Genomic DNA, 72089 nt, shown 5'->3' with positions numbered 1-72089 from the left:
TCTCATCTTGGTAAGATAAACATAGCCATTTCATACTACTCATTGGTTTGTGAATTTGAGCCTGTGACTGGTGAAATGAAGCATTTGTGCCAAGGCATGACATAACCTTACTCTTTTATCTTATTGTTTTCTAACTATCATTCGTTCTTTCAAATCTAGGTATGTGGTCCGCCTGGTATGATGCAACACATATCCGGTGGCAAGGCTAAAGACTATTCACAAGGAGAGGTATGAAACACGCTTACATTACTAAATTGTTTCTAGATTTGCATTACCTAAAGTACATTCATACTTTAGTTTTCTTCTCCTGTCCCTACTGTCTAAATACCAGGGCACATTGTTATTTTAATACACAAGTTTAATTACTTAACTTTCTATCTCTGTCTTCACACAACGCCAATGCAGTCTTTCACAAATTCTTAGTCAATGGCATCATTTACGGTATATGGGAAGTATTATTTTGGGACGACCTGAATTAAATTTATGGCTTAAGTATTATCTTGGAGGCGAGGGAGTATCTGCTTGCGCCTCCTAAGGGCCTTCTTTTAAATGCATGAGCTTGTTTGATTGTCGATCATAACCTACGTTAGTAATGTTCTACTGTTTTGCAGCTAAGTGGAGTACTCAAGGAACTTGGATATACTGAAGAAATGGTCTACAAATTTTGAGGGATCTAACCAATTTACAGAACTTGAAAAAGAATTTGGATAATACAATAGCATCTTGTAGCTTGAAGAGCACATCTGTGCTGTTCAGTTAGAAATAATTTGCTCAGTGGATACTTGGTGCTGTACTTTTATGGGTTTCAATCCCTTGGAGAAGTCGACACCAGTTGTTTCTGTGCATTTGGCTCACTGGAGAAACATTTTTAGGGCATTTTTGAAGCTCTATTGTTCGAATATTGAAATGAGATGAGTATAAGCTCATTTTATAATTTTTTTACTAAGTGCATGATTAAAGATAATGATGTTCGTTGAGTATTTTACCCTTTAATTTATCTTTTTCTGATCCATATGAGCCACGAAGGCAGTATAAAGAAGGATATAAGGGAGGGATTTAAACTTGTTACAGCACTTCAATCTTAATCACTAGGTCAAGACATTCTTGGTTGAATTTTAATGACCATATAGTTATAATATTTTTTTACCTTTGACAACGATAATAATGTTACCTGCTATACAAAAATATTAATATCTTTTTTGAAAGGATTTAATATCCAGATATTAATAGCAATATAGTTCTCCATTGTCTATAAGACTTTTGGATCGCATTGTAAACTTTTTTTTAAGGTGGTAACAATGGCCGTGACTTACATTTTGCAACAATCATACCGTACGTTATGAAAACAGAAGTTGGCGTAAGTTGGCTTGTTCACGTTTTTGGGCTTAATCACACGATTAAATGTCTAAAAATACTGAGGAGGTTTGTAGGAATGACAATTGTCTTACAAATTTAACTCTAATCTAAAGAAAAAAAAAATTGACTCAACATTGAGATATGAAACTACCAATAAAATTTTCAAGTGTGTAAATAGGAATCTCAAATTCTAATTTTATCTTGTGTAGAGACAATCATAATATAAAAGATAGAAAAGATAAAAGAGATTCATTATTTCTAGCTTTGGATCTTAACCTACATGACAAGACTTCACTAGTTAAACCATAATTGAATTAACTTAATCAAGTCGATTTTATGAGGTCGAGTCTTCACGTCTTATTATATTAACAACTAACTATGACACGTAAAAAATCGCAAAATAAAATGCTTGCACGAATCATGCTATAATGACCAACTAACCTCGGCTAAGCTTGAAACGAATTTAGAAAAAGTTGTGATTGATATATCCTCGTGCCAAGTTTCTAAAAAAAAAAAGTCCCGAAATACAACAAACCCACATATCATGCCGATCCCATACCGATCTTTGAAAATTGTTTTTCATACACGACCAACCACATATTAATATCTTAATTATTATTGCTTTAATATCTAGATATTATCATATTAATAGTAATATAGTTCTCCATTGTCTATCATACTTTTGGATCGCATTGTAACCTAATTATTTTTTAGGTGGTAACAATGGTCGTGACTTACATTTTGCAACAATTATACCATACGTTGTGAAAATAGAAGTTGGCGTAAATTGGCTTGTTCACGTTTTTGGGCTTAATCATGCGATTGAATGTCTAAAAATATTAAGGAGGTTTGTAGGGATGACAATTGTCGTACGAGTCTAACTTTAATCTAAAGAAAGAAAAATTGACTCAACATTGAGATATATATATTTTTTTTATTAGGAAAGATAATTGATCCAAAGATTAATTCCTACTAGGTTATTGGTCTGTAGGGCGGGTACAAGACTAAAAGCCCAAGAATCATGCTATGATGACAACTATGACAAGTAAAAGTTCAATCACAAAATGAAATGCTTGCACGAATCATGTTATGTTGACCAACTAGCCTTAGCTAAACTTGAAACGAATCTAGAAAAAGTCGTGATTGATATATCCTCGTGCCAAGTTTCTAAAAAAAAAAGGGTCCCGAAATACGACAAACCCACATATCATATCAATCCATACCGATCTTTGAAAATTGTTTTTCATACACGACCAACCACCGTGTCTCACGTGCCAGACCGGGCTAGTGACAGGCTCGTTCCGAGAGCGCGCCCCGTACATGCCCATACCCATATCCATACCCATAACCAATTACCAACCCTACTTGAAATCCTTGAGACTAGAAATATTCTAAAAGCCCAAACCAAAATTCATAAACTTAAACCCCCTCCACTGCTCCACACATCTCACAAGTCTCACAACTCCCATCCCTTATTTTTCTCTCTCTCTCCTCCCTCTTTCTCTGCACAAATGTCCAGAATTTCAAGCAACCATCCATGAATTATTTTCTTCTCTCCCATCTCACTCCTCACTAACAATCACCACCAAACACCTTTTTCTTCACAAAACTCGATTCATCCCAACAAATAACAATGGAGGAAGAATTAATCAAACGTAACACTGATTGTGTCTATTTCTTAGCCTCTCCTTTCACATGCAAGAAGGTTGTTTTTTTTTTTCTTCGCTCTTCAAATTCTTTCCTAAATTCATACCTTTTTTTATTTCTCTTCTAATTTACTCTCAATTCTCTTTCGTTCGTTGTTTTCCCCCTTTTCTTTGATTTCGGAAGTTTGATTTGTTATTGTACGACTTTATTCTGTTATTCGAGTTTTTTTTTGTGTTTTTTCTAGGGTTAGGGTTTCGTTGTTATTTTCTCAAACATTATGTTTTTATATAGGTGTTAGTAGAGAATGTAGTTGTTGAGGAATTAAATTTTCTTGTGTTGTAATGTTGTATTTTATGAAATTGTAGAGAATATTAACGTGGATTTTACACTGATAAACAGGGTGTAGAGTGTGAGTATCGGCATAGTGATATGGCGAGGTTGAACCCACGGGATTGTTGGTATTGGTTGTCTGGGAATTGCCTCAATCCGACTTGTGCGTTTCGCCACCCGGTGAGTTTTGTACATGATCGCCGTCAATCCAATTAAATTTCAATGTTTGATGTATTTTTGAATGTTAAGATTGTATAGTTGATCTACTCTTTCGATAATAATGCTATAATTTATGTGGCATTGGCGAATTGGATGTTCGATACATACTTGGAAGTTAGTTACTTGATCTTTAGCTAGAAGTGTCGAAAATGGTATCTTGTCTAGAATTGTTTATGGGTTATGTCATCATGTTTAAGAGTGCAAATTGAAATGTATAGAGAGGTAGAAGCTGCCCCTATTAGCTAAGCATAAGGCATTACATTTGTAGATTGTGGACTCGAGACTCACTTGATTCATTGTGGTGCTTTAAAGGGTTTCATAATCATTTGTGGGAGAAATTTATGTTTAGGTATTTTGACAATTCTCTCATTTGACATGCTTTGTTTTTGAAAAAGCTTTCAATTGATGAATTAGGTATGTATGATATGTTTACAGGTGGTGAATTGGACAATGTTTAATACTTACCCAATTAGTAAACAGACTAGGGAAAATATAGTAGCAAGGAGAAGCATTTGGTGGAGATAAATCTTAATTTTTACTGGTTAAGAGCATCCAATCAATGGAGATAATTGGATAATTAATCATAGTGTATCTTATTAAAAGAATACAATAGGAATCTTCTTGGCAAATAAATGAAATGTCTCACGAGTGTCCAACTTCCTCAAGTTTATTTGTCTCACCCTCTGTTCATTATATTTGATCTTGCCATAGGTGTAACATGACAAATTTCATAATGAGCTTTGAAACAACTATTATATAAGCTGATCAGAGATTAGCAGGATAATTATTGATCACCTTTGAGTGAAATCTCGCAACATGTATATGTTCAGCATAAGAAGGATCAAAGTCTACTATCATTATAATGTATAAATGTATTTTTTAGGTAATTTCAGAACTTGACGTGGTTGAAGAGCATGGTTTTTTTATGTATCATGCAGAATGAAAATCTATGTGTTATTGTTCTTCTTAAACTGTTTTTTCCGTGTTGTGTCAGCTATTGCTTACCTGTTGTATGTTGATTTACCATCTTAAAATAGTCCTTATAGAACTTTTTTACAATCTTACTTTTGCTATATGTTTGTGTATATGGTGATAATGTGAAGTAGATGTGGTGGACGCAGTAGCTTGCAAAACCCATACCCTTTTATTAAATCTGTAGTTTCAAAGGTTTCATTGGACATATATCATATGTATTTAGTGGTAACGTCAAATAATCATTTTGACTTTTGTGCTATGCATTGTACAACTTTGACCATTGATAGATTAAATTATCTATTAATAAATAAGATCTAAAAAATTTATATCTTAAAATACACATTGTGATGGATACACATTGTTTTAATCAAAGCATGAAATTGGAAATCTTTGGCGCATTAGTAGTTATTAAGGGCATGAAAACCTGCATGCAGTTCTAGAGGTGACTTATATTGATGGGAGCTCTCACAGTTGCTGCACCATTATTATGTTGGCCTTTGAATGTACCTGATCCTTGTTACTCCTATTAGTATGTGATGAGTAAAGTTATGATCAATCGCTGAGATGTGCTAGATGAATGTTACTTCTTGAATAACCCCCTATTCCCCTCGCGAACATACACGAGGAAGGGTAGGGGCTCTTAGATAAAAATAAAAATAAAGCTCATTATTCGTTTGTTGACTTACAGCCCTTGGAACTACATAACGAAGGATCAACTGAAGCTGCTCCGGATCTGCTGAATCAGTCTTCCATGCCTGCAACAAAGACCACAGTTCCATGCTACTACTACTACCAGGGATTTTGCAGCAAAGGTGACCAATGTCCTTTTCGTCATGAACCTGCTAATGCTTTTGGTTGGAAATCAAAGATGGTCAATGCAGTTGCTGATGCACCAATGGCTTCCTTCGATTGTAAGGCATCTGGGAGAGCTGATGTAGCGCCTGTAGCTGCTGACAAGGATTCAATTCTATCAGAAATAGCAATGACGGGCAACAGACTGCAGGTTGAGCAGAAACAACAGGCTCAACAATCAGCTACTGAATTTATTCCAGAACCAAATACATCAGAACCAACCTATATTCAACAATGTGAAGAGACAGCCGCTGTCAAAACAATGTTCTTGCCTGCAGAAGGCTCCATCAAAAGTGAGCGTGACCTTAGCTTTGATTCTGACCAGAATTCAGAGGAGCTAATTGGTGGCAACATGGTGCAAGATGAGTTGTGGGAATCATCTCCAGGTTTTGACGTTCTTGTGGATGGGCAGACTGAAGATATGGTTTATGAGGATGATCCAGATTGCTTACATGCCCTTGATGGGGATGATGGGGACTGTGAACGCCTGTTTATTCCCCATGGTGTTGCCCGTCAGACTCACTATGATGAAAGAGGGTTCTTTGACAATGGCTTATATGAGCCATCTGACTTTGTTGAAGAAAACCTGAGAAACGATCTTCGTGAATATTCTTCGAGGCACACACGGGACAGAAAAGCAAGACGCCTTGTGGCACACACAAGAAATTCTTTCTCTGTGGAATCACCAGTTGGTGCGTGCTATGATGTAGATCTACGTGATTATCTGCGGAAACGGAGGATGGATGATGATTATATGGATACACGTGACTTGAGGCATAACATCTTGACTCACGTAGGAGAAGGGAGGCAGGAGAGGCTTCAAAGGCATGCTTCACTTCGAAGATTACCCGGAAGGATAGCTTCAAAAGTGGAAAGATATGGTGCTAGATTGCCTAGGAGAAGGAATTATGTAGTTGATGCTGAACAGCGAGGCAGACCTAGGAACTCACAGCATGATGGGTACAGGCAGTATAACGGGATGCAATCACGGCAATATATGAGTGAACGAAGGTCAACCTCGAAGAGAGAGAGATATGCTGAGGAGTCCAAATTTCACAGACCCAAGAGCTTTGCTGGGATCAAAGAAGATCGGACACCTGGTCATTTCAACAAAAATGGATCGGTGGACTTCGAAGGTCCCAAACCTTTGAGTGAAATCCTTAAAGACAAGAAGAAAACATCCTCTTCTGCTGATTCATGAGCCATTGACCTTTTTCTGTCAATGATAGGTGAGCTTGCTGATCTGAAGGTTGTTAAGTTGACAATGTCGGCTTCAAACTTCAATATCTGGATTAGGATTTCTTTTTGACATTTCACTATGGTATGCTATATTCTGGCCATGTCTCTAGCAAATAGCTTACTCTTTTTTTCAGTCTTCTGTATTTTGGGGTCTGGAGGTGTTTGTGGTTGCCTGTATGTCTATTTGGCAGCATTTTTTTCGCCTCTTTTTCTACAGGTTCAGATTTCTGAATATCCTTTACTCCATTAGATGCTTCACCAGCTTTGGCAGTCTCATTACTTATTTGTGGAGCTGCTTGGTTTGCTTATAAGGTACAATCCTGTAAATAAGCTAAAGTCAGAGTTTTTCTTTTGCACTTATGGAAGTGAGAAAAATGAATCACTTGGTGGTGGTTCTATATATAAGGTACTTTTTACTGCGTAGAATGTGTTCCTTTTTTACTCCATTATGTCTTTCATGTTTGATAGTTTATGTATTCTAAGACGGAAATAGCTACATCTTCCTACTGGTCACTAGGTATTTTAAACATCTCTAATAGACTATATAAATATATATGTCGTCGCTGAGTTGGATCTCACTATCCTTTTTATTCTATTATAATTGGATAACCTACCTATTCATGGACCAAGTTTGGTTGAATGTGAACTGTGACTTCTTAGGAACTTCCAGTACTCTAGGAAGTTGTATCTCCTGGAAAGTATCTGAATTGTTTGGTTGGAGAGGTAGAGATGCTCATGGGAAGTTCGACTTACCTACGCGGTTAGGTAAGTAACTTAATCCATTTGTAAGCAAGATTTCTTAAGAAGCAGCCTTTTTAACACGCGGTTATATATCTTTTGGGAACTTTTACTTCCGATGGGTTTTTATGTCAACCAAATAAACACTAGGATGCCGCTTTAGCTTGTGGCTCAAATGAACCATGTCCCAAGTGATAGGGAAGTCGGTACCATTATTTTGAGCTAAAATGACTAGAAAGCCCATACAATGTATGTGGAACTTTTGGGAACATAATATCTCTCCCTTTGTCTTTGCGTTCACATTATATGCAGTGGTAGGCCATGTTTGGTTTACATTGAAATTGTTCAAACGAATAGGGAAAACATGCTGCTTTAGGGGTTTATGGAGAGTATGACTTTCGATATGGTGGAAAGATTTGGTCTGCAGAGTGCAGAATAAGTCCACCAAATTGAACGTACCAACATTGGTGGATCCAATAAATAATAATGTGTTTTATTATTGTTCTTTTTTCTTTTGATTGATTTAGAAGTTTCCTTAAAGAGCTATATTTATGTTTTTATAAGGAGTACTAAATACTTCATCCGTTTCATAATACTCGCTATAATTCTTAATTTACGAACTTCTAGACAATTTTTGGAGAAGAAAAAGGTAGAGAGTAAAAAGAAAAGGGACTCATGTGAAAGGAGAAAAATAGAGAGAGATTATTGCCCAAAAAGGAAGTATAGCAAATAATGTAAAACTTCTCACAATGGAAAGTGTAGCGAGTATTGTGAAATGGAAGACACCAAAAATTACCTCCATATATAGTGAAAACTCACTCCTAAAATAAAATGTTACCATATGTACTTATTCTAAATGACAGTAAATTTGCTTCATAATGTATATCTTGCCAGAAAAACAAGTGCCAAACATATCTCTATCCTTGTTTGATAAGATTTGGATCTATCTAGGGCCTAGGCTGATAAATGATAATATGCATCACTTTCAGAAACTATAGAGTTGGATACCCATCTAACCATCCTACCCTTCAATTACTCATTTGGTCCCAATACCCAAATTGGTTGGGTTTTCTCACAAGTCACATCTCTGTTATTATGATATAATCCTGTTTCATTTTAATCTACACATTTACACTTTTTACGCATGCCAATGTAAAACTTTGAGAACATATATTTTTAGTTTTGTATTTGTAACAATTATAAAAAGTACATATTAATAAAATACATGTTATGATGAATCTAATAAGATCCCACATGACTATATTTTCATCCCCGTATAAATCAAAAATGATGGTCAAAGTGAAATTTGTGAATAGCGTAAAATGTCAAAATGTGTAGATTAAAATGAAACGGATGGAGTACTAAATTAATTAAAGCCTTTTAAGTTTTAATAAGTTAAAGCTATTGATAAAAGCCAATATATTAGTGACTTAAATTGTTGTTGTTGTTGTTGTTGTTAGATAGAAACTAGGTGCAGTGATGTAAACGAGATTAGAGATAAGTTTTTGCTGGCTAAACGATTAAATGGTTAGTTGTTAGATCAGAGAAACTAATTTTGTTGATTAAATTTTATTTGTATTGAATATTATTATTTTAAGTTGAAGAAAACACAGTCTAATACATATTTTGTTTTGATAGAAGGATACAGAAAGGGAAGGAAGAGCAAAGGGAGAAGAGAGTTGGAATGATCCATATAATTATTCCCCACCTCTTTAATAAACTGCATCTCTTTCAAATCGGAGAGATTTGGCGGAAAAATGGAGCTTCATCTTCCCCCTCCTTTCTTTCCCGTCCTTCTTCCTCTATCCTTTATTCCTTTCCCACCTATATATATATCCAAACAAAATATAAATCTAGATTGACTTTTCATGAAATTTGTTATGTTGAAAGTATTCAATGTTTTGGGGATCTTGGGAGGATGATTGAATTCATGCAATATAGCCAACGTTTGAAAAAACTACTCAAAAATGGCATGTAATAATTTATGCAAGCAATAATACAATATAATGATATATGCCCACCATACCATCATATTATCCGTATATGTTATCTTGTAGGATCTTGGAAGGATTTGTTATGTGTGTCTAAATGCTGACTAATGTTTGTGGTGAATCTATAACGTAGAAGGCGCCACTATTATTATTGTAACATAAAAAAAAAAATTAGTGGTGAATCTTCTACGTTTGTAGATTCCGTTTTTAGAAACAAAAAGTTTTAACATTTAATATATATTGGTGGAAATTTCACTTTATATATAATCAATTTACGGTAAAAGATATTCCTTTCGTTTCATATTAAAGTCTTGATCTGTTTTTATACGGGAATTAAGGTAAGGGAAATCTTGTTTTATTTGGATAAAAATAAAATTTATATTTAGAACACCTTATTTTAAAAAATTAGTTATTATGCCCGGATTATGCCCCGAGTAAGAAAAACTTTCATTTATTAATATACTCCCTCCGTTTCCTAAAGTTCTTCTCACTTACTGTTCCTACAGATACCAAGGAAAATCAAGTTGTGTGGGGCATGGTGTGAGTAAAGTAGGAGAGAGAAAGGGGTTAAGATAAATAAACAAATAAAAAGGGGTTAAAGTAGGAGAGAGAAAGGGAGTAAAATTGAATTAATAATGTAATGGTGGACCATATGATAGTGACATGAGAGGGTAAATAGGGAAATTTGTTTTGCCAAATAAGGAATAAAGCAAAAGTGGGAAGATCTTTTGGAAACACCCTTAAACGGAAAGTGGGAAGATCTTTAGGAAACGGAGGGAGTAATACTTTATGATAATAACACTAAATACAATTTAGTCCAGTAATTAAGAAATATTATTAAAAATATTTTGAGCTTAAGTTCAGTAATTAAGACTTTAGTATATGTACTTGAGATTTCGGAATCAAACTCCTATATTACGCGATAAGGCTTTATTAAATATTTTTCTTCTATATTACTTGAGTATTAGTCAAACTGCCAAAAACGAATCTGGTTAGGTTTGACCACCTGTCCCAAACGTAACTAACACTAACTCATCGATTTGGGTTAGTTCTGCCTAAAGCAGAAATCGCAGATCTGTACCACTAATGGTCACATTATGAAAGCTAATTTCCAATTCTTTTTTTCCCATTAAATATAACTTAAAATCCATTTTTTCAATCTTATTGCTCATGTTTCTAAAAAAATTCGGTAATAGTAAATTATATGGTTTTTTTTTTTTATGTTTAACATGTGTTTGGCGTAAAGTTGTTGCAGTAGCTATTAGTTGTTTAAAGTTTGTCGTGAAACAAAATACTTAGTGCTCCGTAAAACTTATTGTTTAACTATGTTCTATCTAAAGGCATGTTCTGTTCGACGTAAAATAACTTAACTGAACATTTTTCAATTGAACTAAATTGATCGCAACTGAATTGAATTGAATTGAGTTGAACTGAGTTGAATTAAATTATAGCTAATAGTAATGATAATAAATTAAGAACCAAACTGATTAGAATTGAACTGAACTGATTGCAATTAAACTAAATTGAAAATAAGTTGGTGAGAACAGACCCAAAAGTTAAGCTAATCGTAACAAAAATTAACTAATCCTTTTAACGTTCCAAAGCCCTAACTCCAGTATTGAACTACTAAAATCTACCTTATATATTTCGATTTGTTGCCAAATATGCCTGTCATTTAATGTGATAATACTATGATTGTATAATACAATGGATATAGTCAAATTTTGTATTTGTAGTCGAAAATTAACAATATATCTTTCTTATTCTAAATTGATAAAAACATAGAAATATATATTAAAAAGATTCACAACAAACCATACTTTTGCAAAACCCTCATTTTAGTTTATTCTAATAATAAGATTGCAAAGATTATTAATAAATATTCATTTATAATTTTTAATATCAAAAATATTAAAAGCCACAATTAGTGTCTAAATATAAATTATGCTATATACTTCCTCCATTCTTATTTATCATTCCTATTTTGACTTCTTATCTCACTTTTAAAAAATCTAAATAAAAAGAACAAATAAAAACGGAGGAAGTTAATATACTTATGATGCTATTTTCAATAATTAAGTCTCTTAATTGTAGTGCTCTCTGTTTGTTCACGAGTAGCATGATACACTCATACACATAATGATTGTAATAATCTCCCCTTTTTATCACTTTCCTTTTCTTGTGCAAATTACAAACAGAAAGTGGGAGTAAGTCACTAAGTTGTTTGTAAATTGCCCATAGTTGTTAAACAAAAATTATTAAAATAGACAGACTAATTTTAATTTAAAGTTAGATTTAATAACTAAATAAATTAAATTAGTCATCGAAAGAAATTAGTCTAGTCACTATTGGATTGGTTCTCTTTTTAATATTGGACTTATCATTACCTAATTTTAATTTAAAAATAGGCGGTCTCTCGAAAAACAAACTTCACGATAGAATTAACATAACATTAAAAAAAAAATACTCCCTCTGTATTTTTTTTATCTTTCCTACTTTGATTTTGCACGTTTGCCAATGCACTTATTCTATATTAAATATCTTTTCATTACATATTAGTAAAATTATAATAATTGAATATTAATAAAGTACTCATTGAGACCAATCAAACAAGACCCCACATGACTATATTTTTTCTTATATAAAAATCTTAAAGATTCTATCTACTTATGAATAGTGTCAAAATTAAGTGAGAAAGATAAAAAAAATACAGAGGGAGTAGTATATATTTTTTGGTACAAATAAAATATACAATTATTTCTCTATCCCCACTCCCCTCTACCTTGTCATTACCTCTTGACTTTCTCTCTCCTCCTAAACACACAAAAATAATATTTATTGGCACACCAAAAAACACCAACACTAATTTTCAATTCTCATATAATTTCACCAATTCATATTTCAACTTCTTCCCACCCCATATCCATGAGAATTCTCTAGACAACACCCAAATTCAATTCTTATAAAGAGAAAAGAGTCTTTTCACGCCGTAGTATAAAAACTCGAAAAACGAGTAGGTCTCATCACAAGCCTATCCCAAACTCTGCTTAAATTTTAAATTATGGAAGGATTACAAAGATCAGCAATATCATTTAGAAGGCAAGGATCATCTGGTTTAGTATGGGATGATAAACTTGTATCAGGAGAGTTAAATAAAGAAAAAGATGGTGATGAATCAACGGATCAGAATGATCATCAGAAATCTGAATTGAGAAGAACTAAATCAGACGGTGGAGGAAGACAGACGTATCGTACTATTAAAATTGAGCAAGCAGAGGATCCTCCCTCTCCTAGACTTTCTGGCTGTGGATTTTGTAGTGTTTTTGGTAAGACTGCTGATAAAACTGATAAGAAGAAAAAGTCTGGTAAAGTTAAGCATAAATAAAATTTCATTTTTTTATTGAGGAGAATTTGTGAATTTTTGATGGGGTAGAATTGGATTTTAATGTTTTATACTTTATATGAAGAAAAAAAGGATACATTAAAATTCAATTTGTCATATGTTATTTCTGTTCGGATTTAGTTGTCACGTTGCTGGTTTGAATTATACTATCGACGTGACTATTAATTTTCGGGGGAAATAGTTTAATGTTATGTATGTTTCATCTTAATTTCGAAGAAGGGTTGTTGTAATTGAATGTTTATGGGAGTTTTTATTTTTATTTTATATGATAGAAAGATGTAATTTTGTTTAAATCTTTGTGTATATGATGATGATGATGATGGGGTGGTCATGATGATGTACAAAGAAATCACTCAAAAAAATCTTGTTCAAGTTTTATAATTTTACATTTTTCTCTTTGTTGGTGTGTTTAAATGGTGTATGTAATTTGATACCATGTGAATTTTGTACCTTTTAATACTATTCATAGGATTTATATATTTATAATTTATGATTCTTCACATGGAATCTATCATTAATTTTTTCTTTTTTGATTATGGTGTTTGAAGTGGAAATGTAGTGCAAATTGAGTTGGCATTAGATTAGACATTGATTATTATGGCATATGATTTCAATGTGGATACACTCCTGTCTTTCACAATCATTTTTGTTTTTTAATCGATCAAATTTTTGTTGAAGTACTTATGTCAGTATTGATTTTATCAAAACCTTCAAAAATATGATTGATTTCTAATTTGTGTTACTAACAGCCAAATTTTACCTGTCTTTCTTTCTCCTTTAATACAAAGTAATACTATTCATTACTCTTTCTGTTTCAAAATATAAGACGCGCATAATTTTTGAGGTTAAACTTTAACCGTTAATTACTTTTAATTTATATGGATAAAAAATTAAAAAATTAATATTATTATAGTATTTTTCATGACGAATCCAATTATATAATTTTTATTTATCATATTACGTAAGATATTTGTAGTCAAAGTAAATTTTCGTAAAGTGTGAATGTCTTATATTTTGAAACGAAGGGAGTAGTAGTTAGCTAGATTTTAGAGCTTATTATCGATTCTATTCTCCTCTATATAATCCTCCTCCTTAAATTAGTATCTTTTTTGCATTTTAAAAAGGAGTAATTAGCTTATATGACACCAAATATAGTTGAAGTACAAGGAGTAACATAAATTAAAGATGTAACTTCTGCATGAATTATAAGTAACGAGTGCATCATACATTGACATGAGGCTCGTTGAAAATCGAAATTCTACCAGAATCATAGTAATTCATAATAAAAAATATATTTTTCTTTCAATATAGTTTAATTTTCTTGTAATTTTCGTATAACAAAACACCCTTATTAAATAAGATATATGAAAAATAAGTTCGAGGATAAACTTTATCTAGTAGCCAACACGATGACTAGATGGAGGTTTGAATTCGCGTCTCAAAAGATAAGTAGGGATAACAAAATAGTAGTGTTTTTGAGTCGTGTGAATATATGCATTATTAAGCATATATCACTTTATTATTAATGCATTATTACCTAAGATCTTAAGCGTTATCTTTTTCTTTTCTGTGAAAAGGAGCATTATCTTGTTAAAGTACCCATAAGATGTTGACTGATTTATATATATAATTATATATCTAAATTTGGTTATTAACTTAACAAATTTGTCATTTTTTCTTCTTTATATCTGATGACCTAACCCTAACATAAGTAACCATCAACAAAAGGATCATATGAACTGACTTCTTAAATTAATTCATCACCACTATAAAAGGCCTATACATCAACATCCAATTGTATCATTTACATGTTGACAATTCCACAAATGAGTGGCTTCTTTAATATTTTATTTTACGTTATCAGATATTCTGTTTTTTAATTCATTGTTGTCGTTGCTGAGCAATCTAACCCTATCACATTATAAAAATTATTAAGGGCCTGTTCTCCCCAACTTATTTTCAGTTCAGTTCAGCTCTAATAAGTTCAGTTCAGTTCAGTTCAGCTCCAATAAGTTCAGTTCAGTTCAGCTCCAATAAGTTCAGTTCAGTTCAGATCAGTTCAGTTCAGTTCATTCATTCAGCTCTATTCTTTTATAACCATTTTGTTATAATATTATTATTATTATGTTGGTATAATTTATTTTACTAATTATTATTATTATATTATTATTATTATTATATTATTATTATTTAAATATATTCATTACTTAATTTATTATTATTATTATTATTTTATTATTATTATTATTATTATTTTATTATTATTATTGTTGTTGTTTCTATATATTTTTTTTATTATAGCTTTACTAATTATTATTACTATTATTATTAGGAGGAACATGGTTTAGGTCAAAGCACAAATAAACCCACTTTTTTTAGCCCATAAACCAATCAAACGCTCAAGACGGTTTATGAATGTAATTTTCGGCGTCCAACCCAATCATTATTTTATTACTAAATATTTTAAATTATTAAATCTAATTATTAAAATAGTAATATTAATTTACTTCTTAGAATATTATTTATTATATTATCGTCAAGTATTAATATATTAATACAAATAATATAAAATAATTATTATTAATTATCATTACTATCATTAATTATTATTATTTATTAATTTATGATTATTAATATTATTTATTTATAACTATCATTTAAAGATTTCAAAATACTACTATTATTATTATTCATTATTATTACTTATCATTATAATTATTATTTAATATTCATTATTATTGTTTAAAATATTATTTATATATTTATTACATTCAATTTATTTCAATGTAATATTAATTCAATTCAATTTAATTCAATTCAGTTCAGTTCAGTTCAGTTCAGTTCAGTTCAGCTCTGATAAGTTCAGTTCAGTTCAGTTCAGCTCCGATAAGTTCAGTTCAGTTCAGTTCAGCTTTGATAAGTTCAGTTCAGTTCAGCTGTTTTATGCCGAAGAGAACAGGCCCTAAAAGAGACGGTTTAATTTTACTATAAAAGTAAACCTAGTCACTAAGTGAATTAATTAAACTAGTCATCGAAAGAAATTAAACTAGTCATTGTTGTGCTAATTTTCTTTTTAATATTAGGCTTACCATTACCTAATTTTAATTTAAAAATAGGCAGCCTCTTACAAGACAAATTCATCACATTATTATACTTTTGTCTTAATCATATCACTTTATTTGTGCAAAAATCTGAACATTGATACTTGAAAGTATGGTCTAATAATCTAATTAGACAAAGACTTTGGTACTGACTGAATCAAACATTAAAAAACAAATCTTTTATATTAGACTAAATCTTGCTCAAGAGTCAAGATGGTGGTAGGATTTGATAGGATTAACTAGAATGAGTTTTCTTCGCCTTAATAATATGTTTAATAAGAAAATTATATTTTAACAAACTTAAGAATTTTCTATAAATTTTAATCAGTTCAAATAAGTTTCAAAAAATTACAAAGAGTTTCAATAATTTTGGTAAATTTTGTTCAAATTAGCTTTACAAAACTCATTCTTATTAAAATAAAAAGCTGACAATTCTTGTCCCATGGCATGAAAATGTCTAATTGCAGACTAATGTGTATGGATTAGGAAAAGTATTAGGATGAGTGGATGACACAAACCAAATTTGGAAAATAAAGATTGTGTAAACACTCTTTAAGGAATAGTTTTTTTTATCCTTCAACAATATATATATTTTGTAGGAATAGTATATGATTAAAGTTAACAAAATTTGACCCGACATAACAACATGACACGAGTTTAGTGTATTATTGAGATTTTTAGGACTTGACAACTAAAACAGATCTACACGAGTTTTATCGATTAATAATATATTATATTAGACATTAGTATTGATATTTTCAACTCAAAATTGAAGCTTACTTACCTGTTTAAATCGAACATACAAATATATTTGGCCTTTTAGTCTAGGTACTGGGCACAAACGAAAACCCATCGCAATCATGGTTAAATGGGGCATATAGGTTGAATTAATGGAAAAAATAGAGCCAAATTGCAATTGCCTAATGAAACCAAAATAAATTTGTAATGAGGAGAGCTAGAAGCCACGCTTGACTTGACGGTACCCTTTATCATCGATAACCTTTTATATGCACCGATGCACCTACTCTAGGGGCCAAAGCTTTTCTACCACATGGCTTAATATGTACTATAACACAGATGCACAAGATTGGCTTTGCTTTCATATGGGATTTGTTATGACCATTATGCATCAAAACCTCTATCACAATCACGCCCCCTTACGTTAGAGTTCATTTGGCATGAAGTGTGGATGTAGCGTAGACCTTTCTCATAACTAGCCCTAAATATTCCACTTAGAAAAGAGAGATGCATGAGATTTGAATCTGTGGCTTTTATGTCACGCTGACTCTGATACCATGTCAAATGACCAATTCAGCCAAAAGTTTAATTTGATGGTTAGAGTTTCAAGATCATTTTTATACACTATCATTTTCGTTCTTTATTAATTGTAGTATATACTACTTTAGTTTGTTTTATACTAATCGTAATAATTCCCTTTTCGTTATAAAAGCTAGTTAAATGGACTGAATTGTCCAATTAACCGCCGAAATGGGTATTTTTGTCCTATCCTACATCTTTTTCATTTTCATAAAAAGTGACCTAAATCAATATGTTACAACTAGTAACGAATGGGGAAAGTATAAATATTTCTGTATAAATTGAAGGAAAATGATAGATACATCTTTAAAGATTGCATATAAGAAATTAAAATTAAAATATTAAGCAATAAATAAGCATTACTTACATATAGAATCGTTGGCAAAAAATGGAGAGAGAGAGAGAAAGGGAGAGAGAACGCCATCCTAGAAAGAGGAATCAAGATCAATGGACCATTGTTCAACGACGGAAAACAAACAAATCAAGAACCCAAGCCACAAAAACATGTTTCATCAATCATTTACCCCTGATCGCTACAATCTCAGATGTAGCAAAAATATTTAGAACTCATGGAGCAATTGCAGAAATTGTCATTCCATCAACCCAGAAAAATCCCCACCACAAGTTCGCCTTCGTCCAATATACATACCCACAATCTTTAGCCACAGCAATCAGAGATGAACATGGCAGGAGAATGGGAAACTCCAGAATCTCGGTATTTCCAGCAAAGTATGATAAGCCTGTCAACCAATCCATTCCAAACCCGCGATTCCCTCACAAAAATTCGCAGGAAAAAAGCTTCATGAGTTCAAACCCTCACCGAAACAACATGAGAGACAGTAGATCATATAAAGAAGTAGCCAACACAAAAAACCCTCAAACCCATCCTGTAACTGAGAATGACTTGGAAGAAATAAACCCCATCACATCACCCCAAAAAACCCCCGAACCAGAAAATAACCGATCCAAACCAAACCCGACAAAACACCGAGTCATGAGTTCAAGGCTACTTGGAGAGGACACAGAAAGAATCCGAAAAGCGCTGGGAGAAATTGACATTGACAGTGAATACGCAGCGGCCATCAAGGGATATAGGTGTGAAGAAAATCAAGAATGGCTTGAAAGAAGTGCCATTGCAATAACCTCATCTCTACAATCAGCAGAATCGATCCAGGACCACATAATGTCAGAAGGGGTCAACTGCTTGACAGTCAACTCCATGGGTGGTATGCAACACCTCCTCATCTTTAACACAATTGAGGATAAACACTCAATAATGGAAAGTAAATGGCTGGAAAGATGGTTCTTAACAATAAGAGACGTGGACCACAACAGCAAGGCGTTGTGGAGAGAAACATGGATTTACATTCATGGTGTCCCCTTGATTGCGTGGAGCTACGAGAATTTCTACAACATAGGCTGCATTTTTGGTAGGGTGATCTCGGTTCATTATAAGCAATTTGATTGTGCTATGATCAAATTATGCACAGATTGCATGTTCGACATTAACGGAAAAATCTCCATGGAAGTTGATGAAAGAATATACTCAGTAGCCATCTCAGAAAAACAGCACTCATGGGCCAATGGAAAAAATTCTCATCAACACATCCAATTGGCCAACAATGATAGAGAACAGTCAAACCCCACAAAAACAATCCCAGGTATGTCTCCCACAAATGTCAAATCTGATTCTGTAACTGAGAAGTTGAAAAGGCAACCAACGAATGAAGATGCATTGATTGAATCAAAAGACAACCCAAAAAGTGACTCACTGGTCCCAATACAACAGCAGTCAGTGCATAACAGCCCCACCAAATCCCCCTTTCACCTTGAAAATACAAACTCACCTTCCCAAGGTATCCCTACTATATGGAACACTAATCATTTCGGCGAAATGACAGATCTTAGAACAAACAGTCCACGTCATAAAAAGACTGTCACCACAATCTATTTCTCTCCAACCAAGAAAAAGCCCACAGATGCCACAAAATCAAGCTACCCATCACAAATAAGCCCAAAAATAAACCCCACATCCCAAAAGTCCACCCTCTCCCCAATAAAAACATCCAACACCTTTGGGCCTTTGCTCAGGCCAAGCAAAACAAAAACTAACTCCTCATCAACACTGGGCTCTTCCTCCTGCTCAGGACCATTATTCCCTCCAGGTTTTGAGGACAATATACCTGACCATACCAAAAGAGAACAAGTAAAGAAAAGAATGAGAAAACTTGAGAAAAAAAGAAAACTCAAAGAGGCCACATCCTTCTCTCAGTCCTCCTGCCCTTCTACTCCCTTAATCCACCTGCCAAAAACAATCCAAGTTGATGATGTCATTCAGATGGCAAATAAACTTGGTCTATCTTTCAACGGCCCTGATACCGAATTAAAAAGGCGAATTGGTGTCATCCTCTCAAATCAGAAGCTAAACTGGGAATCTGGCCAGATTTAGTTCATTTGTATACAAAACTACAATCTTTATCCCATGATGTCAATAATCTCTTGGAACATAAGAGGCCTAAAGGCCAGAGTGAAAAGAAGTTCAATCAGGAAATTGATCACCAAACACAATCCCAGCTTTGTCTTCATACAGGAGACAAAAATGGAGTCAATAAACAAAAAAATGATGCAATCTGTATGGAAGTCCTCAGATATTACATGGGCTGAGAGCCCATCAATAGGGAACTCAGGAGGAATTCTAGCATTATGGGATTCTTCGGTATTCATCACAAATCACAATGTTGTTGAACAAAACTGGATTGCAATAAGTGGAATATTTCCAAAACTCAATTTCAAATGCTCTCTCATAACGGTGTACAATCCATGCTCAGTGGCAGCAAGATCAATAGTGTGGAGGCAAATTATTGAGTTCCAAAACTCAAACCCCATCCCATGCCTAGTGGTCGGCGATTTCAATGAGGTTCTAAGAACCTCGGAAAGAGGCAGTTCATTTATATCCCAATCTGGGTCTGACGATTTTAAAAATTTTGTGCAGGCTCTTCAATTGTTAGAAATTTCATCCTCAAGCAATAGTTTCACATGGTACAGAGGGAACTCAAAAAGTCTTCTTGACAGGTTATTCATCAGTCCTGAATGGCTAACAGTTTTTCCATCACTAAAAGTGTCCATCTTGCAGCGTGGATTATCTGATCACTGTCCACTCTTGGCTCATTCTCAAGCTACTGACTGGGGTCCGAAACCTTTTAGATTCCAGAACTGTTGGCTCACTGATCCAGCTTGTCTAAAAGTAGTCCGTGAAACATGGCAAAACTCATTACAAAATTCAGCAGTTGGAAAATTCCGGGAGGTTAAAAACAAACTCAAAGAATGGAACCTCAATGACTTTGGCAACATTGAAGCAAACATCATCAGGCTTGAAAATTTAATTGCAAGGTTGGATGAATTGAACAATGAGAGAGATCTCGAAAATGATGAGCTGTGTGAGAGAAGAAACGCCCAAGCAGAGCTATGGATGTGGATGAAAAGAAAGGAGCTATATTGGGCTCAAAACTCAAGAATCACATGGTTAAAAGAGGGGGATAGAAATACAAAGTTTTTCCATGCCACTGCTACAAATAAAAAAAGAAAAAACACAATTTCAAGCATCAAAGTGGATGGGCAGGATGTCAGCGATCCATCTCAAATAAAAAATGAGGCCAGAAAATTCTTCAAGAACATATTTAAAGAAGAGTATAGCATCAGACCAACTATTGAAAATCTGCAGTTCAACAGATTATCCTCTTCTCAAGCTGACAGTCTCATAGCTCCATTCACAACCGATGAAATTGACTCGGCAGTCGCATCTTGCAGCTCTGACAAAGCCCCGGGCCCGGACGGCTTTAATTTTAAATTCATAAAAAAATGCATGGGAGATTGTCAAGAAGGACATTTACGAAATAGTGAATGAATTCTGGGCCACTTCCCGTCTGCCGAGTGGTTGCAACACCGCCTATATCACTCTTATCCCAAAAAGTGATCATCCCTCAAGCTTCAAAGAATACCGCCCTATAAGTATGGTAGGGTGCATTTATAAGATTATTGCAAAATTGATGGCCAAAAGACTTCAAAAGGTCATTAGTTCTCTCATAGGGCCCCTTCAATCCTCTTACATACAAGGGAGACAAATTCTCGATGGTGCCCTGATTGCTAGCGAAATTATTGAATCATGTAAAAGAAGGAATACGGAGGCCACTCTTCTCAAGTTGGATTTTCATAAGGCATATGATAGTGTCTCGTGGAGCTTTCTTCAGTGGATTATGGATAAGATGAACTTCCCTCCACAATGGTCTCAGTGGATAATGACATGTGTGACCACAGCATCTGCTTCAATTCTTGTGAATGGCTCTCCTAGTGAACCATTTAAGCTGCAGCGCGGGTTGAGGCAGGGGGACCCTTTGTCCCCCTTCCTATTTGTTCTTATTGTAGAAGCCCTCAATCAGATAATCATAAAGGCAACAAACATGCACTTATGGAAGGGAATTGAATGTTGCAAGAATGGACTAAAAATATCACATTTGCAATTTGCAGATGACACCCTGATGTTCTGTGATGCGAACATCGAGTCTCTCAAAAATATCCAAAAAGCTCTGATTATCTTCCATCTCCTATCTGGTCTCCAAGTCAACTTCCACAAAAGTTCCTTGGCAGGTGTAAACACATCTCCTCCATGGCTTCAGCTTGCGGCCCATTCGTTACGTTGCAAAATTGGGTCCATTCCCTTCGTCTATCTAGGCCTACCCATAGGTGGAAGCCCCTTGAGAATCCAGGCCTGGGATCCCATCATTGACAAATTTTCGAGGAAGTTGGCCTCGTGGAAAGGCAAATTACTCTCAATAGGGGGAAGATTGACTCTTATCAAGGCATCACTATCAAACCTCCCCCTATACTTCATGTCGATCTTCCCTATGCCAAAAGGGGTGATAGAAAAAATAAATAAAATCATCAGAGCATTTCTTTGGCATGGAGAAGCGGAAAAAAAAGGCATTCCCATGGTCTCATGGGATGTAGTTCAACTCCCAAAATCAATGGGTGGTCTAAGTATTGGAAATATTCTGCACAAAAATCTTGCACTGCTCTTCAAATGGATATGGAGATATTTTAATGATCCATCCCCTCTTTGGTGCAAGGTTATAAGAGAAAAATACAAATACTCCCCCTCTCTCACTATTCTGGATCTTAATATTCCAAAATCTGGTGGGCCGTGGCGTCTAATTTGTGCAGCAATACTGAGACACGCTGAAGCAAAAGCCTTGGCTTTTCATGGAGTCCGAAAATCAATTGGTAACGGATCTGATTCATTATTTTGGCATGATATTTGGATTTGTGATTCTCCCTTAAAAGTGATGTTTCCAAGGCTATTTTCTATAGCCATTAATCAGAATGCACTAGTCTCCTCATACGGTTTTTGGGAAGGCATGAACTGGATTTGGAGTTTCTCTTGGCATAGAGAGCTAAGGCCTCATGACGTTATGGAAAAATCTCGCTTAGACGAGGTTCTGCAGCAAGCGTTCCTGGAACAAAGTGCAAAAGACAAGCTAATTTGGGCCTACAGCAGCTTAGGCCAATTCTCGGCCAAATCATTTACCCATGAACTAACCAAACTCAAGCCTCCTTCTCATTGTGATGCTGTAAAGGGGCTGTGGAAAGGCCTCGTGCCGCATCGTATTGAGGTCTTTGTATGGCTAGCCATTCTAGATAAAATCAATACGAGGCACAAACTTGCATCTATTGGCATTCTCCCCATGGATCAAGATATATGCCCCTTGTGTTTCGCTCATCAGGAATCAAGTGACCATCTTCTTCTTCACTGTGACATCGCGAGACAATTATGGGTGTGGTGGCTAAACATATGGGATCATCAATGGGTATTCCCATGCACTCTTAAAGATGCGTTTACTCAATGGAAGTGTATAAAAAAGAAGAGTGTTTTTTTCAAGAAAGTATGGGCAGCTTCATTCTTCATCATAGTATGGACAACATGGAAAGAAAGGAACCTCAGAATATTTGGCAACTCTACCTCAACCATGAAGGAGCTCAAAGACATGGTTCTTCTAAGAATTGGGTGGTGGATTAGTGGATGGGAGGATGAGTTCCCTTACTCACCCTCTGATGTGCAAAGAAATCCTCAATGCTTGGATTGGAATGGCGGCTCTTGGGCTGGTAAGCTCACAATCTCGAAACCATCATACATTCCATGGTCCCCACCAAGCATAAATATCCTCAAATGGAATGTAGACGCGTCAGTTGTTGTATCCGACTCATGTGCAGCTATTGGCGGCGTGTTGCGAGATCACAAGGGAAATTTTGTATGCCTATTCTCTTCTCCTATCCCCTTCATGGAGATCAATTGCGCTGAGATTCTCGCTATCCGCAGGGCTATCTCCATCTCCCTTCACAGCAATGTCACAAAATCAGCATGTCTACTCCTAGAATCGGACTCATCGAATGCAGTATTGTGGTGTAATAGTGATTGTGGTGGTCCATGGAATATGAACTACCATCTCAACTTCATAAGGCAATCCCGGAAGAGTTCTCTAAACATCTCAATAGCTTACAAAGGAAGAAGCTCAAACTTCGTAGCAGATTCTCTTGCCAAGCAAGGATTAAGAAGGCAGGACGAATTCATTGCGTGGCTTTAAAAGTCAAAATGCTGGTCTGGTGAAGCCTCATGATTATCTCAGTATTGCGCTCATCTCAGTGGAATGAAGCATAGATTAATTGTTTTCCATTGTTTCTGTTTGTATCGCTGTCTTGTAAGTTTCATTTGTTCGTACTAGCCATTTTGTAATATCTAATTCAGACTTGGATGTTATCGTAATGTGGTGGGGGACTCCTCTCTATCGGGTGTGCGAATGCACTATGAAAACGTCGCCCACCTAGTGGGGGAATACCCTATTTTGAGTAGAGGCCTCCTCCACAGGGATTTCCTTTATGAAATAAAATTTATAACTTATCAAAAAAAAATAAGCATTACTTACATCATTTGATGCATAATTACGTTATACACATTCATACAGTAATACTATTCTAGCAAACGTATGTAATGCTTATATTAATTATATGCAACCCTAGGATAGAATTATAGTTTTTTTCATAATTAGGCTAGAATTATAGGTTATCTATTCATTCTACAATCAATATATATTTTACAAAAATTATTAAGAGAGACGGTCTAATTTTAATATAAAAGTAGACCTAGTAACTAAAACTAGTCACCGAAAGAAATTAACCTAGTCGCTATTAGGCTAATTCTCTTTTTAATATTGGACTTATCATTGTCTAATTTTAATTTAAAAATAGGCGGTCTCTTACAAGACAAACTCTATATTTTAATGTCATATTAAAATAATGATATTGTAGTTTAGTTTAAATTTCACCATATTCTAATAAAGATAAAATATAATCCACTAAATTTTTGATCATCTTGAATTAGAGGAAGCAGTAGTGTATAATAATTTCTTGAGTAAATTTTGGGTGATGTAATATATACACCATAACTTATTTTAATATACATAACGATATAGACTCAAACAAGAATGACATGAACTATACAAATAATGACATGAATCTCATGCCACTTTGTGTTTTTATTTCATGTTATTTTTAAGTTTTTTTTTTAAAAAAAGCGGCGGTTTGTGGATTGTCGTTACATTATAAACTATGGTATACTAATTATGTCCAAGAATCTATGTGATTTCTTGCCGTTATAAGATTGTCAAACCTCATTAAGGATCCCTGTACGACTTTTGGGTAAAAAGTTGGACTATTATTTATCTTATTAAGAAATTTTTTCATTTATTTGACTGATATGTCTTACTAGTGTCTTAAAGAACATAAACAGTCTATATGGTTACAAAATAATGGTTTGATTATCATAATTAATAAGCAAGGACCTGTTCTCGGTAAACGAAATAACTCATAGAAATTTTGTATTTTTTTGTTTTTTCTGAACAAAGAAACTGTGTTGTTTATTAAGTCAAAAATAGAAATTGAATTAATTTTCAGCTAGACTTTGCCAACTTCATTATTTATCTGAAGAAATACAATTGAGTTATTTCGACATTTCTGCTATGTTATAATTAGATATTAATGGGCATTTTGACGGAGTATTACTTCTACAATTTAAGTCAAAGTTAGCATGTAATTATTGAACTCCCAATATCTGGTCAATTCAAAACCGTCCTCACTACAAACTTTTATTTGGTAATTGGCTCATTATATTACTTCTGTATGCATCATGTTGAACCCTTGTTTTTTTTGGGTTTGCATATTTTACTATGTCTTTTTTCAAATGAGAAAACTGACTCTTCAAATTAAAAGAAAAAGAAAAGTAAGCAACGAAGCTTAAATTTTGATGGCTCCGTTAATGTGCTGGGAGTTATCTTTCAAGATTCTTCCAACCACCTTGTGTCAATCCAAGCATATCACTTTGACTCTACGTTAGTTCTTGTATCAGAAGCCCAGGCTCTAGGGAGAGTCTCCTGCTGGCTCAATTCCAACAAGTAAAGAATCTCTATATTGAAGGCGATAACCAGTACTCTATTCGCGTCCTTCAAAGCCTTTTGTGCATGGATTATCCAAACCTTCATTGATGATATTAGAACTTTGCTCAATCAATTTTATTATTACTCCCTAGCTTACATTTTTCAAGAAGTCAACAACTCAACATAGTCGTAGATTACCTCTCCAATTAGGTCACTCTATTTCCGCTACCTAAGTTAACTTCGTTTATGGTGCTTATTCTACTCAAGATCATTTTATTTACTTAACTCGTTAGGTTACTCCCTCAAAAGAAGGGATGATCTAAAACGAATATATACTCAAAAACGAAAAACCTCAAATTTATATCCAAATAACTCATGCGGCATGCCTAAAATACCATTAAATATACTTATTTGGAAAAGTGTCTTATCAATTCTTGGGCAATTTCCCAAGTTCTTTGGATCCAGCCGGCCATATAAACCATAAAGGTTGGGCCCAATCCCATTCGATCACTTGATGAAGCCTAGCCATAATTGGGGCACGATTAATCATCAAGGACCTAGCTATTTAAGCCCCAATTACAATTTAAGCCATTTTTTGTTTAGAGCATGTAAGTTGTTATAAATAGCTTAGCTTGTAATTTAGAAATTAAATTCATTATTCACATAAGAAAAGTTTAGTTTTAGAAAAGTTTTTTTTCTCTTACATTACATTTAATTATTTCTTTCATAGTGGTTGTTTGTTTATCCCTAAAATATTATTTATTTGTGAGGTATCGATTTCATATTGTCTAGTAGAAGTCAAATTTCCGTTACGAGCTCTAACAGAAAGGAATTTGTTGAACCTAAGAAGAATTGAACTCGTGATCATTTTTTTTTAGAGGAACTCGTGAACTTAGCAAAAGTCTTATCGAAAACACACATTGCATCTCGGAGACCCATCAAAGCACGAAAGCCAGGATAAGCTCACACTAACCCGTCAATTATAGTTCGTTGGACATCCCGAACGAAATACATACATGCATGATACATCATAAAAATGGGTAATTTGGGAGCTTTCCCATGGATATTCTTCTTCTTTCTTTTAAATGAATATATACTATATGCACAAACTTACAATGTCACCATTTACAGATTTTAAGTATGAATTACCAATCCCAATTAAAAAAAAAAAACAAGTAAAAGTAAATATAAAAAGAAAAGAAAAAAGTATACATCAAAAAGCCTATTTATCTAAAAAAAAAAATAGTTTAATATCCTCATATTAGTTATTGCTGTACTGCTTTCTGAACTTTGGTTCTAAACAGCAAAATGCACAATTTTTCCATTGAGAAGTATAGAAAGCAACCAGTTGCATGGGTTACAAAGGACCCAAAACTGGAGCCCACAATACAATGCCATGCAGGCCCATATACCTTATCAAACTCCTGTAACAAGCCCAATAAAAAGAGTATTTAGTTAGAATCTGCTATAAAATAAAGCCCAACAAGAAGCCCAATAGAAAAAAAGCCCAAATTACAGTGATTGCACATGGATGACTAGATAAGGCATTAAATGTATTAAAAACTTAGGTAAATACTGACAAGTTAGAAAATTCTAGTAGTTATTAGTTGATGTTAACTCCTTATGATAACACATGGGATGTTGGATCTTTCTTAATGTTCTTCTAATTGAATTATTAGGTCTCTTAATCATTTGTTAATATGCAAAGTATCTTGCTAATAACTAGAAACTATCAAGTGGGGACCATTTTTTGGAGGGATTAGATTGAAGAGAAAGTCTTGATCTATATGCATGGTTGGTTGTTCATTGGTTTTTGTTATTGGTCAATTTGACCAATCTAACTTCTATATCATAAGATGGGATCTTTATATTTTAATATTCTAGGTCCATAATCAATTATAAGACATGGTACATTATGCACTTTGAAAGAAAAAAGAATGAAGATATGGCATATATTTGATGCAATGAATTCAATGATGAAATTTGTCTTCATCATAGTGAAAAAATGATTTTTTTTTAAAAAATATATCACAAGCACATACCCTCTTAATAAATATATAACCTAATGAGTAACGAAAAAGCTCTTATTCTCTACCCGGTCTTACTCAAGATCTTTTGTCATACAATTCGCCAAACAAGTTTAAGTTATAAGAGAAGACCGAACACAATATGAGACACAACTTGAAAATTATCATTAAACCCTGTCATCATTATATATCCTAATCTGATCCAAAAAAAATATTAAGTATATTTTGGATATATAAAATCGTGAAAAAGGAAATTGTGCATAGACCAAAATTGTAGCTAAAAAAAGTACGTTGGTTACCTCAAGTTTCATATAATTTTTCCGTCAAAAAAAAAAAGTTTCATATGATTTGGGCAAATATTCACTATTGTCTAGTTGCATTTTAAATTGGCTTGCTAGAAGTAATAAGAGAAAAGTAAGTGAGTGAGTCAGATACTTAATTTCTGAGAAAAGATTGAAGAAAAATCATAAATGACATGAAACAAGTAATATAAGATGGGATCAAGATTCCTGTTAGATTTTTCTATCACAAAACTTTTTAAAAAAAGAAAGAAAAAACACTATAAGCCTTACTTAAGGATATTTATGTATTATATGACACTTCCGATTGTGTTTATCTTTTAAATTTTATTCATTCCACCTAATGTTTTTATAGGATAATAACCTTAAGGATTTAGAAAGATTGAATGAAAGTGAAAGATTGAAACTTGACAAAAGATGCAAGGACATGGACATTTTATCATACAATAAAGTTTGCAAGAATCATCATCATCTAATTCTTCTATCAAAAGGAAAAAATCATTTAATTTATCAGCGCAATCTATCTAAAAACCCTCACCTCTTAAATCCGTCATGCTCCTTATTAAATCAAACTCCGCCACAAAAGAGAGGTAAAAGGAGCTACTAGGGCGGGACAAGTATGAGCAAAAATGATGGGCCTTCACTTGTAGTTCAAAACAGATAAAAGTATAAGATTTGTATTTCCAGCTGGCTAATGACGACTATTTTTGAAAGTTTAAAACAACAAAACTTTGATGAATTTCATGTTCTCATTATTCCTTTCCTTACACTTTTACTACTAATCCAAATGTTTTCTTTTGTCTAATCTTCAAACAATTAAAAATAAATATATTTTGGGGCCTTTATATTTTGAGGGTCCTATTCCATCACTGTGATTGCATGGACCAAGAACTACAATCAGTCAATCACTCCTCTACCCGAGATCTTTTCAGAACAATTATACTAGCTTTGTCTGGCTTACATACTCTTAACTCTTCACAAGAGTTGTTAATTAAAATAAACAAAATAAATTCTCTTGATAATACAACTTATAGCTTTACTATAGTTCATGAAATAAAGTATTAATGTCCACAAATTCTTGGGTGTAATTATTACACCATAATTTAGAATATAACAACTTAAAAACCACCGTTTTTTTGTGAAAAAAAAAATGACATGAAATAAATGATGAAATGACATGAAATTCATGTCAGTATTTGTATAATTTATGTCATTCTTATTAAAATATATGTCATTATACATATTATACAATAAGTTATAATATAACATGTTATACCAAACACGGACTACACCAATTACTCTCTTATAAGTATGTGAACAACGCTCAGGTGATTAACATTTTTCCATGCACAATAAAAATCCCATGAAACCATTTATAAGGGAGTGGATCTTGTCTCGTGATAGCATTAAATTTGGTTGGACAAGAAATAATGGATGAGCAGATCAGAAAGAAATAAAAATAGGCAAGTTGTATTCTTTATATTTTCACAATATTAATGTAGACAAAACTATATATCCTCTAAAAATACTTCATAGCACAGAATCCAATATATATATATACCTAGTGAAAACCCATTAGGGCCTGTTCTCCCCAGCTTATTTTCAGTTCAGTTCAGACCAGTTCAGTTCAGTTCAGTTCAGCTCTTGACAATACTTTTACTCTCACATATCACTATTCATTTCAGTTCAGTTCAGTTCAGTTCAGTTCATATCAGTTCAGATCAGTTCAGTTCAATTCAGTTCAATTCAGTTCAGTTCAGTTCAATTCAGTTCAGTTCAGTTCAGCTGTTTTATGCCGAAGAGAACATGCCCTTAGTTGTATTATTAAATTTTGGATTTCAACACTAAATCATTCTACACTTGCAACTCAAAATTTTGTAAATAGAAGTACAACTTTACATATTACTACTGTAAAGAGGGATAGTGACATTACTTAAAGCTTTTGGATTTAATTAGGTAAGCTTTTCACACATTCTTTTCCTTGTCATTAATTCCCAAGTTTTTCTCATAATAATGAGGACATTACATTACTCTTATACTTTAGGCATCGATAAGTGCCACTAAAGACTAGTCATTGCTACTAAAAATGTCTTGATCTAATGGTTAAGATTGAAGTATTGTGAACGATAGGTCACAAGTTTGAATTTCTCATCCCCTTCTTTGTACTTTATACTGCTTTTGTGACTTATATGGATAAAAAAAACTAGTTATATATTACTTAATCAATATTTTCATGTTTAGCTTTTTATATGCAATTCTTTAAGACAATATATATAATTTTGGCAGATACTAATGGATACTTCCGATGCGTTAAGTTTCTTATCCAACGCTTCGAAGCACCTTTTAGCAGAATGTATATAATTTTTCTATAATAATCTTATAAAGATAGTTGTGAAAAAGAATTCAGATCAAATAATCAAAGTATGTATCTAATTTGGATTACTTACCTTCTTTAAGTTATAAGCCACATGTTTAGCACTGAATTTCTCCAAACTATCATAAGTCTTCCTTGCACATTGAAAAGCTTGAATTTGCATAAAACCAGGCATATCAGTAACCAAAACCTTCACTTGTAACAATTCAATGGCAGAAACCATATCATTTTCCATTTTTGCCCCTATTGATTCCCTTGCTTTCTCCACAAAATTCCCTACATATGCTACATTATTTTCTACATGTGAAACTGATTTCCTCCCTCCTTCTCTTTTCCCTTCCATACCTTGTAGGAATGGGATTCCCTTTCCCCTCTCTTTTACCTCCATTATCTCACTATTACTACAAACTGATTTCCTTTCCTCCATAATAACCTTACTATTATTATTACTATTTGCTAATCTCATTAATATACCTTCTACACTTGACACTGATTTCCTTTCCATTTCATTCCTGCCTTTCCCATGATTCATCATTCCCTTTCTATCCTCTTCCTTCTCCTTATCCTCACCATTATTTGGTTTCGATTTCGATTTCGACTTTCTAAGAGTACCCCATATACTTGAATGAATGATTTTCTTCGTTACCGACGTCGTCGTTGTCGTCGGAGTTTGATATTCCGGTGTCCGGTTACCGGTGGAGAAGTTGTACACATATAAGTTTCCCTTCTTTTGTTTCTCTAGTGATGTTGCATTCATTTTTTTGGTATATGGTACAAAAATTGTAATGTTCTTGGATTTTGCTAAGGTGTAAGGACTAAGGATATATAATGTGCGTAGGGAGTGACTAGGGATAGTGTTAAGGAATAGTGGGACTATAAAAAAAAGTAGGGGCCATTTGAATATTAATGGAATTAATAATGGTATGACACGGTCTAATTTTAATAAAAAAAATAGATTTAGTCACTAAATGAATTAAATTAGTCATCGAAAGAAATTAATTTACTATTGGGCTAGTTTTTTTTTTAATATTGAGCTTATCATTGCCTAATTTTTGTTTAAAAATAGGCGGTCTTGTACAAGACAGACTCAGATCATCATAATGATAAGTTGTTATTATTGAGAGGTTGGGTGAAGTGAAATAGATGATTAAGTAATGTAGCAGACCATGTGATAGTGCCCAATAATCAAGGATCACATAAAGTGGTTGTGGGTTGGTTGTGGAGGGATAAATTTGTTTACTTTATTTGATTATATTTTGTTTAAAGGTCTTAATTTGATGGAATGATTTGATTAGTCTATGTTTCTTCATTTTTGTTGTTTTAATTGAATATTAATTTCAGGCATGGAAGTATAATGGGTATGATCTGACTAATTGGACCCTTTGGGTGGAGTATATTTGTCTGCAAATCGGCTATGTTTCTGAGCTTCCTAACAATATATGTCCTACCACTCTTTTTGTTATTGTTATCCCTTTAAACAAGCCAGATTTGGAATTATTAATAGATGTATAGTAATTTGGTTTTGAGTTGTAACTCTATTTTCACCTTGAAGGGTTAAGTATGCATTATGTTTAGCATTAGAATTGAAACAATTAATGGTTATATAAGCCTTTGTTTGTCAAATAAGTTCGTCGTTAGCCGTTCGTTAGCTGTTGATTGGTTCCTTTAACTTATGTTGACCGGTCGGTAATAATTAATTAGTGGTAGCTATTTGTATTGGTTAATTAAATCAATTTGGTAGAATAACTTATAAGCTACATGCAAATATGTTTGGTAAAATCATTTGTTTGTTACTATAATAGTTGTTTATATGTAAGATAACTAAATACGGGACAAAATATTCAATTAAAGACTGTGACTAAAAGTTACTTCTAGTGAGTTTTTTTTTTCTCCTTTTTGGCTCAAAGTTAGCTTTCAGCAAAATTATATATGAATTTTTCTTATTAGCTATTTGAGCACATTAAAAGGTCAAAAGCTAAAAAAATCAGTGATAAGTCAATTGCCAAACAAGATTGTTGTAATATGAGATTAATGAATTTGAAAGATTGTGAATCATCTAAATCAAGAAAGTGGTAGACTGAGCAACTCCAATGGTAGAGCAAAATGAAAATTGGCTTAGAGTGCCACATAGATTTTTCTAGCTAACTCCACTTTAAGCCAAAACTCTCCCAATAGTTAGCCAATATGAGTAGTTCCCACTTGAAGTAAGATAGTTTTTTTAGAGAAGAATATAGAAATTGTTTACCAAAATTCCCACATGGGCCCACAATTTTAGCTCAAGCCAATTGGCTAGCAAATGAAATTCTAGCTACTCACTCCAATGGTTGGGCTAATTGCTTAACTTTTTATTTATTTGCAAGCAAGTCCCTAATGTTCACCATTGGAGTTGCTCTATATTTTTCGAGATAGTACTTTATATTAATGCAATTTTAGAGCTTTCACAAATGGTATCAATTGAAATAGTTCAAAAATGACACCCTTTTCCTCTCTTTATAGAAGTGAAAATGGCCAAATGCAATCTAATAAGGAGGATGACAGTTTTGGTCCACATACAGGTTTAAAGGAGGTTTCATACCAAAATCAATTAGTAATAGTAGAAGTAGCTCCTCTAACTTATATTACGGTATTTTATCTCTTCTTTTTCCAACGTGGAACAACTCACTTGTGCACAACATATATGGGGTTCAACAATATCCGATTTTACATAAATTGATAAACACACCCACAGTTTTTTTAGGGCCCATGAATTTGTTTGTAGTATTTGTTAGCCATTGACATGTTGCAATTTTGGTATGAAAGACAAAGTGAATTGACGATTAACAAAGAAAGAAAGAAGTGAGAGTTTATAGCGAGGGTTCCTGCTTCTTAACTACATTAGCCAAATTATGTATTGTTTGGGAGTTTGTGCAAAGTTTGGCCTACTAAAATTAAGGGTCAAGCTAAGTAAAATACAATTAAATAGGTAAGCTTTCATTTTCAGGGCCCATAGAATTGGACAGTGTCGAAGAATTGATAGACAAAAGAGGTAATAAAACAACTTCTTCATGCTAGATATTAGCTGATCAATTATCATTATAGCTGAAATTTAGGGCTATTAGATTAGCTAGGCAACTAGTTTATCACTAGCTTCCATGATTATTTGTCAAAATGTTTCATTATTTTTACTCCATCTTAAGTATTTTTTGATATATTTGATTGGGTGGAATTGATAAGAGATAAAATTGGTGAAATGAAATATAGTCAATGTATGAGTAGAGTGATGGGCTTTTATGATCATTTTTGATATGAGAAACTTCTTAAGGACATCTCCAAATTAAATGAGGCAAACTAAAAAGGATGTAGGAATAGGAGGTAGACAATAATATTGAACAATGAGTACTTTTGTCATACACAAACTTTACAACCAATTTTTTTAAATAAGGGATAATAGACAATTATATGAGGTTTTCGGGTATGAATTAGACCCTTAATAAGTTGAGGTTCGTTATAATTTCACAAACTTAAAACGGATATCCCCCTCCAAAAAAAAATTATTAAAAGAAATGGTCTAATTTTAATATAAAAGTAGACCTAGTCACTAAATGGATTAAACTAGTGACCGAAAAAAATTAACTTAATTTTTAATATTGGGCTTATCATTGCCTAATTTGAATTTAAAAGTAGACGGTCTCTTACACGAGTAACACGACAAACTCAAAAGCCATACAACAATCTGAAAATTGTGTAACTAACAACTTGTTTAATATAGTGAAGTATTTAGTGTTAATAGCAACAATTTAATACTCTCTCCAGGCTTTAATTTTTTTTTCTTACCTTGATTTTTTTTTTTTTTACCGGTACCTTTAATATATTGAGGATTAGAATAAATAATTGTAATTTATTTTAACATATATGAGAGATCTATATGCTTAACGGTTGTTCTTAAAAATCATGATAAAGTAGGTGAGAATAATGCTTAAATTAAAAAGAACAAAGTATGTTTTTTTCTTCTTTCGTTTAGGCCAACGTGGTAACTGTTGTCTATATGAAGAAAAACCTTCTTTGTGATAAAATTTCATTACCATAAATACCGGTATTATTATGCTATTGTCTTACTAACGAGTATAGTTGTAGCATATCTTCTTGTTCAGTGAGTTTTCAATAACGATATGGAGTAGTTCTATTTGGCTATGATATCAATATATTTCTTCCGTTTCGTTTTAAATACAACAAATGAATATTTTATATCTCACAAATAACACTCGTTTTTAAAACAAACCAGATGAAGTATGATGGATTGTTACCAATAAAAGTCTACTCCATGCAAAGAGCACTGTATGTAGGGACTCTTGGATACCTAAACCATCTAAATTGACCACTCATGATAAATGATTTGGGCTTGGGTTCCAAACAAGGATCTATCTTAGCTCTGTGTAGTGGACCTCATGAAATTATATAATATCATGTTTGAAGACCACATAACTAAAATAACCAAAAAGCTACGATAACAGAATTATTGCAGCATACTAATTTGTAAAATTGACTACACTTCAAATTACTTCCACATATGATAGGATATAATTTGTGGGGCTGAATATTTTTGTTACAAGAGCTGACATTGATTTGTTGTCAACGTAGATCTTCATCCCCTCCACTTTTCAGCAAGTTAAAGATATAACGAATTGTAAATTTGTAATAACCACATTTATGTGTAAATAATGAAATAGAAATTTTTGCATGAGATGATAGACGTTTTTATCTAAAACTATTTTTTAAAAGGATCATTCTTTTATATACTTTTCATAGATCAACTTATTAGAGTAACATTATAGGTAAAGGATGGAATGAACTTTTACGAATTATAGGTCTGTTCGTCTGTATTGTAAACACAATATATTGAATGTTAGGGTTAACCTAATCAGGTTAACACAATTATTCTCCACACTTGTAGTCAATTAATAATATGATGAGACGATTTTATCTTAAGACTACCTTACTATTTTTCTTTTTAAAAAGGATCATTTTTTTTATTTATCTTTTATAGACCAACTAATAATGAAAAGTATTTAGATACGGATTATAGTAGTGGAAAAAAAGATTTCCTTTAACACTCCTTTCAAAATGCATGATTCATTTATGAGGTGAGAAAACTCTTAAGACCGCTAAAGTCACAATAGACAGTATTGAATGTTTTCATATAATTTACCATGATTTTTCAATATAAATGACTTTTAATCTAAACTTTAGATATACTCTAACAAAATAGAAGTACATTTTTGTTGATTGCTAATATGATTTATTGGTTAGGTTAGGTCTACTGATGTTAGTGCATTCAACGGGTGTAGAATCTAGAGTGTAGACCACTTTCTCCTGCATATATCTGAATTTTTGCATCTCTTTTGGTGTATAATATAATGGCCTAAGTTTAGGCTTAATGTTGGGCTTAAATTATGGTAATGCGGCAGCCGACTAGCAAAATTTTTGTAGTACTCTAGTATTATGTCTTGTATGTGGAAGTCAATTAATTTAGTTTAGAAACCATACTAGTTTAGTCAATTAACCACTTTTTAATAAGCCTGTAAGGGACCATTAGTCCCTATAATCTATATAGGTTCTTTTTGTGATGTTAAAAAAACAATAGAATCTACTAATCTAGGTAAGATAACAATTTTTTTGAAAATTTGAGTAGGTTAGAACATCTTACTAATATAGGTTACAACAATTAAACCTGCAACATCTAATCAATTGACCCGCTAAACTGAATCTAAAAAATTGGGTACTAAAACCAATATTTGCAATTTTAGCGGACCGAGTCGGAAAAAAGCCAATAAACCCGGTGGGGTCATATAGGCCGCTTTTCAAACAAACTTGGTACTTGAATACCCAATTCTTTTTTTTTCAACTTTTTTCCCAAATTACTATTTTCTAACCTATAAATTACTATACCACCTCAAGAAAAAAATGATCAACAACAAAGTTAGAGTCCCTTCGATAAGGGGGTACATAAAAATCTGATCCGATTATCCGTCGATTCTATTCGAATTTAGGATATCAAGTATATTTTTTATCGGATATTTCGAATCAGGTTTCTAAAGAGAACCAAATTTTCGATAATGAATTCTATCATTTGTCTTTATAGTTGATTGTATCGTTTCTTATTTTTTTCATTTTCATTTCAATATTTGCTTTTGTAAATTGTGAAGTATTATTTTGAATTACAACCTTAATTGGAATTCTAAAAAAGAATAAAATTTGACTAGACCGGATAAGGATATTCGGACTAGTACCGAATCCCATCCGAGAAACTGGCCGATATCCGAATTTTTTGGATCAAATAAGGATCACCTTTTTGTTGATCCGTATTTTCGAAAATCTGAATTTAAGATCGGATAAGAGCCGATAATCAGTATTGCACACCCTTACCTTCCACAGTATGCGATTCAAGGATTAGTTCATATCCTCATGGTAGGTCTCTAATGAAGTTGAGTTTAAAGATAAGGTTCCACATGCCTCCATTTTAAACTCCACTCGACTATAATTAAAATAATTTTTCCTATATGTTTTTTTTGGATAAGTTAATTTTTCCTATAGTTATTTGAAGTTTTAGATGTAACACAATTTAACTTTATTTTTTCTTCCACGCGCATCATGTGCATTTAACACTTTATTCCATAAACATATAAGCCAACTCTTGATAAGTTTGTTGTCTAAGTAAAAGACTAAAATACTCTTAATCACATAATCATTAAATTAATTTAATTCAATTTAAGAAGATTGAAAATATTTTTTTTTTTGAGGGGGAGAAATATTATTTTAATCAATAAATTGCAATACATATGCATGTGATTATTTAATGTTTTAAAAAAACTAATATCAAATTTTTATTTAGAGGAACTTTGAGAATAATTTTCTCACCTATTATTTGAGATTATTAAATATAATCTACAAATTTGCTTGTCATTTACTTTTGTCTGCATCACTTGCATATAAGACTAGTTTAATTTTAGAGAAGCCTTGTGAAAGAAAAATAGAGCATAAATATGCACCAAAAGAATAAAGTATATATGCTCCCAAGTCCCACCATTTTAATTTGATGTATTGTTTTCACCGGTGCACAAATATTAAAAAAAAATGATTAACTAATAAGAGTAAATTTTGCAATTTCAATTCATATAATTATCATTTTATCAATTATCAGCCATTTATAATTTGCGATTTGTCTAACAAATATTAGGTCAAATCAATTACTCGTTACATACAAAACAAAAGTTAAGCTAAAGTATCAAATAATAAGAGTTAACACTCATTTAACTTAAAACTTGAACAAAAGTTGGGCTGCTTGAGAAGGTCTGAACTTTCAGTTAAGCAATGGCAATTTATTCAAGCGCAATTCATATATATCTAACGTGATTAAGTTCGACTATTTTGTCAATCAAGCCCAGTTTATATAAAGAAAATTTGGAATGAAATGAAGTTCTCATGGAAAATAAAAAAGGAAGAAAAGAAATATACAAGTGCCTATGAAAATGATTTAGAACAAAAACAAAACCATATGTAAGCATTTGAACATCTTATGCTTAACGTCTAAAAAGTCAATATGATAGCGGTCTTGAATTTTTTCTTAAATTTCCGTCATAGCAATTTCTATGCTATATAACTATTACAATTTATTGAAATGACATACATATACTCTAACTTTCGTACATTATTTGATTTCTTTTATTAAGGTAAGAAAAAATATATTAGAAGGTGGGCATGGGTCGGGCCAGCATGCGGGCCGGGCCGGCCCGTTGTCCACTACGTGGGCCACGGGCCTGTCACGATCAAAAAAATTATTTCAGGCCCGCACCGGCACAAGTCCGCGGGCCGAACGCTCCTTTCATTTGTTTTTTAGCCTAAAGCTGTCAAAAAAACAACATAAAACATGGGCCAGGCCCACGATCCCGCAGGTCTTGGCTGGGCCGGGCCGTGGACAAAATTTGAAATTTTCAAGTCCGTCACTCACGGGCCCGGCCCGCCATTTTCCCAAAATGGCCAATATTAGCAATCCAACAGGCCCGACCCATGCCCAGGTCTACGGCTCCACACGAGGGATAGTCCTAATACATGAATTACAAGTATCGAATGAAGCGGAGAGCGAGTTAAAATAAGGATCAATATAAAAACATAAAATCTACTAAATGATCAATATTAGCAATCCAATATGATGCTTTATTGATCAATTTCACTAAAAATATGTTCGATACTCTAGAGTTATACCCAATTAGTAGCACTTTGATGTCATCAATGATGTGAGCAATCGGCTAGAGGGATATCACTCGCCTTGAACCACTTTTATGACCATAATATTATCCCCTATAACGAGGATATTTTGGATCTTGTGCGACATCAAACAAGAGACAACATCATAGGAGGATTGTGCTCTCCGTAATGAAGATTGGACACGGCTTAGGTTGTAATTAAGCTGCAGCTAATTTGATGAGATGACTCGATATACCAAATTATAAGTTGACACTACTTATATATACAATAATAACCTTATACAATTGTTGTTAAACCTTATGTGTTGTTGTGCACATGCGAATTGTCCTAAATCGGAGGAAAAAAAAAAGGAGAGAAACTACCACATTATAAGCTAGAAGAGTTACTCCTATTATTGTCAATTGGTTTTAGTATGAAACCTCCTTTGGTCTTGTAAGTGGACCGGACTTTCCTCCTCCTCATAGGATTGCCCAAGCCCATTTTCAGTTCCTATATATCAAATATATCATGCTGAGTTTTGAACCTCATATTAGAAACAAATTGGTTTTAATTTGGAACGCCGTTTTGGTCGGGATTGTAAGTGGACCGAACTTTCCTCCTCCTTATTGGGTTGTCCAGACCCAATTAGAAAAACTTTAGCGACATGAGAGATGACATCAGGCGATAACTTTAATATTTCCTCTATACCAGCATCTTATAAATATACCATTACATCGGAGTTTTCATATGGGACTGTTATAGAAACCATCAGACATAGGCCAAATTATTCCCCATTCTGAACTATGCAACTGTCTATGCTTGATCAACTTTTCCTTATCTCTTATCCTATCACGAACCCCTATGTACATGAGGTGGAAGTATATGAAAGGTGATTTAGAAACTGTGAAACTCCAATTGTGGTACGGCTGGTACCAACAGCATTAGAATGTGCCCCAATTACTAGATGCTATGTCTTACCACTGATAGCATGGTGGTTAACTTTCTCTGAATAACATTCGAAAGAGACTCGAATGAACATCAACATAAAGAGGAGTTGAATATGCAGTATCAACCTAAACAGAATAATTCATTAGTTATTGGATTGCCCCTTTTTAAAGACATCAGTGTGTCTTACTAGTATGCTCTAATTCTAAAGACATTCACATGTAAGGAAAAGTGTTGAACACCATGTTTGTTGTATACATGTGATTTGTCCCATATTGGAGAAAAAAAATAGAAATTACCACATCATAAGCTAGAAGTGTCAATCCTACTATCATCAGCCAATTGGTTGGACCGAACGCTGCTCCTTTTTATTGGATTGCCCAGATTCATAATCAAATTTATCAGTGGTACAAAATTAACATCGGTAAAACTTAAAATTGATTATTAAACACTATCGGCTCGTTTGGTAGTCATTAATAAATTGCGATAATGTGAATGAATTTTCAATGTAATTTTAATAGAGAAGTACCCTTAAAATCTCCACAGAGATGCATTTTTTCTCCATGGGCAAGCAATCTCACCCCTACACTTGTGTTTTTGTCTCCAAGGGGAAGCAATTTTCATTACCACTCATTTCCACCTACAAGGTGGTATTGGATGGGAATGAAAATTCAAGAAGAAAAGTGGACACTTTAGGATAAATTAGCATTACCATGGGAATGAATAATAATATTCTTCACAAATTTACACACAAATTCATTCCGATTACCATCATTTATAACGAACTACCAAACGGGCCATATATGATAAACTTTGGTCCCTATAGAACATCAACTTAGTTATAGGAATTGAATGCAAGTGTTCTTACTTACGTACTTAAGGAGTAAGGGTAGTGATATAATTTTGAGTGATATTTATAGAAACAAGTTAGTCAATAGTTCAACTCACTCTTCTTTTTAAAAAGTACTTTCCTCTATGTCGTCTTTGTCTTTGTACATCGAACATCCATTAACCCTAGATCATAATTATTAAGTCATGAATTGCTGATCTTTATATTATATAAGGGAAGGGGAGCCATGGTGTCCCCGAATGAAAAGACTATGTTACCCCTTTCCCATTCTAAATTACAAATTCACTTACAAATCAAAAGGGCTTCAAACAAAAATACCAAAAATATAATTATAACAATCACTCACAAGTCAACTAAAATCATAAAATTGCATAATTTACGTTATGCAATTCACTGAAATGAGGAAACATTACAAAAACTTAAAAATTGACTTACAAACTACAACCTATGAAAAAATTGACTTGAAATCAAAGTATCCACTTTTTACAATTTATGAAGTACTGTACTTAATTCAAAAATCAACTAAGAAATTATAATATTAGAAATCATAAATAAATTGAATAAAATTTTTATTTTGTTTATAGAATTTAACTTTAAAAAGTAAAAAAAAAATAAAAAAAATAAAAGAATGGTGAGAGACTTAAGTGACAGAAACTAAACCAATCAAATTTTGCAACTAAAAGCAATTATACTTCGTATGTGTAATGTTCAAATTTTGACTCTGATGCCGGAAAAAATTGAGTTTCTGTTTCGAGAAAAGTTCAAGCACGCATCGCATGCAAAAAATTCTAGTAATAATATATGTAAATGACACCACATCGAACATCCATTAACCCTAGATCGTAATTTTTAAGTCATGAATTGCTGATCCTCGTTGGAAATTTCGTAAATAAAAATCTTGGTGCGTGATTGTCAGTTAGTTTCCCAAAGTTGAATATAAGGAGCCTGACTTAGCCCTTTGAATCACATACCAAAAATCATCCTAACAACTAAAGCCAATTCGAAATAAGTAGAAAAAGTTAGCACACACACGAAGCTACTCTTCTTTCGGAATTTTGCATCCAAAACTAGTTGATCAATTACTTTGTCCAATTTTCTTTCCTAAAAACTAAAATGTTCAGCCATTCCGAAGAAACATATTTATGAGTTTCTTTTCCTTAATGAAGAAAACCGATGTTGAATAAGCAACTGGCTAGTACAAATGTACAATATGGTCAATTATATATACCTAACATGGATTGGAAAATTCTCATCACGCAACAAGTAAAGAAGGGATAACTCACCTAAGAAGACCTTTGAAAAATAGCACTGGGAGCTTCTACAAGTGGTTAGCTAGCTAAAAGTACGGGCGGACCCAGAAATTTTTAAGTGAGCGAGTAACTAATAACTTAACTTTTTTTAGGTTAACAAAAAGTGTTGTGTGAGACTGTTTCAGTCCATGACATGATTAAGACGAGTATCGATTCAAACCTAATATATTTAAGCCATGCATCTATTTGTTTACCGAGACATCTATCAGCTTAATCCAAACATCTATCCGTTTAACTTAAATATTAATTACTTTAACCCAAAATATCTATCAGTTTAACTTTTCATAATATTTATCAGTTTAACCGAGAACATCTATCAATTTAAGTCCATATAAACATAGTAATAATATGCCTAGAAGCTGACATTAATTATGAACTCATTTCAATCATTCTAAATGACTGAAACGCATCTCAATTCTCACACAAGACCATTTTGGTAAGGTGATTCTTAATGAGATTTTAAAATCAAAGTCAGCGAATTTTGTAAGAAATGGAAATATGGTTACACTCGTTGCAGGATATACAGGTCCCCTTCTATTACAAAAAAAGACTAGTAGTTTTATTATATATATAAATCCCACTCTCTAGCTATATTATCTCTACCAAGAAACTCAAACATCTATCATTATAACCTTATGATTTTGTTCATCCTCTCTCTCTACTTTCTCTCTCCTATGCTGCTATTTAATTAAGAGTAATGAGAAAATTGCAGAAATAGGGGTTCCTTGCAGCCCAAAGCAAGCACAATATGGGTATATAAGAAAAACTTGTGATGCATATCAACATGTTTGTGTGGCTTTGGACTGAAGGGAGCTCCTAATTCTTCTCTTTTCCCTTCTGGTTGTTGTTGTTCAACAGAGTCGGCTAAGGCCATGTGCAGGATGAGCAACTGCACAGGGCCCCGGAAATATAAGGGGCCCAATTCTATTAGTTGTCCGCCCAAAAAAAAAAATCTAAATCTAATTACAAATATAAAGATATTAATTTCTATTTGGTGTTTTTCTTCTTCTCCTATTCTCCAAAAAGCCTTATTTATGATTCTTCCGTCAATCTATTCACCAAAAAATTTAATCTTTATAATTTATCTTAGCACAGGGCCCCTAATTTTATGAGACGGCCCTGTTGTTCAATCAATCATATGGCCGGGTTCATCTGTTTTGTGCATGCATATATATATGCAGTAGAATTCTATCTTTCTAGGTAAGTACTACGTAAGTAATCTACTATAGTATGAAATCTTGTTTGAAGATGGAGTTGTATTAATGAAGGTTGATTATTATTGGAAATCTAACTAATATACTTCCTTTGTTCCGTGGTTATGAAATAAGTGAAACATTACTTCTTTATTTTATGTGAGCTTTTTGAAAAAAGTGTTTCATTTGTTTCAAAACAGAGGAAGCATAATAATTTGTATCGGATTAAAAAACCTTAAACAAAATTGCAGTTGTTGTTGTTCTTCATATATGACACTTTGCATGTCGGCCTTTATATCATATCGATGTTAGTTTCATCATACAACCTTAGCTTCTACATGAGGTCCATCAAATTGTATTTTGAGGTTGATTTTAGTGTTAGAAAATTTCAATGTATCTGATCGATGGCTTACACTCTTAAGGAAATGATTGGAGATATATGTACCCCTAATATCAAGATAATGATAGTATTAGTATAGACGTGTTAATATCGTTAGCGGTTTATAAGTATGGACATGTTAACGCCATTAGTGTGGATAAACTTGTTCCAATATTGCAAATTAATTACTTGTATAATTTTGCATATATTGTACGATCACTTTGTACTTCTCTTTTGGATATAAACTAATTTTTGTGCGTGCTACTACATATATACTATGTGATCTCGATCTAATTAGTTAAGGGATAGAGGAGGATATAAATGAGCCAACTATTGTAAATCAACGGTTTTTTCACCAGATACTTCCGAGTTTTCAAAAAAAACTCACCTAGTACCCCCATGTTTTCAAAATTCATCAGGTATCTCTAATTTTCAAACTAATACACTCAGATACCCTTAATGACTAACGGCGTTAACTGTCGTTAGTCTGAATCCCAATTAACCCTTAAATAATCCTAATTAACCTAATTAAATCCTAAAATCTAACAAACCCTAACCTGACTTCTAAACCTAACCCTAATCCCTCCTCCCCCACCATCCCACCACCCCAACAGCCCCCACCCCAGCAGCACCTCCCCCCTCCTACCACCCCTGCAGCCCCCACCCCAACAGCACCTCCCCCCCTCCCACACCTCGTCGTGAGCGCAACCCCCACCCCCATCGCGAGCCTAGAACCCCACCCCTCCCCTTAACCCCCCCCATCGTGAAACCCATAACCCACCCCTCGTCGCGAGCCCAGAATCCTACCCTCCCTTACCCTCGTGACGAGCAGCTTGTTCGGGTTACTCAGCGAGCCTTGTTCACAAATTCACCATGAGATCTCGAGAATGGAAGGGGGGAGGGGAGTGGCGGGCGCAGGAGTGGGTGGGCAAGTGTGGGAGGTGTTCAAGGGTGTGGGGAGGTGTGAGGTGTGCAGAGGGTGTGGGTGGGCAAGTGTGGGAGGTGTGGGGTGTGCAGAGGGTGTGGGTGGGCAAGTGTGGGTGGGACGAGGTGTGCATGGGTGGGGAGGTGTGAGTGGGCAGGTGTGGGTTTGTGTATGGTGGACAAAGGTGCACATGCCACCTCTGCCTGGGTTTGGGTTGCAACGGCGCGAGGGTGGGGCAGGGGGGTTGCGGTGGGCGAAGGAAGGGTGGGGCTGGGTGGAGGAGGTTGTAAGGGTGATATGAGGGTGGAGGAGGGGTGGTTAGGGTTAGGGTTTGGGTTTAGGGTAAGGGTAGTAAAGGTAAAGGTTAGGATTAGGGTTGGGATTAGAGTTTAATTAGGATTTAAAACAGAAAATTTAATAACTAACGACAGTTAACGCCGTTAGTCATTAAGAGTATATGGGTTTATTTACTTAAAACATGGAGGGTAATAGGTGAATTTTAAAAAAATTCGGGGATACTTGGTGAAAAAAATCGTAAAATCAACTTTTAATTAAGCATAGTTAAGTTAGCCAGGTAATAAGTAGTTGATGTTTGCAACTTGAATTGCTTTGGCATGCCATTGATTCTGGCAAATCCAAATGGGCTAATTTTACCAATATGATCATAATGAAGAGAATTATATTGTTGCAACATAGAGAACTTTTATTACAAATTTTCACTCGAAAATATATATAATACAAAATTATCTGAAATTTTCCCTAAAGAAAATAAATAATCCGAAAACAAAAAGAAAAAGAATTTTTTATATTGGTAATCACCACAGTAACAAAAACAACATTGACAATAAACTTGATCAACCGATCCAAATTCCATGATGTTTATAACATACCCCATATTCAATTGGGCTTCCCTTCTCTGGGCCTACTCGAAGGCCCAACAACAGCAACATTCGAACCTCCGTCTCCCCTACATGAGATTCGACCCAACTAAGCTATATTCACCTCAGACGGTTGTAAGTAAAAAAATATTTTATGGATCGGATGTAAATATACTATGTCAAAAAAAAATTATTGTGGATTTCCCGAGAAAAAAATTAATGTACTATCTATATATGTATACAATATATTATTAAAATACGTGAATAAGAATTGTAGTTCGCCACATGTTATGTTTTAGGGTTGACATAGTGCCAAATCGTTTATTGACTTTTTAAAGACTGCAATTGACACGTGGACAACATTGAATGGGCGAATGACGTTTTAGTGGGATCACAGGGAGATTATCACAGTCGCAAATCTCAATCATTAGGCCATCTGGATCATGGAAGAAGAGTTGATCAACACTAATGCCACCTTCATTCACCCTGTTTTTAACATGTTCTATTTGCATCTCCTTTAGCATTGTTTCCACCGTAGCCATGTTTTCACACTGCCATAAATGTACCATAAATGTGTTAGTACGTTTCAACATAGTTTAATGCTTTAACATACTACCAAGATGTGTGACGATGATCTTTCAGTTGGTTGATCATTAGAATCATTTCACTTATATATGTGTTCTATAGATATTTTCATGCCTCAGGGCGATTAGATTAGATAGGAAAGATTATAATTAAGCTTTGTGTACCGTGCCATAGACATTGATTATGTTTATTGACATTTTATGTATTCGGCATATTACATTTTAATATGGTCGGTTCTTTTTCGTCTAATTTTTTAGTATGAGGATGAAGAAAAATAAGGAAAGAGAAATACTTGGAAGGAGATATGGTTGTCCTTGGGATTAATCACTTTAACAATATGTTTGTCATTTGAATCTTGAGACTGTAGCAAATGTATACCAATACCATAATTGAACAACCTACATATTCAAACAAATAGTAAGCATAAAATTAGGTCAAGTAATTAATAACAAGTGAAACTATTGAAAAATATCACTTTAACGTACCATGCACCAGGAAAATTTAATGATCCTGGTCGTCTAACTGGAAAAAACCCTAGAATATTTTGGTAAAAGTCAAGAGATTTTTCCATTGAACGACAATTAATGGAAACGTGATTCAAGGATATTAGACGAAGAGGATTCTCTAAGTTTTCTCTCGTCATAATAACATTTTCCTCGCATGCTTCACCCATATAATTAAGCAATTCAACAAAGTTTAAGACTTTCAAATTAAAGAAAACTAAGCTAAAGAGATTAAGAGAAAAAAATGGTGTTTGTAAAAGGAAGATCCATAAGTAGTAACATTACATATGTATTTATAGGGGGAGATTAAGGATGTGAAAATGTTGATGTTGTTTGACTTTTTATACGCAAATAACTATAGTATTATAATTTATACATGTCATAAATATAGTGGACATAGTACAATAATGTCTAATACACGTAGATTTCCGCGTATGATGATATGGAAAGACAGTTGTTTAACCACACAAGTTGTTTTTTCCTATGATCATTACGTTATATTTAGTTTAATGATTAACAAACGTCGTGGTTTGCACTTTGATTATTTTGATAAGAGAAGAGATATTGTGTGAGGGCACGTAAATAAGCTGGAACAAGTGTGAGAAAGATCATCATAGTACATATCAAATACATTTCTCATTGTGGAAGAGCACTACTTGTAAAGATTGCTCAACTCAATGTTTCAAACCTTTCAACCTAGCTCAACTCGTCTTTATTAAGAGTATATTCGACATCAACTTTTAAAGAATTAAATTAACTCGCCTTTATTAAGAGTATGTTCGACATTAACTTTTGAAGAGTTAGATATTTTGACTATTGGGATCAGAACAATATCAAATCTAAAGTTCTTAACAAAAGCATTTGGCAAGGTAGTTTAGTTTTTTGGTGTTTGCACCCGATTTACCTTTCGGGCTACATCCGGATCGAGGTCAAGTTCAGGGTGGTAGGTTTCATTCCTCTTCCAAGGGTGTTGCGGGGATTCGAACACGGGTCCGTCCTACCAAAGTCAGTCCGTATCACCACTGGGCCAACACTTACTTAATTAGCAAGGTAGTTTAGTGATGGATGCAAATAAGTTGTAATTACAAAATATTAAAAGGGTAACTTATGCTTTTTCTGATTAGCTAGCTGGGTTGACTCACATTCAACTTCATGCAACTCTTTTATAAGGTACTTCTGTCTTCGGTAACAAAATCCTATGCAACGAATTAAGCAATTACCATATATAACTAATAAAAAGAGACGTAATGATATTACCCCAACCATTTCACATCAATAAGTTTGAATTATTAAAATGTGTTGTATCTATTTCATAATATTTTATCTGTTTCATAATATTTTATCTGTTTCTATCTTCAAAGAAATGATCTATCAATTTTGATCATATTTTACTATACAAGAAATTTAGATTCATTTCAATATAATGCATATTTTTTATTATGAAATTTGAAATTTTTAAAATTAATTTAATAAAAAATATTAATGATCAAATATATGTTTATGTGATTTTGAAAAGTTAAATGGGTAAAATATGTATAGCCAGGTGGAGGGAGCATAAATTATCTTCACAAACTCTACAATCTTCTCTTTATGTAACTTTTCTTTAGCATCCTAATCTATAATCTATAAGTACTTCATTTGTTACCTTTTTACTTTAAATATGAGGAATTGCACAAATATGAGGTGGAACGTTCTGAAAAACAAGTGAATCAAATTATAAAAATCAAATATAATAGAGAAAAGATATGTTACTTTTTCTTTGAAATCTACATAATACGAGTGAATTATAATACCTTTTATTTTTAACGCCTGGTGATTAGCATTGTGTCTTCCAACTTTATGATTGGGGGTTCAGTTTTTACTATGGGCATTTTGAAGGTAGGAATTTCTCTTACCCTTCTCCCCCTTACTCTCTAAGTTTCTAGTCCGCTAACCTGAATTGTGTTGACCTATGCAAGATTCTTGTCCGACGGAAAAATTCATCTTATCAATTAAAAAAATCTAAAACTTTTTTGCACCAAAAAAGAATCTAGACCTTTTAGGCCGGTCGAATAGGTGTGATGACAGCAGAAGACTAACAAAATGCTCCCACAAATTCTAACAATCATCCCCCAAATTTTTAATTAGATCATTTTCTAAAATTGAGAAAGAGTTAATAAATTAAAATACTCCTATATATATATTGCATAAATAATAACTTGTAAATTTACAATAATTGTAGTAGTCTTATAATTTATGAAAGTAATATTTAAAAGAATCGTGTTATATGACTTTCACATTAATAACTATTGTTTTGTCTATGAAAATAGACTATTGAAGTATTGATCAAAGTTTTCAACATCTTTGAGAATAGAAACAAAAGTCAAATGTGACCAAAAATTCCGAAATAGGTCAAAATAATAAGAGGATTAATGCTGGTAAATCTTCCCTCAATGGATTTGTTCAGCTTCTTTTTTTTTAGGTACCAGCTTTGCAACTGACTTATGCAGATATGCTAATTGCAATGCAAGTCACTCGCCTTTCTCAACTTGCAATAATTAAGAATGAACATGCTGATCTGCCTAGCAAAATATAAGGAAAGTAATAGACAATTTAGCTGATCACTCTTCTTTGACTTTTTCCATTTTTTTTTTTTTTTTTTGATACGGAAAAGAAAACTAGGACAGAACCCTTAATATGGAGGCCAGCCTAAAACATTCTTGCGGATGACAAGAGAAAAATCCAAAGAGTAAGGAGGAAACTTGTAGATGAGGTTGGTCGCTCTGTGACCTTCATGAGCCATAAAATCTGCTGCCCGATTAGCCTCCCTGAAACAGTGCGCAATAAAAATCCCTCGAAATTTGGACAACTCGAGACGTGTTTTCCTATTTCATCCTTTATGATCATCCTTGGCAGTGATTGAACCAATCTGGAAAGTCAAAGATCTTTGACTTTTTCCATTTTATAGTAAGCAAGAATCGCACCCAATATTTTTTTTCCTGGTATAAAGGAATTGTATTTACGTGAGAATCCCACCAGGTTACCACCTGTATCAAAGTTGCTTGGTACTCAAGATTTACTCCCTCCCTTTTTTTAATAGTTATAAATCTAATTTAGGAAATCAAACTACTAAGTTTGACTGACTAATTTGATTCTTTGGTAAGTACAAATATTTTTTTTTTTTTTTTTTTTTTGATCCATATGAGCCACGAAGGCGGTACAAAGTACAAAGAAGGGAAGGGGGGATTCGAACCTGTGACCTATCGTTCACAGCACCTCAATCTTAACCACTAGGCCAAGACATCCTTGGTTTTGGTAAGTACAAATATAGTCGTGTATGGTTCTGTTATATGCGTTTTGATGTGTAATCTCATACTTAAAAGTAATAACCTATTTTAAGGGTTAAAAAACATTTTTGAAAACCGTATCTAAACAATGTAGCAATTAAAAGGAAACAGATCGAGTAACCATTTAGCAAACTCTAAATTGTTGTTTGGTTGACACCTAATAATATGAGGTCGAAGTGGAACTTGCTATGAAGTAAAGTAAGACAGGTGGTTGTTTGATTGACAAAACTATTGGAATTAAGTTGCACTCCCTATAATGTTCCACATTTCATAAAATAGGAAGAAATTACTTGTCTAGCTAGGAAAACTTGAGAAAGGCTTGGTAACCAACTGTTTGAGTCCAAAAAAGACTCAAACACCCAAAAAAAAAACACAATGGTACCATTATAACCTGACATTGGTATCAAATTGTTATCAGGACTGTTACCAAGGTATCAATATTTTCGGAGAATAGTACCATTATAACCTAGCATTGGTACCAAGCAAATCCTTGTCACACGCGCGTGAAATCTTCCAACGCATAAAATGACCAAATTACCCCCGTTTGAGTCCCCTAAGAGACTCAAACGGTTGGACGCCTAGACAAGCTCGGAAAACTTAGGTAAGTAGAATTTCCAAGACAATGTTTGTCACTTTCTAATAATTGAAAATTAAAGGGAAAAACAATTTCCCAAGAAATGGTATTTCATACTACCTCTGTTTTTATTTAGTTGCAACAATGTCTATTTTTAGGTGTTTTTTATTAGTTGCAACATTTCCCTTTTTAGGAAAGCTTTTGGGATAATTTGACTATATTACCCTTACTTCACCTACTCTTCCCATTTAATTACAGTACTAGTAGCATGGACAAGTGTAGGGATGGGCATGGGTCCAAGACCCGACCTGAACCCTGTTGGACCCGACCCTAATTTAAGGGTCTGGGTCCAACTTTTTCAGACCCTTAGGGTCCGGGTTCGGGTCTGGGTCCAGACAATTTTTTGAGGGTCCTTCGACTTCGCCGCTGGTTTCCTTCGACTTTGCCACTGATTCACGATGCTCAGGCAACGCCAGGTATTTCTCTTTAATTTTTCAGTTTTTTTTTTTATTTCTCTCTGATTCTTCGATCCTTTTCTATGTTTTTTCGAACACTTTTTGTATGCAACTGTTAATTTCAAATTGATTTGTTTGTCGAACTGATTTATTTCATTGTTTATTTCGTTTGAAATGTGGTATGTGTTTGTTTCAAACTGATTTGAAATGTGGTATTTATTTATTTCAAACTGATTTGTTTCATTGTTTGTTTCGTTTTTCAGTTTATGTATGAATGTTAGTCTTGATATTTCATTTGAGTTGAATTTGTAGACAATTAGGGTTAAAAAATTGAAAATTTGGCAAAATAAAGAAAATTTAGGCTTGGACCCTTTAGACCCTCCAGACCCTACAGACCCTAAGGATCTGGGTCAGAGTCCAATTTTTTCAGACCCTTAGGGTCCGGGTCTGTAAAAAAATTTAGGGTTCGGGTCTATTGTCCGGCCAGACCCGACCCTTGCCCATCCCTAGACAAGTGGATCAATTATACTATATTTTCTCATTTCTTAAAGTTTGTGCAAAAAGGTGAATGTTGCAACTAAATAAAAACAGAGTAGTATTCAATCAAACACCATCTAATTCAAAGTTGAATGAATCATGAATTTCTATAAATTGTGCCAACATTGCAACACGTACAATGATGACTCATAAATTTTTTCTCTATGGCTACCAAGTAGCTTTGTCATCACCAGCTCCCCTTTGTGAGTAACAGTATGTATAAATTGTCGTGTCTATGGAAACACTTGTTCACCTAGAGATTTTTCGGACTTATCTAATATAGATACGATTAGATCTATTATCTATATAACAATTATACTTCTTAGACTATCATAATTATTTTCTGATAGAGTATAATCTATTCTTGGGGCCTCAACCATCAGCTTAAACTTTTGGTTGAATTGGTCGCGTCCCTTGACATTTTCTAAATAGTTTTAAAAATGCATCTTAGACTATTTTTTTTTTTAATTCATTTTTAGGAAAAGTGTAAATTTAAACTTCCTTCTAATTACAATTGGTTGCTTTCCTTACATATGCTATTATATGGATAAGATCATAAGATTGTGCGTATGCATTGTGGAAACTAACGTGAAAATGAAGGGTCATAAATCATAATGTTTTTATGTACACGACATCTGTGGACAAACTCGTGGCATTTTTAAAATTTTTGTACGTGTTTTTGACAACCAAGTCGTAGTTATGTAGGGATTACTAGGGAAATTAACAAGAGCACGCTGCTAGCATGACTAATAAACTATAATACCAAGTTATATCATCCTTAACAATTCTGCTGGATCCTATAATTTTATACCAGTACAATCTTTCTGTTGTTAACTTCTAAAAGAAATTTAACCTTTGTCCATCTTATTCTTTGCATTTGATATATATTGATCTATATCCGAAAGTAACTTTTTTGTTTTACATCCCAAAATTTACATCCCAAAATATTTTCAATAGTTTTATTGAGACAAATTTACTATAATTACTGTGTGTGTAGTTCTGGATATATAGTTGTGTTCCTTTTAGTACCCAACTAGTTATTAGGCCCGTGCTATGCTCCGGGTAAGAAAAAAATTCATTTATTAATATAATACTTTATGATAGTAACACTAAATACAATTTAGCCTATTGGTTAAAACTTAGTATATGTACTTGAGGTCTCGGGATCAAACCATATACTATGTAATTTTTTTAATTTTTTTATTATACATGGATTACCTGAACTAAAACTCCCTAGGGAGAGCGCCACGTGGCCCAGTTTCGTGGTTTCGCACGCCTTTTAATATATTTGTATAGATAATGATACATATTGTCATTTTAATTGGTCCAACTTCAAAGAGAATTCTAAAGAGCTAAATCCAAAAAAAACATTTATAGTCCACGGTCCATTTCAAAATAAAAAGGTTCAAAGCCAAGTATTAAAAAGCCAATTGATTGTCCTGGATAACTAATTAGATTGTATTTTTGAATAAATGTTATTTTACCAAATGATTTAATATAAATCAAATTTTAACCTTGTAGAAGTATGTTTTTTGTTTTTAAAATGATAATATTTGATAAAAGATAAGGCAAATCATTTTATTTTGGATAAAGATAAACTCGATCAAAATCAGCTTTTTGAGCGTGGCACATCCTTTGTGCATCTGGCTCTCATTTGTACGCAATAACGCAAGCGCAAATAAGAGGCAATCTATAAATCAGGACAAAATATTTGGTCTGCGTTGACGCAATGATATACGCACTGCACAATAGCCATGCATTTAGCACTCGTGCTTGCACATACGGTAGCAATCCTGCGCCGCGAGAACCTTATTTTTAGCTGCAACAGATTATAGAATACCCTAATTTTCCTATTTCTCGACAAATAGACCTTATTTTTCTTGATTTTTGGCATGAATTTTCAGAGACATTTCACTTCACTTACTCCAAATACCTTATTCTCAAGTACTCAAAACACTCAAAAACACATCATCTCCATTTATATTCTTTTTTTAAGTTTCAAGCTCGCTTCTTCCAAAAGTCGTTTATTCTCTAAGAATGATTAAAGTAACATATAGTCCCTTTCTTTATTTCAATTCCTTTTGATTTATTTGTAGTTATTAACGTATTTTTAATTATTTAGAGTTGTGGATCCTGTTAAGTTGCACGCTTTATTTTGTATATATATATTCTAACCCTTTTCTAATGCTTTCTTCATTATGTATACTTTTTTGTATGATTGATTGATTTCCCTTATCTTCTTTATCACATTTAGTATTTTGTTATTTGTTAATAAAAGACCTAAAAAACTATTCCAACATTAAATTTGGATTATTTGAACAATTGGTTTAGAATCTTAGTAACTTATTTGTTTAATAAACTTACCATAAATTAGTCTTTTCGTTTTTAAATTACCGACTTATATTAATTTTAAGGTGCATGAAAATAATCTTGCTTGATTGTTTATTAACATAAACTTGGATAACAAATTGTATTTAGTAGAGGTCAATAACGGGTGAATTTGATTCATGATCATATTCGTACCCTTACTTTCGAGCTCAATTTTTTGTTCATTGACCAAATATGAAGTCATATTGGGGTAAAACTACATTAGACAAGTCTCTTTTAAATTGTCTCTTCGTGAATATCCGATTATTTATGATTGTCCATTTAAAAATTTATTGGCGACTTCTTTTAAAACATTTTCAAATTTAAAAACTTTCATTATATTGGAGTAGAACTCAAATCTATGCTCACACCGCCTATGCATTAGAAATCCACCTACATTATGTCTTGAATATTAAATTTCATTTTAAGGATGACTTCTTATTGTGATTTTTGGAGTTACTTCTATTAATTAAGGCCGCGTTACCTAAGACCTTTTTTGGAAATAAATTAGACGGTTGAAGTAATTAGAATTATACACTAGCTATAGCATCAAGGATATATAAGTAATAGCATAAGATAATTTTGAGTAAATTTAATATTATTCGAGTAATTTATTAGAAATATTTTTGAGGCACGCACGTAACACGTAACTTGAATCTCTTGCAAGCTTATTGGTTATTACAATTTTGGTAATGATCCAAAAATTAGCTTGGCCACATTGTGAAAATGATCCAATCAAAGTTGGCCTCTTGGAAAACGAAAAATTTGTCTAAGAATGGCATAACAATCCTTATTATTGCCGAGTTTGTCTAGGCAACCAACCGTTTGAGTCTCTTAGGGGACTCAAACGGGGGCATTTTGGTCATTTTAAGCCTTGGAAATTTCACGCGCGTGTTGTTTGGTACCAATGCTAGGTTAGATTGGTACCAAAGTCCGAAAATTTTGATACCAAAGTAAGGTTGCTTGGTACCAATCCTGATAACAATTTGATACCAATACCAGGTTATAATGGTACCATTGTGTAACTTTTTGAGTGTTTGAGTCTTTTTTGGACTCAAACAGTTGGTTACCAAGGCTTTCTCATTATTGCCACTCTCTCTGCCATTCCCGCTTACATCATCGATTGACTATCTTTTGTGTTTTGTACTTAAGGAAAAATATAATCATGTGGAATCTTGTTAGATTCGTCTCATTGTATATTATTCAAATATCAACTTTTTGTAATATTTATTTATTGATAATTATAGATATAAAGGTTCAAAATAGTGAATTGACAAGTGTGACTAAAAGAAATGGTTCAACTACAAAAAACAGAGGAAGTATTTAACAAGACCCACTTGAATATGTTATTTCCTAATATAATGGTAAGTGAAAAGTTGTTAAAGTTGGTTAATACATAGTACTCAAATCCCTATTACATAAGAAAACACATGGGTGACACTGAAAAATAGAAAAAGGATAAAAATTTTGATAACTACATACCTCATTTAAACAAAAAAGGGGAAAAAATACCACATTTAAACTGACGAGCGATTTTTTTTTATTTAAAAAAATGCATGCAAAGAGAGTTCTTCTACCCAATTAATTTAATAATTTTCAGAGGATGTTTCGTATAGGAAATGGATTCAGATAAACATTTTCATTTCTAAATGTTTGGTATGAGTGTTAAGTAACAAATACAGTTTTCGCTGGGAAACATAATCCCCCAATTTGTTATCCTTGTCAAACTAATGAAAACAAATTACCTTTCATTCCTTAATCATAAACCTTTCAATTGTTTTCACTACACTAGGATACCAAACAACTATTAAAGGTAACAATGATTATTTTAATTTCCCATCCTTATTCAAATCCTTTACATTCCGTTTACATTGATTATACCAAACGTCCCCTCAATGTATTTTTGCACGCATTGCGTGCATATAAAACTAGAATCAAATTGTGCAACTAAACAAATTGAGTGAAATACTACCTTCATTTCACAATACATGCACAATTTCTATATGACACACAAATCAATAGTGAGGAAAAAGAGTGTTGCGATTGCTTTTTAAACTCATGTGATTATGTTTTAAAGGAGGAGATGTATTGTGAAACATACAAAAGAGGAAATGGTGCATCTATTGTGAAACATCCAAAAGAGGAAGATGGTGCATGTATTGTGAAATGGAGTTAATATTAACAAGAGACAAGTCAACCTTTGGTTGATATTATCAAAATAAGTCAATCTTTTGATTATCTTAGAATAAATCAACTTTGTAATTACTTCAACAGTAAACGCGTTAATGACGTTGAAGTTGTGATACATTGTAATTTAACTCATTTACCGCAAAAGCAGATACAATATTAACTTCATAGTTAATCGAAAAATTGACTTATTGTAAGGAGAACGCGCAACGCTTAACCAATTTAAAATAATTTTTCCAAAAAAAAGTTTTATTCTCACTCAAAACTCAAATGTACTGCCAGTTAGGGCTTACTTGAGCAGTTGAGCAGCTTGAGCTCACCCTTGCAAAATTCTCCCGGAAAAATCAAATTCCAGCAAAAGCTCAAAAATGGCGGATGGAGGAGACATGGAAATATCTCTCGATAAACTCCCTATCAAGCGCCTCGACATCATCGAAGAATCCGGCCTCGAACGCTTCCCTCCGTACTCTCTCTCTCTCTCTCCTCTCAACTAAACCTTCATTTTCCTCTCACTTCATCTAAATTTTTTCCGGTGATTTTGATTTGTGATTGTTAAACATGGCAGCGAAATCGAATACGAAGAAAAGACAGTGAACTTGATTCGTAGAATCGACTTCGCTTGGGCGTTGGAGAGAGACTCTAAGAAGCAGAAGAAGGCGAAGGAAGCATCTGCGCCGTCTACATGGCAAGGAATGATCGAAAATTTGAAATCGGCTCATCAAGAACTATCCGTTATCATTGATCTCATCAACACTGTAAGCTAATTTTAGGAACAATGAATTTGTATGTGTTTTAATTCTTTTTTTGGAGATGTAATTGTGAATTCTGGCGATGTTGTTGAGTAGGTTTCACTGCGAAATTTGAATTTTGCGCTGCCGATTTGTATATGTATAAGTGCGAAATTGAGGTTTTATGTGAAGTATGAAGGTTTAATTTTGTAATTGTGAGAGTTTTTAACTGCAAAATTTGAATTTTGCGCCAGAATATGTGGTGTATTTTGATGCAACATTGAGGTTTGTATGATTGGTTTTTTTTTTGTTATTGTGAGTATTTTGGATGCGAATTTTTTGAGTTTAGAGTTCAAATTTGAGCTTGATTTGCTTAATAAGAATCTGAATCTGTTTAGTAGCTTGAACTTTGCAATGGATATCTGTGGTAATTTTGATAAATTGAGGTTGTTTTTGAAGTGTGCAAGTTTCTATGGGGCAATTTACTTAGATATAATCTGAGCTTGATTTGTTGAAAATTGGTGTTAATTCTTCTGGTGTTTAGGAGTAATATTTTCCACTTTCTTGGAGCTTTTTCATCATCATTGCTCCTCATCATATTTGATATCTTAGACATGAAATAACCCCTCTTCACTGTATTTAGGAGAGATTTGAAAATTTGGTTGTTCATTCGAGCTTCACTTGTTAAACATGCTGTTTATTAGTAACTTTATCTACTTATTTTAAGAAGTTTGTGTCTCAGTTAATACTTCTCAAGATCTTGGATGTTGGCTTGCTTTCTTCCACTTTTTTTTTTGTAACTTATTGCTTATTTGCTTATCCTTGTTGAAGTTAGATCAGACCAAACTAGACCAATATATTCAAACCAAATGAGACAAAATAATATTCAGATTAGACCATACTAGAATTATTCAAATTCGACCAATTCACCAAACAAGATGTTTTATATTAAAAGTAAAACCAAAAATCCAGTCAGACCAGAGAAATCTGATGAGATCGTGAGACCAAATTAGATCAGATTATAAAAGATTTAGAATAGGTCTTTTTAGGTCAAGCGAACATAGTTTGGCACCCTAAAGACTGGTGACCAATTGACCTTCTACTCATAGGGAATTGAGCAATTTTGTAAGATTTATAGATGAAAGTTTCAGCTTCACAATTATAATATAGTTTGTTGATCTATATAATAGGAACTAGTTTGCTGAGCAAAGAGCTAATCTTTTTTTGTACATTGATTGTGGTGTTGTGTGTGTGTGTGTGTGTTGGGGGGGGGGATTATAGGTTAATTGTTATCAGGCAATGCCATTCTCATTTGCCTAATATTCCTGATTTAACATTCTCATGCCCTGATAAACTGCTGTCTATTTCTTCTCTGGGAGTTTAGCAAGTTGATGGAGCTTTAGATGCAAATTTGAGAGTACTGTGTTATTTATGGTCCTATCAGTTTTGGGTAAGGGTGGTTGTCATGCATTAATGTGTGTGTATGCTGATCTAGAATATTGCAGCTCGAATTTTTCACCATTGACACAAACCTTTGTTTGACATACTTTAGCTTGTAATATGCCTTATAAAAAGTGCTGATGTGCAATTTTTGGCTAATTGCTCAGGTTGAAGCCAATGATGCAGTTACAGTGGCTCATATGAATAGACCAAAACCATTGCCTAATGAATCCCTTAATGACCTTGCAGTGTCTGCTGCAACTAAGCTACAGTGTTATCGGGTATGCCATTAGTCCTTTTGTAGTTTAATCTCACTGGTATATACCATTGCCCTCATGGTCGTGTAAAGTAATTTATTACTCCCTCTGTTTCTTTTTAGTCTACGCACTTTCCTTTTTAGTCCGTTCCTTTTTAATCTACACGCTGTTGCTTTTTCTATTTTTGGTAACATATCACATCTACTTTCTCCTCTTTTTTCACCATGTCATTCACTTTTTAATATTTTAACTTACTCTTTTGTTTCTCTATCTCACTTTTCAGTTTTTGTCTCCACCTTTTCAGTTTCTCTCTCATACTTTTGTACTTCGTCCTTGGTTCTCCCCCAAATTGAAGTGAGTAAATTAAAAAGAAACGGAGGGAGTACAACTTTATGCTTTTCCCAGTCTGGAATAGCAAATGCAGTTAACATGAACAATATCTTTTTACATGCTGATAGAATAAAGTTTTTGACTTTCTGTGCTTCTTTTCCTTCTTTGCTTCTATTGCAGCATCTTAGTAAGTACTTTAAGCAGTCTGCCAAATCCTTGGAACATCAGATTTCCAGGGAAGCAAGATTTTATGGAGCTCTTATTCGGTGAGTATGAAAGAGCTGATGCTTTGGATTTCCTCTTTTGTCAAAATTTTTTATTAATTGGTGCTTTTGCATGCCATGTCCTAATTGTCGTTTATCTCATAAGTAGTTTAGTTTGATTATATTTGATGTTTCCATTATCATTCCTTTGTTTTATTTTTTTTTCTTTCTTTTGGGTCCCAGGGGTTGAGGCTCAATGTTACGTTTATAAGATCTGTATATGTTCACTGCTTCTCTCTGCATTTATATGAATATACACTATATTGTTTTATTTAAGGTCTGCATAATTATTTGTGTTTCTGATTATAATTGGAGGTTCACCTAAATCTTAGTTAAACGCAATGTTTGGCAATGGGTAAACATATAACAATTTCATGCTATGGTCAAACCTTATTCCACTTGGTCTATCTGGAAAGGCTGATGTGTTTTTCTTTGCCTTTCCATTTCTCAACATTAAAAATATTCATTCTCTTTCCTGACAAGCTGACAGTTTGCAGCAGAATTGGAAGGTCAAATGGCATCGCTTGGCTGCAAATGCTCCTAGTAGCGACGGTTTCTTGATTGATCTTTCCAACAAAGCAGCCCATGAGCAGTCAGCTGTTGCCCGAGCCCCAGCTTTTTCTATGGTTCGTGTGGACCATGATTCATCTGGCATGTTGGCTGTGAATTTGTCTAAAAGTTCATGTCGCTCTTTCCACTTTGGTTTTCTGGATGCTCATCCAGTTGATAGTCCAGAAGGATCTGAGAAAATGAATGTGCATACAGCTGAAGAATCTTTAAGAGAAGATAAGAAGGATCCTCTTAGTGATGATGATCGTGTACGAGAAACACACACGGTCCTTTGCGATGCCCATAGGGCTATATTCTATGAACAGGTAGGTGTGTTAAACTATTTACTAATCCCCCCTTTCTTGTTGGAGCATTTTTACTTTTCACCATGTCCGTCCTATTAACATGCTATGTTTCTATTGATAGGTATTTGAGTTAGTTAGCCGTGAATCGTTTAATCCATCTTTGGGGGTCAATGTGACTGGAATACGAGAAAATTATTTGGAATTGAGCATAAAACCAGGGGTATCTGTATTTATATCACTAATGCCATACAATCAGGAAGATCAAGGTACTGATAGCAGTGACACTCAGGATGTGGACGATCTATCTAAAGGGTCAAGCATGGTGGTCAGCAAGCAAAATATGAAACCACTATCTGGACATTCCAATCCAATTACTTATGAAATATATCTGCAAAAGCTTTTCCATGATGAAATATTTACAAAGGTGAAGCACCAATCAGCATTGCCTGGTAAAGTTCAATCTAGCCAGCCGCAAAATGATGCTGCGGGTCTTGTGAATCATTTCTGCCTTTCTCTGGCTCACCGAGACTTCTCAAACAAAGTTCTTACAGAGCTGGAAAACCTGGTATTCATGAATGTGAACTCTATTACTTCTTCCGTTTCAATTTAGTTGTGACACTTTTAAAATCACGGACTCCTAGACAATTTTTGGAGAGGAGAGATATAGAGAAAGAAACTAAAAGGGTCCCATGTGCTAGGAGATAGATAGAGAGAAGTTATTACTCAAAATGTAAGTGTCACAACTAAATTGAAACTTCCCATAATAGAAAGTGTCACAACTAAATTGAAACGGAGGAAGTACATAATTTTTGTCAACTAAAGGAGGACTTGCATATATGACTTGTTTCGCGCTCTTGGTGTTTTTATTTGTATCAACTAGGTCACCAAGATTCCATATCTCCAGCTAATATCACAACCTACCTGGCATTCACGGACTTCTTCATGGGCGTTATCTGTGAAAGTTCCCGAAGTCGTATTTAATGCACAATGTCAGGCATGGAGATCAGACGAGGACCAAATTAAAGATAACAAGTTACTATTTCAGACAAGGGTGGTAGTGAAAGATGATTGTATCAACATTGAAGGGGGAGGTGCTCCTAATGTGGTTGGTTTGTTCAAAGGTAATCCTGATGCTATGGGCTCCAAGAACAGATTCAATTGTGACTTAGTAGATCTTCCGATGGTGCTACTGTTGCAGGTAAGCTTGTACCTCTTAACTGTTGCAGGAGCAAGTTGTTTACTTTCTATGTTGAGATGTGAACTCTTAAGTGATTTTTTTTGCTGAGGTTTTGTGGCTTTGAATGACAGATAGCTAGTCAAATCATATCCTGGCTTCACGAGGAGGCATTGATGGTGGGGATAAAAACAAACCGGGATTTTCTCTGCCTTTCCTTGGAACTTGAACAAGGTGAGAAGCTGAGCTTAGTTGCACATGTTGATCCGGAAGATGAACTGGGATGCATCTCTTGGTGGCTGATGGTGGAGGACGGGTCTACTGAGGAGCACACACTTCAGGCAGATCTTCCTGATGGTGAGTCTCCTTCTAGGCGGTTCTTGGGTCATTTGTCTTTGGATGCATTGTACTCCACATTGATGGATCTTGTTAGTATGTGCACCGGCAGTGTTAATCATTAACTCTGGCCTTGTTTCCGGCATATTTCAATGGAAATGGGTAGTTTCTCTGTGTTTTTCATCCTTCCTTTTAGGTGTTTAGCTGCAAAATTTTCATTCTGCAGCTATGAAATGTAGATGATTTGAACTAATTAACTTCGATTGACAGGTTAAGATGCCAAAGTAGGTTATATGATGTGATTAATTAGATCATTAGATAGGAATTGTACCCGCACATTGGTTCATATTGGAAAATAACATTAGCAAAACTAATTCTGTGTTGTGTTAGTCATGTTTTAATGATCCTCCTTCCTTCTAATTTGCTTCTTGCAGTTTGACATAAATGACATTAGCACATTACTCCTTAGAAGAGCTAGGCTTTCAATTTACAGCTTTATTGCACAATCACCAGTCCTTCAGCAATTTAAGTGTTCTCTGTTCCATTCTAAAATTTTGCTGCTTAATATAATTGTACTTTGAAAGTATATTTATTTTTCATGGTGATGATAAGCTTAGTATAAAAATAAGTACTTCGAATCATTGCTATATGAATGAGAAGTAGCCTTTCCGTATCATTTTTGTTGTTGTGTTATCTTAAGACGCATATGTTAACAAACAGATGCATGTTGTCATCAATAGTGATTTCCCCCTTGTTTACACTTCCCATTTGTTGAGGCCCGCTTAAGTATGAAAGGCACTTCTTGATAAAAAAAATTGCACTTTTGCTTGCTATGAGGTGAAACATCTATATTAAGTCGGATTTTTATTATTGAAAGCACAAATATCAGGCAAAAACTCTATGCGTTGTGTGATCAGCTCTAGCTCTTAGGTGAATCTCTGGTCTAAGAAGAGCTTTCCTCCAGACTTGCTTGAAACGTTTCCTAGAAAAGTGCCCAACCAGACACTGTTTACCAAACAAAACCACAAATTTCCCAAAGTCAACACTTATACTAGCAGCAAGAAAAGAAACTGCATAGTCTAACACACCAACCAAAAGAACTATGGAATGCCTGACTTATTCTGCCTCTTGATAGATTTCCTCTGTTTCGTCTCTTCCTTCTTCTATACTTGTAAACGGATGAACTAAACTTTCAATACACATGTTTACATTAATTGAATAGAAATGTTCCCCAGTAAACCCACTTCCATGAAACTCAAGCTTCCTTATCCTCTTCCCTTTTAGTTTATACCAACCTAAAGCATGATAGTCTCCTGGCAACAACAATTCATTCCTCTCTGGGAGATAAACCAGAGGAATTCCGCTTCCATTTGGTACATAGCACAACTTTGTCCATGATTCCTTCACCCCATATGCCTTCATGATCCACAACTCAAGATGAGGATGACTAATACCTCGAGATATCAAGAGGCATAAACATCCATTCAACACTCCAAGCTCTAGGATGTATGATTTTGATTTGTAACCTTGCAAAAAATACCCCTGATCTAATCTATCTGGCATCGGCACTTCACCCCATTCTTCCTTTTGGAGGTCAAAGCTTATAATCATTTCTTCTGAGTATTCAATAATTTGTTGATCATACTTGGTAATATGCCAATGTAAGTGGTTGTTTGTTGCTACGCCATGGTTATATGCCTGGATATATACCACTCTTTCCTGGTTCTCCAATGGTAAAAATCTACTCGAGTGATTTAAGCCTTGCTCAAAATCAGGTAAATTAATCTTCCTCCATGAGCTGCTGTCATTCATTGTACTGTAAACGAGAGCCCTCTTTGGAGTTAAATATACAATCTTATAGCAATGGCTGTAACAATCATAGCCAAACCCAAAAACCCTGAAACTGTAAAATCTACAAGCATAGTTTTGGTAAGGTTGATTCTCATGATTCAGCCCGTAGTAGTGTTGAAGATAAGTCTCGGGATTATAACCGAAAGAACCATACCCAAGATAGGTAATGCAAGGAAGGATCTTGAAGGTGGCATGTTCTTGTTTAATTGCTGGGTTGCAAACCGCAATGTGATGTAACCCATTTAAGATCAAAACCAACCCATTGCAAGAGCCGGCAACCTCAATTCTTCCATATTCTACATTTCCCCTACTAGAGACACCACATCTGTGCCATTCAGTAGGTGTTGGGTGAGATGGTTGAAATGATGGTGGCAATACAAGCTTGTTGATATTGAGATTGATGTTGTTATGGTCAAGGTAAGCGCGGTAGAGGGAAGAGACGATGTTAGGGGTGCGATTGATGATGACAGTACGATTGATGGTTAGGATAAGGGAGCAATTGTAGGAGTTGATCTTGAGGGATCTGTTGAGATGGAGTTTGAAGAAATCCGGGCTTTCGATGAGATTTTTCCAGTACTTGCATACGCATTTGAATCTGGAGAGAGAGTTGACCGGTAATTGTGATAGGATTTCTATGGTTACTTCCATGGGAATGCTTTTGCTGGATGCCATTTTGAAACAAAGCAAAAAGAGAATGGTGGTGTCTGGTGTGGGTGAACTGAGATTTTAGATGGGATCTGATATTGTATGTATGATGCAAGTGAAGGGGAGAGATGGTCTTAAATAAGTAGTTGCATACAAGGATTTACTTGGGATGCAAGGTTTTTGCTGTTATGGGTCAGTTTAGACTTTAAAAATTGGATCTTACACCTCTTAATAAGAATGACCTGACCCTTGTTATTCAAGCTTCTTGCTGCAAATAGTCTACAGATCCATTCATATGAATAAAAAACCCAAATATTTCCTGCGATTTGAAATCAATGCAATACTTCCTATCTAACTGTAAATTTTTTTTTTGGTTTGCAACTCGTTCACTCTTTCGCTTCATAGCGTAAACACTTCCATTTTTCTCTGTTTCTATTCTCAATACATATGTAAAATATGTTTTTATGCAAACATGTGTACATAAAGGCTAAAGCCACTTTCTTGCTGCTTTGGATATCATTTGAGTAATAGGTAGCTCAAATTTTTTGTAGCGTAGCCTGAATGTACGATGAGCACTCTGCATCACTTTTGGGTTCTGTTAATATTTGTGTCATATGTCGCATTTTCTTGAGAACGGAAGAAGTGCCTTTATTTCGGGATATAGAGAGGGGGGGGGGGGGTTCAATAAGAGCAATGGATCCCCACACCCCGACTTCAAGGCACTAGGCATGGGTTCAAATCCTCATGCCAGTATTAGGTTGGGGGGAGGGGGGAGGGGTTAGGGATGGGCATGCTTGTGCCCCGAGATAGGGTAAGCTTGGGTCCAGTGTCGCCCCAACATGTACCAACCTTTTTTCTTTTGCCAATTTACCTGCATACATGTTGCTCTCTCTACTATACCACCATGGTTCCTCAATGAAAATTTACACCATCTCAAATTTTGTGCACATGAGCTTGGACAATGAGCTTTAAATCATGTGAAGGGGTTATAATTACACTCTGGATAATTATAACGCAAATTGAGAGCTTTGAATGAGTTTCACTTTGACACGCATCGCGAGTTCACGACAATAGTTCCATGGGAATGTTTACTTGGCTAATAATAAGTCCCAATCATCATGTTATTTATGAAAATATGATATGAATTATGATAGTCCCTTTGTTTTCCGCAAATAAGTACATGAAATGCCAGAACCGCTCCCCGAACCATGAAAGTTGGTAACAGGTCGGTGTGCCAAGATTTTTCATCATGTGGACTAGCTTGTCCAAATTGTGGATTTCACAGTTCGGTTGTGGGACATGGCCTACAGACTGGCCTGCTCAGCTCGCACTAGTGGCCATCTCTACTTCTCGCTACAAATAATCAACAAATTTATTTTTATGAACAAAAAAGCCCAAATATTTCTTGGGAAATCAATGCAAATATTCAATCTTTAGATATTTCCAATTAAATGTACAATTTTATTTGGTTTGCAAGTCTTTCGATCTCTCGCTTCATCACATGAACACTTTCCATCTTTCTCTGTTTCTGTTCTCATTACAAGTGCGAAATCTATTTTTATGCTACAAAAAAATTGACCTCCCAAACCTTAATTACTAATTAAACCCCGAGATAGGGTAAGCTTGGGCCCGGCTCGGCCCAACGTCTACCAACTATGGTTCCTCCTACTATACCACTATGGTTCCTCCTCAATGCAGCACTTAAATGAAATTTTACACCATCTCATATTTTCTGCACATGAGCATGAGACAATGAGCTATTAAATTATGCGAAGGATACATACATAATTACACTTGGGTATGTATAACGAAACTTGTGAGCTTCAAATTACTGAAAGAACATATTATCACAAGAATTTCCATATAGAGGAAAAATCCCTAGCTCCAAAGGTGAAGTGTCCTCCAAAACTAAGGTCTAAAAAGAGAGAATACAAGAGAAAAATGACATAATTGTAAACAAGAAGAAGAAAATTCCAACAGTAATTATGTTAATCTTCTTGATAGATCTCCTCAGACCTCAATCCCTTCTCTAGTTCTCTTCATTCGATACTCGTAAACGGATCAGCAAAACTTTCAATACACATCTTTGCTCCAGTAGAATAGTAATGCTCCCCTGTAAACTCGCATCCATGAAACTCAACCTTGTTTACCCTATTCTTTTGAGGATTATACCAACCTAAACCATGTTCTTTTCCAGGCAACAAATATTCATCTTGCTCTATGTAATAAGCCAGAGGAATTCCGCTTCCATTTGGTACATTGCATAGTTTCATCCATGATTCCTTCACTGCATATTTCTTCATGATCCATAACTCAAGATGCGGATAACTAATACCTCGCGACAGCAAGATACATAAACTTCCATTCAACACACCTACCTCTAAGAGGTAAGGTTTTAACATGTAACCTTGTAGAAAATAACCGCGATTTAATACTTCTGGCACCGGTACTTCACCCCATTCTTCCTTACAAAGATCAAAGCCGAGGATTTTTTCTTTCGAGTACTCGAACACCAATGGATCGTTCTTGGTAATATTCCAATGTATATGGTTGTTGGTGAATACACCATGGTTATAAGCCTTAATATATAACCCTTTTTCGCTGTTCCCCTGTTGTATAAATCCACTTGATGACTTGAATTCAGGTAAATCAATTCTTCTCCATGAATGACAGTCTTTCTTCAAACAATAGATGTGAGCCTTTAATGGTGTTAAATATACAATCTTGTAACACTGACTATTACAATCATACCCAAATCCAAAAACCCTGAACTTAAAATATCTGTACACATACTTCCTGTAATATATTCTGTAGAAAGGTGGTGTCTCATAGTTAGTCTTGTAACCTTGTCCATGGTTCTCAGAATAAAACCCTGGATAGTTTATGGAAGGTATGACCTTGAAGCATTCGTTTGCCGGGTTCGAAATACCAACGTTGTGCAACCCACTAGAGATTAAAACCAACCCATTACAACACCCAACGACATCTATTTTCTCAAAAACAATCTTTCCATGACTACAAAAGAACTCAATACTTTCGCGTTTACCAATTTTTTCGAGTGATGGTTGCAACGACGGAGGTAATGCAAGCTTGTTGAGATTGAGTTTGATGTTGTTATAATCAAGGTAAGCGCGGTAGAGGAAAGAAATTACTGTAGGAGAGTTGTTAATGGTGAGTGTATGACTAATTGTTAAGATTAATGAACAGTTGTTTTCAGAGGTTTTGTTCAGGATTTCTGTGGTTATCATCTTCATGTCGATGTTTTTGTTTGATGTATATTGAAAAAAAGAACAGAAAGATTATGTGTTTGTGTTAAGATGGAGAGTACAAATCTTAAGATTATTACATCATGGGTTTATATAGGAAACTATAAAACCTAAGTGTACAAGAAATAGGATACTAAAAATTAGTTACCTAAATTCACACATACTTTAGTTTCCTACACATCGTAAAACTCGGAACATACTCTGTTACTAGCTTTCTACTTTGACAATTTTTAGCAATATATTTTAGCAGATATCATAAAGATTTATATACTTATAGTTTACAAAAATGCTCTAAGTTTATACCTGTTCCTTTTTGATGTTTTTTATTGGGAAAATCTTGATTATGCAACCAAAAATATTGATCATGAACTTTCATAACTAACTATGTTCACCACAAATAAGGCAAGTTTAGCGAAAATAAGATTAGTAAAAATAAATTCACCATAAATGAGCTAAAGTTCAATAATTGACAACATATAAAGAAACTGTACTTAACAAAAATAAGTTTTAGAAAAAATAAATTAAATTCAATAAAAAAAAGGTGAAATTTTAATATAAATAAGTTAAGTTTAGCAAAAGTAAGTTAAATTTAACAAAAATAAGCTGAGGAGAGACAAAATTATGCTTATATATGATTCTGTTAGATTTATTTCAATCAATGCCGGAGCCACAATTCTAAAGTTTATTGGGGGGGGTGTTTAAGAAGTCGATAAAATAGTAATAAGCAATAATCATTGACACAAACAAATAAAAAGCCTATTAATTTGAAAAATCCATACAATAATCGGGATCATGTGTAATTGCTACGCCATGTATTACATAGAAACATGCGGCTTGTGTAATTTGAAAATCCCTTGAAATCATCAATCATGTATAGCGACCAAAACTTCACCATATGCCTAATAATTTCGAATTAGTTTTAGGTGGGATGGGTTCACAATCATTTATTGTGATTTAATCGACTATATCACACAAAAATTGACTATATTATACAAAGGTCGACTATATAAAAAAAATATTAATATATTAAAAGGTGTTCCTAAACAAGGAATTATCGTGATATCCCTTAGAGCGTTTGATTCATGTAATCCACTTATAATAAAAAATTAGAAAATTCATGCTAAAAGATTTGATCCCATGATTCAAGCTTATATATATATTAAAGTTTTAACCACTAAACCAAGTAATGTTTGGTATTATAATTTTAAAGAAAATATTAAAACATGAAAATTATAATTGCCCGAGGCATAACCCTGGACTAAAAACTAGTGATTATACAAAAGATGATTATATTATACAAAAATTGACTATATCAACGAAAAACTGACTATATATACATACTTCCTCCAGTTTTTATTAGTTTAACGGTTTCTTTTGCACAGAGTTTTAGGAGAAATAATGTTGTAGGACATAGAAAAAAAGAGAAAGGATTAATTTATAGTAAAGTTGTATGTGTGTGTATGGAAAGTTAATGGTCCCATTCCAAAAATAGAAACAAAAGAATTGGATAAACTAATAAGGGACATCCCAAAAAAGGAATGCGGGTAAATTAATAAAGAACGGAGGTAATAATCTATAAAATGTTAAAAAACAAAAAACAAAGTGAACTCCAAGTTTACAACACCAGATCAATCTTATATTTACATTACTTTGTAACAATTATATTTACATTATCACATTATAAGTTTTAGCTCTACAGAAAAAAAAAAAAATCATGACTATGAAGCAGAAAGTCCTTTATCCCTTGGCATCTTCTTTGTGCCAAATGCTGTGACATCCTTCTTCTCATAGTAGTGAGGAGCAATCTCAACCAACCAGTCTGATTTCAGCTCAGTCACACATCTCATATATTCCTTTGTTGTCAAAACCAGTTCATGATATACTACCCATTTTGGTTGCGGTTTCATCTGCACTAAACCTGAACTAGGATGAAGGTGTGCAATCTGAGGATACTTGACTCTTTTATATGAACCATCTTTCTGAAACTGTGCTGTGTGAGGGAAAAAACCTGCTGTGATCGCCTTTTTGATTGCTTCGAAATCGTTTATACTAGATGTTACTCCTATTTCTACCCTTTCCAACAACCTCATGAGTTGATCTCTTATGTTTCTTGCTAGTTTCATACTCTTGTTCTGAATATAATTCTCAAAGCACCATGTGTTGTCATAGTTGTTCGACTTCCACTCGTTGTAGACCTTTAGAAGCGCGATATGATCTCCAACATTCCCGTCATGGAATCTCATTCTAGCACTATCTGCAAAGACTTGTTTGTTCCTTGGACGGTAAAAGATTGAATTTCCAACTGAAACCATTGCTGCAATGGTGATTATTTCTTCAGAGCATTTATACTTTTCTGAAGCAACAATCATCTTTGATAACATGGGATCAAGAGGAAATTCAGCCATTTTTCTTCCAACTTTAGTTAACTCACCCAGCTTATTTAGAGCACCAAGCGCGTAAAGCAACTCAAGAGCTCTCAATAAAGCCTCAGATGATGGTGGATCCATGAAATCAAAGTTTAATAAGTCTACAATACCAAGGCTTTTGAGTGTAAGAACAACATTTGCTAGATTTGTTCTCTGAATTTCTGGGATAGTATTATCATCCAATTCCTGATAATTGTAAGCTGTATATAATCTAAAACACTTACCAGGCCCTGTTCTGCCTGATCGACCTGCACGTTGCTTTGCTGATGCCTTAGATATCGGTGTCACCAACAATGACTCCATCCCTGTTCGTGGACTGTACGACTTCATCTTCACTAATCCAGGATCTATAACATAGTTAATCCCATCTATTGTGAGAGACGTCTCTGCAATATTTGTGGCCAGCACAACCTTGCGCGCACCTTCAGGAGTACAGTCAAATATTCTACTCTGCAGATGTGTTGGTAGGTTGGCATAGACAGGGCATATAATAAGCTCAGCTATTTTGGAGCCAAATCTTTTAACCCTATGCACTAACATCTCCTCCATTGTTTCAATTTCTTCTTGTCCAGTAAGAAATATCAGTATATCACCAGGTGCTTCTGTTACATGTATTTCCAACGCCTTAACTATTGCTGCATCCATATAATCAGCCTGTGGTGCCTTAGTGTTGTATATCTTGACATCATAAGGCCGCCCTGGAATTATGAATATCGGTGCAGAATCGAAAAAATCACTGATTTTCTCAGCATCAAGAGTTGCACTCGAGATGAGTAGCTTAAACTCAGATCGAAGGCGACATACATCCTTAACTAAGCCAAATAATATGTCTGTTGGAATTGTCCTTTCATGAGCTTCATCCACCATGATAACACTATAACTACCAAGTTCCGGCTCACTCTGGAATTCGCGAAGCAACATACCATCTGTCATATACTTCAGAACTGTCTTCTCAGAAGTACAATCCTCAAATCTGATAGAGTAACCCACCTCATGCCCAAGTTTCACACCCATTTCGTGTGAAACACGAGCAGCAATACTCATGGCAGCAATTCTCCTAGGTTGAGTACATCCAATTTTTCCAGTTTTTGCATATCCAGCTTCATACAGGTACTGTGGTATCTGAGTTGTTTTCCCACAACCAGTTTCTCCAGCAATTATAAGAACCTGATGGTCTCTGATAGCATCAAGTAACTTACCGCGAAATGGATAGATTGGCAGGGCTTTCCGCTTCTCCTGATGTGACTCAGTTAGCATCTCCTCTTTATGTTTTGAACTATCAAACTTATAATCTTCATCCATTACAGCAGCTTTCAAGAATTCGATTTCATCTTCGAATAAGTACTCATACTTGTCTGCACTTTTATCTTGTGCACCAAATTTAAAGGTGGCCTTTTCAATCTGATATTGCTCCCACTTTTGTTGTTCACATAAAAGATTCAAATTCTTACCCTTAAATTCTTCATCTTTTACACCAAATCTTTTCTTTTGATCCACTCTTCCTTCTAGATCATATGCATCCGGCATTCGATACTCATTATTACTAGCATGTTCTTCCCTTGTTTTAGAGACAAGTAACTCATACACTTCCTTTTTGTACCTTAATTCACGACGCTCTACTTCACTTACATCAACACCATCAAACAAATTTGGTTCATCTTCTATCTCATCTCTAAACTCCCTCAATTTCTTTTCCTCCCTTTTCTTCAAGTACTTTTGTCTTGAAACTCTTCTAAGTGCTACAATGTCATCTTCCTTAACCTTCTCCTTTGTCAATCTTGGCTCTTGTAGCTTCCTTGTTCGAAAAGCGTCTCGTTCCGCAATATGTCTCTCTAACTCTTCCCTCTCTCTTTGATCGCGTAATCTTTCTTCTTCATCATCATCATTATCATGAGCATGACAAGATTTCCTCTTCAAGTCACGATCATCATCATCATTATCAAGATATTCACTCTTTCTTCTAAACCTTTTGTTACCATAAGCTAGCTTCTTAGACTCATAAACTATGGTGGAAGTAGAAGATTTGCACTTAGCAAGTGCCATATTATCAGGTGGAACAAACTTTTTTGGTTTTTTTGTTTGGGCTAAAGAGCCACTAGGACCAGTGATGAGAATCGATCACTGAATCTCCTAGTATTGGGAGGAACAAAAATTATTAAAAGAGACTGTTTAATTTAAATATAAAAATAGATCTAGTAACTAAATGGATTAAACTAGTCACCGAAAGAAATTAACCTAGTCATTATTGGACTAATTCTCTTTTTAATATTGAACTTATCATTGCTTAATTTTAATTTAAAATCAGGCGTTCTCTTACAAGACAAACTCTGAAAGAAAAGCTCTGATAACCAACGAAACTCTCTCACTCTATTTGGTTTTTGGTTTGTGTTGGGATAGAAATTAAGCAGTTGGTAAACGATAATTTTATATGTATAGATTTGGTTCCTTGGAGGCAAAGTAGTCCTTGGAGGCCAAGTAAATGTAGGTGGCACGTTATTCTACTTCGAGTAGGTTTTGGTAGAATTGCACAAAACATAATTATGATGGCTTTGTCCCAATTATCGTTTGACAAATTCTGGTTTGAATATTTATGTAGGGCATATCTTATGAAAAGAATATGTTATAATCTTTTTTTTATAAAGAGAAAAGTTTATGTTATGGCTCATTCTATACGATTGTACAAGTCTCCCTGATCTTTGAGCCGTCTTTGCTTAAGGTTAACTAGCTGATAACCTTTAGGAAATTGGACCTATATCAGTATATCAATATTAAAAGGGTACCTAAACAAGAAACGATGCTACGTGGCGCCTTCACTTGGAGTATTTTATGCTATGTAATCTACATACACAGAAAAAAAAAGAACATTGTGTAAGATTTAATCCCGAGATCACAAGCATATATACTAATGTCTAAACCACACTAAATTGAGTGATATTT

The 72089-nt window shown here is 34.0% G+C and overlaps 9 protein-coding genes across 9 annotated transcripts in view; 4 read left to right on the top strand and 5 right to left on the bottom strand.

Moving 5' to 3' along the window:
* Positions 1-964, top strand: part of LOC104902071 (NADH-cytochrome b5 reductase-like protein) — a 6486-nt gene extending 5522 nt beyond the window's left edge. The window contains exons 11-13 of the mRNA XM_010689735.4: positions 1-10; positions 160-228; positions 612-964. The exon at positions 1-10 is cut by the window's left edge and continues 104 nt beyond it. Coding sequence (XP_010688037.1) covers positions 1-10; positions 160-228; positions 612-668 — 136 coding nt within the window. The 3' untranslated portion in view covers positions 669-964. The remainder of the gene's footprint in view (positions 11-159; positions 229-611) is intronic.
* A 1814-nt stretch (positions 965-2778) lies between these two features.
* Positions 2779-7037, top strand: LOC104902070 (zinc finger CCCH domain-containing protein 32). Its single transcript, XM_010689734.4, has 3 exons — positions 2779-3061; positions 3403-3513; positions 5216-7037. The coding sequence occupies exons 1-3, from the start codon at positions 2990-2992 to the stop codon at positions 6578-6580; spliced, it is 1548 nt and encodes a 515-aa protein (XP_010688036.2). The 5' UTR covers positions 2779-2989; the 3' UTR covers positions 6581-7037.
* A 12730-nt stretch (positions 7038-19767) lies between these two features.
* On the top strand, positions 19768-21072 carry LOC125492429 (uncharacterized). The gene has a single exon (XM_048634883.1). The coding sequence runs from the start codon at positions 19768-19770 to the stop codon at positions 21070-21072; it is 1305 nt and encodes a 434-aa protein (XP_048490840.1).
* Positions 21073-26714: 5642 nt separating this feature from the next.
* Positions 26715-31205, bottom strand: LOC104902069 (hypothetical protein). The gene is made up of 2 exons (XM_010689733.4): positions 30422-31205; positions 26715-27072 (listed from the first exon to the last, which is right to left on the bottom strand). The coding sequence occupies exons 1-2, from the start codon at positions 31103-31105 to the stop codon at positions 26914-26916; spliced, it is 843 nt and encodes a 280-aa protein (XP_010688035.2). The 5' UTR covers positions 31106-31205; the 3' UTR covers positions 26715-26913.
* Positions 31206-44956: 13751 nt separating this feature from the next.
* On the bottom strand, positions 44957-46382 carry LOC104902068 (glyoxylase I 4-like). The gene is made up of 3 exons (XM_048635030.2): positions 46119-46382; positions 45926-46031; positions 44957-45599 (listed from the first exon to the last, which is right to left on the bottom strand). Exons 1-3 carry the CDS (start codon positions 46304-46306, stop codon positions 45381-45383), a joined length of 513 nt encoding a protein of 170 aa, XP_048490987.1. The 5' UTR covers positions 46307-46382; the 3' UTR covers positions 44957-45380.
* A 9481-nt stretch (positions 46383-55863) lies between these two features.
* LOC104902067 (mediator of RNA polymerase II transcription subunit 17) lies at positions 55864-61338 on the top strand. Its single transcript, XM_010689732.4, has 8 exons — positions 55864-56045; positions 56148-56337; positions 57918-58031; positions 58518-58603; positions 59091-59475; positions 59576-60019; positions 60335-60652; positions 60763-61338. The coding sequence occupies exons 1-8, from the start codon at positions 55951-55953 to the stop codon at positions 61087-61089; spliced, it is 1959 nt and encodes a 652-aa protein (XP_010688034.1). The 5' UTR covers positions 55864-55950; the 3' UTR covers positions 61090-61338.
* A 488-nt stretch (positions 61339-61826) lies between these two features.
* On the bottom strand, positions 61827-63487 carry LOC104902463 (F-box protein CPR1). Its single transcript, XM_010690252.3, has one exon. The coding sequence runs from the start codon at positions 63485-63487 to the stop codon at positions 62081-62083; it is 1407 nt and encodes a 468-aa protein (XP_010688554.2). The 3' UTR covers positions 61827-62080.
* Positions 63488-65499: 2012 nt separating this feature from the next.
* LOC109135780 (F-box protein CPR1-like) lies at positions 65500-66714 on the bottom strand. Its single transcript, XM_019251339.2, has one exon. It carries the CDS (start codon positions 66712-66714, stop codon positions 65500-65502), a length of 1215 nt encoding a protein of 404 aa, XP_019106884.2.
* Positions 66715-67956: 1242 nt separating this feature from the next.
* LOC104902462 (pre-mRNA-splicing factor ATP-dependent RNA helicase DEAH1) lies at positions 67957-71492 on the bottom strand. Its single transcript, XM_019251338.3, has one exon. The coding sequence runs from the start codon at positions 71193-71195 to the stop codon at positions 68445-68447; it is 2751 nt and encodes a 916-aa protein (XP_019106883.2). The 5' UTR covers positions 71196-71492; the 3' UTR covers positions 67957-68444.
* Between the last annotated feature and the right edge of the window lie 597 nt (positions 71493-72089).

Source organism: Beta vulgaris, chromosome 8, assembly GCF_026745355.1.
Source record: "Beta vulgaris subsp. vulgaris cultivar EL10 chromosome 8, EL10.2, whole genome shotgun sequence".
In the NCBI taxonomy this organism is placed as follows: Eukaryota; Viridiplantae; Streptophyta; class Magnoliopsida; order Caryophyllales; family Amaranthaceae; genus Beta; species Beta vulgaris.
This window is presented reverse-complemented; position numbering and strand designations above follow the sequence as displayed.

Bases quoted from the DNA above. Each gene is read 5' to 3' on its own strand.
- LOC104902070 (XM_010689734.4), top strand. From the start codon at position 2,990: ATGGAGGAAGAATTAATCAAACGTAACACTGATTGTGTCTATTTCTTA. The intron at 3,062-3,402 runs GTTGTTTTTTTT...ACTGATAAACAG, and splicing joins CTCCTTTCACATGCAAGAAG to GGTGTAGAGTGTGAGTATCG. The intron at 3,514-5,215 runs GTGAGTTTTGTA...GTTGACTTACAG, and splicing joins CTTGTGCGTTTCGCCACCCG to CCCTTGGAACTACATAACGA.
- LOC125492429 (XM_048634883.1), top strand. From the start codon at position 19,768: ATGGAGTCAATAAACAAAAAAATGATGCAATCTGTATGGAAGTCCTCA.
- LOC104902069 (XM_010689733.4), bottom strand. From the start codon at position 31,105: ATGAATGCAACATCACTAGAGAAACAAAAGAAGGGAAACTTATATGTG. The intron at 27,073-30,421 runs GTAAGTAATCCA...GGCTTGTTACAG, and splicing joins TGGCTTATAACTTAAAGAAG to GAGTTTGATAAGGTATATGG.
- LOC104902068 (XM_048635030.2), bottom strand. From the start codon at position 46,306: ATGGGTGAAGCATGCGAGGAAAATGTTATTATGACGAGAGAAAACTTA. The intron at 46,032-46,118 runs GTACGTTAAAGT...TTGAATATGTAG, and splicing joins TTAAATTTTCCTGGTGCATG to GTTGTTCAATTATGGTATTG. The intron at 45,600-45,925 runs GTATTTCTCTTT...CATTTATGGCAG, and splicing joins ACAACCATATCTCCTTCCAA to TGTGAAAACATGGCTACGGT.
- LOC104902067 (XM_010689732.4), top strand. From the start codon at position 55,951: ATGGCGGATGGAGGAGACATGGAAATATCTCTCGATAAACTCCCTATC. The intron at 56,338-57,917 runs GTAAGCTAATTT...CTAATTGCTCAG, and splicing joins TCATTGATCTCATCAACACT to GTTGAAGCCAATGATGCAGT. The intron at 60,653-60,762 runs GTAAGCTTGTAC...TTTGAATGACAG, and splicing joins CGATGGTGCTACTGTTGCAG to ATAGCTAGTCAAATCATATC.
- LOC104902463 (XM_010690252.3), bottom strand. From the start codon at position 63,487: ATGGCATCCAGCAAAAGCATTCCCATGGAAGTAACCATAGAAATCCTA.
- LOC109135780 (XM_019251339.2), bottom strand. From the start codon at position 66,714: ATGAAGATGATAACCACAGAAATCCTGAACAAAACCTCTGAAAACAAC.
- LOC104902462 (XM_019251338.3), bottom strand. From the start codon at position 71,195: ATGGCACTTGCTAAGTGCAAATCTTCTACTTCCACCATAGTTTATGAG.